At 37.0% G+C, this 72,089-nt stretch overlaps 1 protein-coding gene across 1 annotated transcript; it reads left to right on the forward strand.

Annotated features, from left to right (window-relative positions):
- Positions 1-17,063: 17,063 nt before the first annotated feature.
- LOC126071351 (calcium-activated chloride channel regulator 1-like) lies at positions 17,064-45,335 on the forward strand. The gene is made up of 14 exons (XM_049875557.1): positions 17,064-17,222; positions 18,841-18,981; positions 19,876-20,023; positions 20,388-20,496; positions 22,677-22,857; positions 26,172-26,399; positions 27,446-27,670; positions 33,944-34,121; positions 35,364-35,464; positions 35,973-36,197; positions 36,589-36,859; positions 37,617-37,787; positions 39,193-39,442; positions 44,981-45,335. The coding sequence occupies exons 1-14, from the start codon at positions 17,064-17,066 to the stop codon at positions 45,333-45,335; spliced, it is 2,742 nt and encodes a 913-aa protein (XP_049731514.1).
- The last annotated feature ends 26,754 nt before the right edge of the window (positions 45,336-72,089 follow it).

The following is a 72,089-nucleotide window of genomic DNA, read 5'->3' on the forward strand; positions in this document are numbered from 1 at the left end:
ATAACTGGATAATCATCTGCAAAAAAAAAAAAAAAAGAAACAAGACCCACACCTCACACATGTACAAAAACTAACTCAAAATGGGTCAAAGACCTAAATATAAAATCTAAAATGATACAGATCATGGAAGAGAAAATAGGGTCAATGCTAGGAGCCCTAACACATGGCATAAACAGAATAGAAACCGTAACTAACAATGCACAAACACCAGAAAAGAAATTAGATAACTGGGAACTTCTAAAAATCAAACACTTAAGCTCATCAAAAGACTTCAACAACCTACAGACTGGGAAAAAAATTTTGGCTACAACGTATTTGATCAAGGTCTAATCTCTAAAATCTACAAGATACCGCAACACCTCAACAACAAAAAGACAAATAGCCCGATTAAAAAATGGGCAAAAATAGGAACAGACACTTCACCAAGGAAGACAGACATTCAGGCGGCTACCAGAAAAATGAAGAAATGCTCACGATCATTAGTCATTAGAGAAATACAAATCAAAACTACAATGGGATACCATCTCACCCCAACAAGGCTGCCACTAATCCGAAAAACACAAAATAAAGAATGTTGGAGAGGTTGTGGAGAGACAAGAACACTTAGGCACTGCTGGTGGAAATGTAAAATGGTACAACCACTTTGGAAATCAATTTGGCACTTCCTTAAAAAGCTAGAAATACAAGTTTCATATGATCCAGCAATCCCACTGTTTGGAATATATCCTAGAGAAATAAGAGCTATCACACAAATAGATATATACACACCCGTGTTCATTGCAGCATTGTTCACAATAGCAAAAAGATGGAAACAACCCAGGTGCCCATCAACAGAAGAATGGATAAACATATTATGGTACATACACACAATGGAATACTACACAACAATAAAGAACAATAATGAATCTGTGAAACATCTCACAAAATGGATGAATCTGGAGGGCATTATGCTGAGTGAAATTAGTTACAAAAGGACTAGTATGAGACCACCATTATAAGAACTCAAGAAAAGATTTAAATACAAAAGAAAACATTATTTGATGGCTACAAGGTTGGGGAGGGAGCGAGAGGGGAATTCAGTAACTAGAGAGTAGACAAGTATCATCTTAGGCGAAGGGAAGGACAACACACAATACAGGGGAAGTCAGCACAACTGGACTAAAGCAAAAGCTAAGAGTTTCCTGAACACAACCAAACACTTTGAGGGACAGAGTAGCTGGGGCTGGGGCCTGGGGGCCATGTTTTCAGGGAACATCTAAGTCAATTCCATAGCAACGTTTATTAAGAAAATGTTTTGCATCTCACTTTGGTGAGTGGTGTCTGAGGTTTTAAAAGCTTGTGAGTGGCCATCTAAGATGCATCAATTGGTCTCAGGCACCTGGAGCAAAGGAGAATGAAGAACACCAAAGACACAAGGAAAACATTAGTCCAAGAGACAAAAGAGCCATATAAACTAGGGACTCCATCAGCCTGAGACCAGAAGAACTGGATGGTGCCCAGCCACCACCAATGACCACCCTCACAGGGAATGCAACAGAGTCCCTGACGGAGTGGGAGAAATATGCAGAGCAGAACTCAAATTCACGTAAAAAGACCAGACTTAATGGTCCAACTGAAACTGGAAGAACCCCCAAAGCCATGGCTTCTGGACGCTCTGTTAATCCAGAACTAACGCCATTTTCAAAGCCCACTCTGCAGACAAAGATTAGACTGGACTATAAAACATAAAATAATACTCATAAAGAGTGTGCTTCTTAGTTCAAGCAAATACACAAAACCAAAGCAGCTCCTATCTGGAGGCAGGATGAGAAGGACTGGCTGAATGATCACAAGAAACCTGGGATGGAAAGGGGGAGTGTGCTGCCACATAATAGGAATTGCAATTAATGTCACATAACAATATGTGTATAAATTTTTGTATGAGAAATTAACTTGAACTGTAAAATTTCAACTAAAGCACAATAAAAAGAGAGATGATAGTTTTCAATGAGGACATACTTACTAAAAATGAAGCTTCTTAAATACTGGAATGCAATATTCAGCAAACTTAAGAATTTTCTTGGATTGTGGTTGATAAATTCTGAGATAACTTAAATATGATACAAGTTATGAGTAGAGGCTGAAGTAAGTTTTACAGGAGGTTTTTAAGAATAAATTTTTTTTCCTCTCAGGTGAAAACAATATTGAATTTATTTTTGTTTAGCATAAGTACTACTGAAAAGGTGCTTTTCATAAGAGTTTTATGGATAAATATCTATGAATCAATAAATGAATTAATAAGAATCATTATTCCATTAATTCATTGAATGAACTTTTCCTTATTTGCACTCAATTTGGAACCAGAAAATATGGTATTATATCATAGCATCAATGTTTATTAGCTATATGCTAGTTTCTTTGTCTGTAAATTAGTAAAGTAAGGAGAAAAACACTTCATGGTATTTTGAAGATCTGCATGTAGATAGCATTGTCATACAATACTGTCAGTGATGGAATAATATCCATATGCCAACGAGGAAGACCAGTTAATACAACTATTATTCAAATTTACACACTAACTACTAAGGCCAAAGACAAAAAAAAATTGAAGATTTTTATCAACTTCTACAATCTGAAATTGATGGAACGTGCAATCAGGATGAATTGATAATTACTGGTGACTGGAATTTGAAAGTTGAAAGCAAAGGATTGGTATTTGGAAAAACAGGGCCTCGCTGATAGAAACGATGCCAGAGATCACATGACAGAATTTTGCAAGAGCAGTAACTCATTGCAAATACCTTTTTTCAGCAACATAAACTGAGACTATACACTTGGACCTTGCCAGATGGAATACACAGGAATCAAATCAACTATATCTGTGGACAGAGACAATGGAAAAACTTAGTATCATCCATTAGAACAAGGCCAGGGGCCGAATGTGGAACAGACCATTAATTGCTCATATGAAAGTTCAGGTTGAAACCAAAGAAAATTAAAACAAGAGCCAAAGTACAACTTCGAGCACATCCCATCTGAATTTAGAGATCATCTAAAAAATAGATTTGACACGTTGAACACTAGTGACCAAAGGCCAGACAAGTTGTGTAATAACATCAAGGACATTGAAGAAAGCAAGAGGTCATTAAAAAGACAGGAAAGAAAAGACCAAAACAGGTGTCAGAAGAGACTCAGAAACTTGCTTTTGAATGTCGAGTAGCTGAAGCTAAAGGAAGAAATGATGAAGTAAAAGAGCTGAACAGAAGATTTCAAAGGGCAGCTTGAGAAGACAAAGTAAACTATTACAATGACACGTGCAAAGATCTGGAGTTAGAAAACCAGAAGGGAAGGATGTGCTTGGCATTTATCAAGCTGAAAGAACTGAAGAAAAAGCCCAAGCCTCGAGTTGCAATGGTGAAGGATTCTACTGGGAAAATATTAAACAACACAGGAAGCATCAAAACAAGATGGAAGGAACACACAGAGTCACTATAGCAAAAAGAATTGGTCGACATCCAACCTTTTTAGGAGGTAGTATATGATCAAGAACCAATGGTACTGAAGGAAGAAGTCCAAGCTGCACTGAAGGCATTGGTGAAGAACAAGGTTCTAGGAGTTGATGGAATACCAATTGAGATGTTTCAACAAACAGATGCAGTGCTGGAAGTGTTCACTCATCTATACCAAGAAATCTGGAAGACAGCTACTTGGCCAACCAGCTAGAAGAGATCCATATTTGTACCCATTCCAAAGAAAGGAGGTCCAACAGAATGTAGATATTTATATGCTTTACTGGTTTTGCTTCTCTAGAGAACCCAGCCTAAGACAGTGAGCATCTACTATGTGCACTAGATCCTCAGTAATGATGGTAAATCTGACAAATGTGATCCCTGCCCTCAAAGAATGTATAATCTTGGGTTGAGGGGAGGATTAATCAATGAAGTACAATTGAACTGTAAGAGGAAATGAAGAAGGCCTTCACTATCAATTCAGCTAACTTTTAACTCTGCCAATGCAGTGCTAGGCACTGAGAGAAAAAAGGCTATGCATACTTACTTTAATTTACTCTGGGAAGTTAAATAGAGAAGTCCCATTTACAGCACATTCAAGGGTATCTCAGTAAGGTCCTGACCACCTCCCAATCCCACCTGTCATTTGGGTTCTATTGTTCCTTTGTTATTTTTATCTTCCTTGGCTCAGAAAGAGGTGAATACGTGCCAGTGACTATTTTGCTGTGGTAACATTCACATTTCCAAAGTCTGAAAGGTAAATGGTGTTTACTATATTTCAAGCAGATGGGTAGCATTACCATTCATGGCAAACAGCATGTGACCCTGTGAAGGGGAAATGTTAATAAACCCTTCATCTGGTCATTGTCATAGAAAACCCATTGCAGGTGCATGCATGAGTAAAGCAGCTGTTTATGTGCAGTGATTTTTGGAACACTATTTTCAGGTTTACCTGTCTATGGAAGAATCCCTATGGTTTGCCATGGATACTGTTTTCTCCTTCAATCTTATCAAATTTCTGTCAGTAATTTCTTCAGGTTCAAAATTCAAAATGACAAGTATTTATTGAGTGTCTATTGTGTGCAAGTCCTCAAAAATCTGTTTCAAATGTTCCTTGCATGAGACCAAAGTTCTTAGCTTTTTCTTATTAGTTTGTGAACAAAGTCTGACTGTAATTTATCACAGTACCCCACTGGAGAAGTTGCCTCGTATCGACAACCTTTAATGATGGAGGAAGGAGAATGAATACTCCATAATGGTGTGTGATGAGGTGGGGTGGGAAGGGCAGCGAGGCAGCAACTGAGGTAGGGAATTCTCTGGGGTAGAGGCAACATGTGAAAGGTGAGGTATAGAGCCTCAGCAGAGGGTTGATAGGGGTTAGTGCACTAAGCCAAAGAGGGTAGGTTCAGCAGACAAGAAAGACTCACCAGGGGTGGGCATGGCTGAGCCCCAAGTAAAATGGCAGTGCCCACCAGGATAATGCTTCCTTTCATCTTTACTCCACTCCATAGCTTTAAAATAAAAAGTAGTAAAATATCATGAAAGAATCTCTTGGGTGTTGTAGATGGCACAAACCAGGGAGTTGCCTAAGCTCCCAGTGATTTACCCCCTGGTCATGTCGATACAACCTAGCTTCCTTATGAACTACCATTGCTCCCCCTTGCCTCATTTCCTACAGCTAAATTGGTGCTTTAAGACCCTGACTCTCTATCCACGGTGGAAACATAACCTTGGATGGATCAGTCACAGAAGCCTAACACCCTGGCCACAGAAACTGGTACAGAGGGTGTGCATATGGCCTAAGCCAATGCAACCAGAGTCCCTCACCAGACTTGCTTCAGTGAAGTAGGAGACAGAGGCTCTTTTTTTCCGGTGGTAAAACTAAGAAGATCCACCAGTCTTTTGGCTAGTAGTCAAGCGCTTAACCATTTGTGCCACCTGGGGACTCCTAAAACTAATACGTGAGCTTAGCAAGGTTGTAGTATACAAAAACAATCTACAAAAATACATACTATACAATTTCATTTACATGAAATTCTAGTAAATATAAACTAATCTATGGTGACAAAAATTAGATTAGTTGTTGGTTGCCTGGGGCTTGAGCTGGGGGAACAAGATTGACTAGGAAGCGGTTCAAGGGAACTATTCAGGGTGATGAAAATATTTAATATTTTTATTATGGTCATAGTTACATGTGTGTACAAATTTCAAAATTTATAGAAATGTATGCTAAAAATGGATACATTTTATTGTAAGTAAATCATACTTCAATAATTGGATTTTGGCCAAAAAATGTGGAAGCAGGTACAATAATTAAGAGGTTATTGCTGAGATGATAGTAGCTTCAATTAGAGTGTAATCGCTATGATAATGGTTCACATGTATGTGCCATTTATTTACATGCCACGCACTATTATATGTACTCTATGTGTATTAATTCATTTAATCTCCCACCAATCTCATGAAATATGTGCTATTGTTGAGCAGAGGCACAAAAAGCTTAAGTGACTTGTCTAGTAAGTGGAAAAGCTGGTAGTATGGTTTCAAAATCCACACTTGACCATTTTGCTATACTGAATATATTAGAACATATTTGGAAGGTAGAGTTACCAGAACTTACTGATATATAACATGTATAATGTAAAATAAAGAGAAGAATCAAAGTTGAACTGTGTTCCCCAAAAATGTGTGTCAACTTGGCTAGGCCATGATTCCCAGTATTGTGTGATTTTCCCCCATTTTGTCAACTGAAGTGATTTTCCTATGTGTTGTACATCCTACTTCTGTGATGTTAATGAGGCAGGATTAGAGGCAGTTATGTTAATGAGGCAGGACTCACTCTACAAGATTAGATTGTATCTTGAGTCAATCTCTTTTGAGATATAAAAGAGAGAAACTAGCGGAGAGACAGGGGAACCTCCTGCCACCAAGAATGCAGGACCTAGGATCCCTGCGATGAGAAGCTCCTGAACCAGAGGAAGACTGATGACAAGGACTTTCCCCCAGAGCCAACAGAGAGAGAAAGCCTTCTCCTGGAGCTGGTACCCTGAATTTAGGCTTCTAGCCTCCTGAACTGTGAGAGAATAAACCTCTGTTTGTTAAAGCCATCCACATGTGGCATTTCTGTTACAGCAGCCCTAGATAACTAAGACACTGTTCTAGGATACGAAAATTGGAGAAGGATCACATTTGAGAATGCCAAACAAAGCCATCACCACTAAATATCTGAAAGCAAAAGCTGACTTTTTTGTGTGCTAAGCAAAGGAGAGCCATGCTTCTAGGTAAAGCCTCTAAAGATAGCAAACTCCTGATATCATATTGGGTTTTGGGAAATATGGAGTTCAGAAAATGGTGGTATTTTAGAAGTGGGAATGTTTAAGGGTTGATCCACTTGTAGCCATGGAAACGTGGTCACTGGAGTAAGGCTGGTGTTGTTTGACTAGCTTTTAGGGGTGTGTGACATGGTAGGATGATGTCATCGATCCACTGGGATGAGTAAAAGCTAGTCTATTAATTACATTTTACTGTGACCAAAGATCATATCATCTTTTCCAAAAAAGATAACAATTTGTTACTGTCAAGAAGGAAAGGAAATTTCAGAATTTTGTTTAGGACATGTTAGGTTTGAAATAGTTATTAACCATCCAAGCCAAGGTGGCAAGTACAAGTTGCCGTCAAGTAGATTCCAACTCATGGCCCCTCTATGTGTGTCAGAGTAGAAATGCACTCCATAAGGTTTTCAATGGCTGATTTTTCAGAAGTAGGCTGCTAGGCCTTTCTTCTGAGACACCTCTGGGTAAACTTTAACCTCCAACCTTTTGGCTAGCAGCCAAGTGCATTAACCATTTGCATCACACAGAAACTCCAAAGATGTCAAGTGGTTATATCAATCTGGAATTTCAGGTGGGCTTCAAGTCTGAAGGTCATCAGCCTATAAATACTATTTATACCTACAAGACTGGATGAGATAGAACCCTGGGGGTCTCCAAACTTTGAAGATCAACAGAGGAGAAAAGACAACAAAGGAGTTTGCAAAGAAGCAGCAAGGGGAAAAAATCCTAAGTATTCCTCAAGGTATTAACAGAAAATATTAAAGTACTTAAAAGGCTAAAATTGAGCCAACTTTACTTTAAAATTGAGTATTCAATTGCAAATAAGTCAGAAAGTTTAAAAAGCACGTGTATTCATTGACATTTAATGATACCATTGAGGATCTACTCTATATCTTGCATTATACAAGCACTGAGAAAGAAAGGTGAGTGAGAAAGTTTCTCTGAAAATTAAGTTATGAATTCACCCTTCCATTCATTTTATCAACAAATACCTTTGAGGTACATGCTTGAGTAATGGGAATATAACTGTGAACAAGATAGACATACTCATGAAATCTGGTGGAAAAGATAGCATTGACTACACCATTTTAGTGCCAAGTGTAAAGTGACTTGGGCATTTATATCAGGAAGAACTAACATAATCCAGGGGTCATAAAAATTCTCTCAGAGGAGGTAAAACTTTATCTAAAACTTAAGGGATGAGTAGGGGTCAGTTTCGCAACTGATCATGGAGATGGTAGCTTGTCATTCCATCGTGCACGGGACCATCATAAGTAAGGAGCGACTCAATGGCAGCTAACAACGAGAGTCATCAAGAGAGTAGAACATAGTGCCCAAGGCAAAAGCAATAGAATGTCCAAGAAGTTTGAGAGGACATCCTCAAGCAGTTGAGAAACAGAAAGACTAGTCTGAGCAGGGTGGGAGATGAGGCTGAAGAATTAATTATGTGGGCTGGGAAGGGTTTTGTACTTCATGCTAAGATAACTATGAACAGCACAATCAGAACTTGGTTTTCAAAAGCTCATTATTGTAGGTGATATCATGTATGTAAGTACAAATATCTGTGGAATCACAGAAGAGGGAAAGATCAACTGGTCAGGTAGGCTCCCCAGAAAAGTAACATTTGATTTTGAACTTTGAAGCACGTGAGAGATTCCACCAGGCAGCAAAAGACAAAGGGCATTCTAGGAAAGGGAATGACAAGGGCAAAGGTACAGCAACATAAAAAAGCTGGGCATACTGGGGAACAGGAAGGAACCATGAGAGACTGCATCACACAGTGGAGAGAACATATTGGAAAATAAGGCTAGCTGATGCTTAACATTTGTGTACACGTGGTACAATATTGTACAAATACTACATGTTTAAATATTTATAAGTTATAAATCATGATAATGAACTATTATATAAAATCTGTCCTTTTCTATCTATATATCTTCATATTCAAAATATGGTAGATGAGAAGCTGTGTAGTGTTGGTAACAAACTAGTTGCTGTCAAGTCAGTTCTGACTCATGGCAACCCCATGTGTGTCATAGTAGAACTGTGCTCCATAGGGTTTTCAAAGGATGATTTTTTTGGAAGCAGATTCTAGGCTTTTCTTAGGAGGCACCTTCTGCTTAGCGGCTAAGTGCATTAACCATTTGCACAACTGAGGCACTCTAGTATAGGTAAATATGGTAAATTTATTTTCATAAAGGCCTTTATTCACACAGAACAGTCCATGTATTACTGTATTTTTATGAGGAGTTTACCAAGTCATCCATTTCTAAATTGAAGTTCATTAACCTTATGACTAAAAAAGTTACATAAATCTTACCAGAAAACAATAATAATTAACAGTCAACAGCTGGGACCTTGGGCTAGTTTGTTTTATGTTGTTGCTTTTTTTTTTTTTTTTAATGATTCCAGTAATCACTTCATACATGCTAAGAGTAGTCAGATATTTGTGTAAGACTGGAGAAGGAGCCCTGGTGGCACAGTGGTTAAGCACTGGGCTAACTGAAAAATTACCAGCTACTCCGCAGGAGAAAGATGTAGCAGTCTGCTTCCATAAAGATTTGCAGCTTTGGAAACCCTATTAAGTAGTTCTACTCTGTCCTAGAAGGTCACTATGAGTTGTAATCAACTTGATGGCAGTGAGTTATAAGACTGGAAAATTTTCAGATTCTTTATTAAATGGAAAAATGGAAAACTGTACTTTGAGTAAAGTTAGCCCCACTAGAAACTTAAAGGGTCTTCTATGATATCTAAGTAAAATCTTTACTATGGAAACCCAATTATTTAATGTATTTGATATCAAAGTATAGAAATATTATGTTTTCTTTGTTGATTGTTCCTCAAACATCTCCCATATCTCTCTTCCTTTCCTTCTTATCACTCCAGTTGATTCACAACTAATGGCTATTGTTCCTGTCTCTTGATACTCCACATCAATGTGGAGTTCATATATCTTTGCTAAAACACAGGTTTTTTTTATCTTGTTAGACTTTTGCTTGAATGCAGCCAATAGTTCCTCCTTCTATAGGATAAAATTCAAACTCCTCACCTTAGCCCTTAAGCCCTACCACTACCCAAAAGCCAATACCAAATTCATTGCCATTGAGTAGATTCCAACTCACAGAGACCCCGCAGGACAGAGTAGAACTGCCCCACAGGGTTTCCAAGAAGCTCCAGGTAGATTCAAACTGCCAACTTTTTGGTTAGCAGCCATAGCTCTTAACCACTAAGCCACCGGGGTTTTCTCTTTTCCTCCTCATATCTCATACCATATCCAGTCCTATCAGCGCTACCTCCAAAATACATTAAGAATCTTATTATTTCTCACTGTTTCCACCGTGTAACTCCAGTCTTAAAAAAAAAAAAAGGTTTCCACTGAGTCTATTCCAACTCATTATGTGTGGCAGAGTAGAACCTGTGCTCCACAGGGTTTTCATGGCTGTAACCTTTCAGATACAGATCGCCAGGCCTTCCCACCACCAACTTTTACAGTTAGTAGTCAAGCACTTAACCATTTGCACAACCCAGGGACTACAACTGCTGTCTAAGCCACTATTATCTCTCTGATAGACTATTAAAAGAGCTTCCTAACTGATCTACCTTCCTCAACTCTTGGCCCCTACTGTCCTTTCTACATAAAGTTATCATCCTGAAGCATAATCAGGTTATACCATTTTCCTGTACAAAAACCTTCCAATTGCTTTCCATCACACTTAGAATAAAATCCAGCTACTTTCCATGACTTTCAAAGCTCTACATGATCTAGCCTCTGCCTGTCCTTGTGTCTTCACCCTCTCTATCCCCTCCCTCCTGTATTATGCTCCAGGCACATAGCCATAACTTCTTATCAAATATGAATGCTTATTTTCTCTCTAAAAGCCCTTCTATTTGCTGATCTTCTGTTTAGAAAATTCTTTCCCTAACTATTCACACAGGTGAATTCCTTCTCATCATTCAGGCATCAGCTCAAATGTCACCTCCTGATAGAGGCCATCCATGTTTATTATTTCCCCCCTCCCCAGAATATAAGTACCTCGAGGGCAGGGACTCTATCCAACTTGAGCATTACTATATTCCCAGTGCCTAGAATATTGACTCATACAGGCTCTTAATAAATACTTGTTCACAAACTTCAATTCCTTTTTGATTGTAATTTATTATTTATAATTATGAAATTTCTCAATACATGTTTATTAAATGTTTATATACCGAATGCTATGCTTTGTGCTAAGAGTAAAAAGATTAATAAGATATTATCTAATGGAGGCACACTAGACTTATTATATGTATACAAATAATCACCATTTAACATATTGATAATCTGTTAAATAAAAAAATCCACTGGTTTATCTTTTATTTTGATCTTTACCCACATATAATTTTGTAATATGGTACATTGGTCATTTGGAAAACACTGGTTTACTGAGTTATGTAGATCTTCCAAATGTTGACATATTTCATTATACAAAAATCGAAAACCCACATTAATTAATATCACAATCAGTCTCATCAAAAAAGTCTTTAAGTGTTGGAAAGCTGTCAGGCTTACAACAGAGGACACGAGTTTTTTAAAATTCTATGTTTTACTTGAAATCTCATACTTTATACAGGCAGTCCCCAAGGTTAAGAAAGTTCAGTTTACAGACTTGCCCTTTAATATTATGTAAATTTGCCCACACTTTGAAACAATATAACCTTACTGACAACAAATTCTTTATCACAATCACCTTCATTTGTGGCATACACAGTTTTTAAAACATTGAAAAGGTGTGAAGGTTTTCTTGCACTAAACTTAGGCTAAATAAGAACCATATGCACCTGTTCTGACTTTCCTATAAATTCAACAACACAAATTCTTTAAACATGGTTAGGAACAGATCTCATTCATAACTGAGGGTCTTCCGGCATTTTATCATATACTGTCAGTTGTTTTCGTTCAAGTGACAGCCTCACTTCATTTTTGAGAAAATAGTTGCCAAACACCCAAGTCCAAATAACCATAGTTTGTTTATCAGTAGTTCATTCAAGTAAATATGATACTCATGAAAAATGGGACTAGTTCACCTCACACCAATCACCCAAATGGTTTTCCTTGAGTTAACCATCATACCTTTGTATGCAGCAGAAGTGCTGTTTCATCACACAAAATATCAAAAAAGATGAGTACTCAAGGTTGCTGTTGTTAGTTGTCATTGAGTTCAGCTCCAACTCATTGTAAACTTATGTATAACAGAACTAAACATTGCTTGGTCCTGTGCCATTTCCGTGACCATTAGCATGGTTGAGCCCACTGTTATGGCTATTGTATCAATACATCTCACTGAAGCATTTCCTCCTTTTCAATGACACTTTACTAAGCATTATGTCCTTTTCTAGAGACTGGTCTTTCCTGATGCTGTGTACAAAGTAAGCAAGCCAAAGGTTCGCCAACCTCACCTTTAAGGAGCATTGTGTTTACACTTCTTTACACTTCTTCTAAGACTGATTTGTTCGTTCTTATGGCTGTTGCTGTTGTTGTGTGCCACTGAGTCTATTCTGACTCATAGAGACCCTATAGCAGTACATGGTATGTTCAATATTCTTTGCCAACACCACAATACTCAAGGTTAGAGATTTAATAAAGTTAATAATTTTTACTGCTTCCTCAAGACCGTTCTTAAGTGAAACACCTTATTTTATACTCCAAATACTTGGCAGTGAAGAATTCAAAGACTGTAAGTAAAATTTAGTGTCACCACTTAGATTTGTGCTAAGGTGCCAGCAGTTTTATCCACCATAGCTTTTGCACCATCATGAATGTCAACACATTTTTAAAAGGCAAATAAGTATCTTAGTATTTTCATCAAAATAGTTTTGACCTTGCAGACCCTCAGAAAGCATCTCAGAAAGACCTTCAGGGATCTTCAAACCACACTTTGAGGACCATGGACTTAGACTAAACCAAACCAATTCTGACTCATAGCCACCCCACAGGACAGAGCAGAACTGCCCTATAGGGTTTCCAAGGCAGTAAATCTTTACAGCAGACTGCCACATCTTTCTCCCACAGAGTGGCTGGTGGGTTCGAACCACCAACCTTTCAGTTAGTAGCTGTCTTAGTCATCTAGTGCTGCTATAACAGAAATACCACAAGTGGATGGTTTTATCAAAGAGGAGTTTATTTCCTCACAGTAAAGGAGGCTAAAAGTCCAAATTCAGGGTGTCAGCTCAAGGGGAAGGCTTTCTTTCTCTGTCCCCTTCTCATCAATCTACTCCCAGACTAGGATCTTCTCTGCACAGGGACCCTGGGTCCAAAGGATGCACTCTGCTCCTGGCACTGCTTTCTTAGGGGTATGAGGTCCCCCTGTCTCTCTGTTCATTTCTCTCTTTTATGTCTCAAAAGAGATTGCCTCAAAACAAAATCCCATCTTGTAGATCGAGTCCTGCCTCACTAGCACAACTGCAGCACATCTTCCCTCATTAACATCATACAGGCAGGTTTAGTCTAAGCCCATGGTCCTCAAAGTGTGGTTCGCAGGTCCCTGAAGGTCTCTCTGAGATGATTTCTGAGGGTCTGCAAGGAAAATCACACAATACCAGAAATCATGGCCCAGCAAAACTGATACACACATTTTGGGGGAGACATAATTCAATCCACAACAGTAGCCAAGTGCTTTAACTGCTGCACCACCAGGGCTACTCGAGATTGGACTAACCAGGTTGGATCTTTGAGTCTAGAATGGAAGTAACCTTTGTTTCAGTCACATGAGAGCTGAGGATACCGGAAACAAAACTGAAGTTCTATTAGCAAAGAAAAAAGGGGACATAGATATTAAGCCAACTTACAGGGTGTGCTATAGGAATGTAGGAGTTAACAAAGTTGGCTTGAGATAATATTAAATTCAAAAAGTTTTAGCTTGCACGATAATCAAAGCATTCTCTAAATTGAAATAATGCTCAATGTTGTTTGAAGAGCAACAGAAAATCAATCAAAATAATTACCCAATATTCACACTAGACCATAAACACCTTGAAGGTACAGACCATGACTTAATCAATATTATGTACTCCTGCCTAGCAGAGTGCCTGGCATTCGCTAAGTTGGTTGAATGAATGAATAAATAGATAAATAAATGGAAAGTATTCACAAATGCAGGACACGAATATTGGTAGCAAATAGAATGAAGTTCCAAAGGTGATGGAATAAAGAAGGAGCAAAGAAAGAACTAAGAAAGAGAATTCTGAGGGAGTATCTACATGGAAATTAAGCTGCCAATTTACCATATTCTTCAATGTTTCAAGTTTGTGTAACAGCCAGTATATTGACTAATTCCACATAATCTCTGTAGTTATTAACTATGACACCAAAGAATGATTGTACTTGAGCATGAGTGGGTGTGCAGGGTTGTGAAGTCTCAGAAACCTCTGAATCAGTGTACCATATCCATAGGTGAGCTCACTTAACATTTCCTTCTTTAGGTCTCACATTACAAAAATAGCATTTGGTTTTAGTTCATTTTTATTTCACTCTTTGAAAGGTAGTGAAGCTATATGAAAATTGATTTTCCCTTTATATCAACATTGTCATTGTACCCTTCTAATCTCACACTCTATCTATGAAGCATCTGGAAAATATTTCTCAGTAGGAAGCGGCAGTACAAAAAGAATCCACAAAAAGAATCCAGAAATCAGTTTTGACAAAAATCACTTAAGGAAACTTGGTTAGAGATTAAGTTTATGGAATTTTGTGAGTTAATTGGTTTTTACTACTATTATCCATTTTAGATACAATTTAAGAATGACCAGTTGAAAGGTTTTCTGTTCTCAGAATGATCGAAATTGAATAATTAATTCAGAAAGACTTGTATTCTACTTAACCCTAAGTTTTCAACACAAAATGGATTAATTTTTTTCATTCTTCAGCCTAAAGTTGAAACAATATAGAAATTCTGACTGATAAAAAATTAACCATAGCAATCCACCAACATTCTCTTGAATCTTCTACTAATTACTAATCTATAATAGAAAAAAAGAAGCTATTTGCAAAATAATTTTCAAGGTTGGTACTAGCTGATCATCCTTTTAAGATGTAGCATAACTTTTTAAATACAAACTCTAAATGACTTGAGCTCAAATCCTTGATTTGCATTTTCCTGAAAATGTAATCTTGGGTAAATTAAATAACTTCTCCATGCTTCAGTTTCCTTAGGGATAAACTGACCCAAAAGCCTTTTCTGAATTTGTAACTCTCACAGAATTTTTCTCACTGTACCCTGCATTTTAAACCGTTTTCTTGTAATCTAATCCATGCAATGAGTCTGCAAATTCTTTGGGAGGCAATGCCTGTGCTTTATTTCTGTACTCTCTAAAGAGCACAGCATTAATCTTGGAACCTAGAACCTTTCACAGATTTTCTCATATGAATTAAAAGGCATAAGAAAAAGCAACAACAAACATTTATTGAGGGCTTACTATGTACCAGAAGTCTCTGGGTATCATAACCAGTTAACATACTCGGCTGCTAACTGAAAGATTAGAAAGGTTCAAGATTTGTTCAAGTTCACTCAGGTGCACCTGGTAGCAAAGCCTGGCAATCTACTTCCAAAAAAAACCAGCCATCAAAAAACCTATAAAGCACAACTGTACTCTAACACACACGAGGTCGCCATGAGTCAGAATCAACTTGAAGGCAATTGGTTGGTTGGTTGGTTGGTTGGTTGGTTGGTTGGTTGGTTGGTTGGTTGGTTGGTTGGTTGGTTGGTTGGTTGGTTGGTTGGTTGGTTGGTTGGTTGGTTGGTTGGTTGGTTGGTTGGTTGGTTGGTTGGTTGGTTGGTTGGTTGGTTGGTTGGTTGGTTGGTTGGTTGGTTGGTTGGTTGGTTGGTTGGTTGGTTGGTTGGTTGGTTGGTTGGTTGGTTGGTTGGTTGGTTGGTTGGTTGGTTGGTTGGTTGGTTGGTTGGTTGGTTGGTTGGTTGGTTGGTTGGTTTTACTATGCACCAAGCACTTGCAACAGGTGCTTTCACAAGTGTTATTTCATTTAATCTTTACAACATTCCTCCTAGATAGATATATTACTATCCTCATTTTACAGTTAAGGAAATTGAGGTTTAGAGAGGTTAATTAATCTCAGACAAAACAATCTGTGCCCACAAGGATTTTACAATACAAACTCAAGAAAAAAAAACATTGCCGTTGAGTTGGTTCCAACTCATAGTAACCTTATAGAACAGAGTAGAAGTGGCCCATAGAGTTTCCAAGGACCACCTGGTGGATTTGAGCCACTAATCTTTCAGTTAGCAGCTACAGCACTTAACCACTACACCACCAGGGTTTCCAATTCCAGTAGGGGAGATACACTATATATATTAACAATAATGAATGCAATACAGGGAGTATGTAATAAGTGACCCAAATGAGTTCAAAGGAAAGAAAAATTACTTGAGAAGATATCATGGGTGAGACCACACCTACGCTGGATCGGTAAGGACAGAATACTTTCCAATAGATGGAGATAATCAAAGGGCATTGTAAAGAGTTTATAGGCACTTCTCCTTCTCAGGCACGCTCAGGGATTTCCTCATTGCCCAGTTGAGCACTAGAAGACTATATTTAAGATTTTACAGAAGAATCCAATGAAAGCATAGATTTAATAGGCAAAAATTTACAGTAAGCTTTGTACTCATAATAATATATATACCAACAATATTCAATAAATACTTAAATATCATAAAGCCCATTTTCCCATTGACCCACATCTGTCCCTGGCCACTGTGCTTATATCATTCCCATCTAAAGGGAGAACATAAACCCTTAACTTACTGGCACTCCCACTCCAGTTCCTCTTTCTTTTTTTTTTTTTTTAAATGAGCCTTTTTCATCTACCTTTTCCTGGTTCTTTTAACTTCAGTTCCTTACCCACCCACAGAGTACTTTTCTGTAAACAGATCCCAGGGCTGAAATATCTCTAAACACTATTTGAAGATGATGATGGCAACGCCAATTACAACAAAACCTGAGGGTAACTACAAAACAATCCAAAAGAATTGTTTGGTTCAATGAAGAATTAATACCTTAGCTATCATAGAAGGTACGACAATTATATTCAGCAAAATTCCCGTTGCTACTTACTAACTAAATCTTTAGAATGAGTAAGATAAGGAAGTAATTATTCAAATGCTTTTGTCTAGATTCAAATTCCTGAGCTAAGCAGATACATAAATACTCTCCATATAACATTTCCAAAAGGCTTACTGTACCCTGTGCAAAAATGGTGTCCAGTCTGAACATTATTCTGGGCATAGCCTTTCAACTCTTGCTTGGCGTGAAAAGCTCAATGGTAAATTTAAATAACAATGGATATGATGGCGTTGTCATTGCAATTAATCCCAGTGTACCAGAAGATGAAAAGCTCATTCAAAACATAAAGGTAAGAGAGAAAATTTTATTATACACATACTTTTACGTGATGCTGCCTAGGCACATACACGGAGCCCTGGTGGTATAGTGGTTAAGAGCTCAGTTGCTAACCAAAAAGTCAGCAGTTCAAATCTACCAGCCACTCCTTGGAAACCCTATGGGGCAGTTCTATTATGTCCTGTATAGGGTCACTGTGTGTTGGAACCGACTTGATGGCACCCAGAAACAACATACACATACCCACACAGAATTATTTTAACTTTCCAAAATTTCTTTGATGGTATTCATCATTTTTCCAGTATTTTGCAGTATCTAAACAGTCATGATCAATATTTATTTACTTTGTGTGTCTTTCTTATATGTATTAACAGTATTAGTCATTCTCCTAACAAATTATTTCATTTTCCAACTAGTTAAGCTACAGAAGACCTTAGAGCTAGTGAAGAATTGTTCTCAAATTTTATCTTCAAAAAATTGCTTTTGTAAAGTTTAAATAGCCAATCTAGATTTAAGTCCTAGATATTCATTATCTTCTACAATTACTTTTTCAGTTTTTTGTATTTGTTCAACCCCAGAAAATTAAAAAATCTTACACATCTGGTTTTAAAGAAAACACAACATATTTTTGAAGCTGATATATCTTCCAAATTTCATTTGTATAAGTCAGTATAATAAAAACATTTTATGTAGTACTTTAATATATATTATCTTCTTTAATTTCCCCAATGTCCTGGGAGATGGCCAAGAACAGGGATTAATATGCTTGTTGTATAAGTGAGACAAGTGATTTGTACAGTCATACATTGTTATGGTCATTACTGCTTGATAAAATTTTGCCCTTTATGAACACACTCCATGTGAGAAAATAACTCAAAATAAATCTAGCAAAATGATTTTTTCAATTAACACCAAATATAATAATCTACCAAACTTTAAACTCCCAACCTCATTATAAATTTTTAGATTAACTAAGCAACTTGCCAACACAGGCTCCCAATATTAATCATTTTTATATCTCACCTGACATCCTCACTCCCATCCCCAACCCATTATCCTGAATGCAGGTCGGACCAGGTAAAATTTTGGTTTTGAACATATGAGAACGAGAAGGTGGAACTAAGCCCAATAGTCACTTCTAATAGCTAAGATTATATTCTTTCTCTCTTAACCTTACTATTTCAGGGAAACTTTTAGAGTGCTCCATTTAATAGTCTCCCGCTTGGAGACTCTGAAAGCATAAAAAATCCTGATGTGTCTAATAAAACCAGTGTTGTATTAATCCAGGATGTTATAATTCATGTAAGGTCCATATCTTTGAATTTTATTTCCCCTTACATTCACCCATTCATTGCCTCATTTCAGTGTTTATTGAGTAACTATACAAAGTATCAGGCTCAGATGATATAAAGATGAAATGATATGGTGCAGATTTTTAAGTATCTTAGCATTTAGTGGGAGTGGTTTACAGACTGAAGAGATGCAGTAAAATTCAACCCATTTTTCAGTTAGTTTTTGCCAAAATGTTTGGGAAAAGGGAACTTAGATTTGCTGCTTTTAGTTTGTATATTCACTTCTATACTCATTTTATTGCAAAAAATTGTTACCACAAACTATTTTGATTTTGTCAGGAAATGGTACTTGAAGCTTCTACTTACCTGTTTCATGCCACCAAACAAAGAGTATATTTCAGGAATGTAAGCATTTTAGTTCCAATGACCTGGAAGACAAAACCTGAGTACTTAATACCAAAGCAAGAATCATATGACCAGGTAGGCTATTTTGTCTAGCTCCTAAACTGCCCTTTCCTCCTAGTACTTCTTAAAAATTACTGCTTGTAATTTAATTTTTTAGTAATTATTAATTACTAATTTAAAGAAAACAAAAATTCACACAGCTGGACCAATAAGCAACATCATAATAAACAGAGAAAAGATTGAAATTGTCAAGGATTTCATTTTATTTGGATCCACAGCCAACACCCATGGAAGCAGCAGCTGAGAAATCAAACGACACATTGCATTGAGTAAATCTGCTGCAAAGGATCTCTTTAAAGTGTTGAAAAGCAAAGATGTCACCTTGAAGACTAAGGTGGACCTGACCCAAGCCATGGTATTTTCAATCGCATTATACCATGCGAAAGCTGGACAATGAATAAGAGAGACTAAAGAAAAATTGATGTCTCTGATTCGTGGGGTTGGCAAAGAATATTGAATATACCATAGACTGCCAAAAGAACAAACAAACCTGTCTTGGAAGAAGTACAGCCAGAATGTTCCTTAGAAGCAAGGATGGTGAGACTGCGTCTTACATATTTTGGACATGTTGTCAGGAGGGATCCGTTCCTGGAGAAGGACATCATGCTTGGCAGAGTACAGGGTCAGCGGAAAAGAGGAAGACCCTCATTGAGGTGGATTGGCACAGTGGCTGCAACAATGAGCTCAAGCATAACAACAATTGTGAGCATGGTGCAAGATCAGGCAGTGTTTCCTTCTGTGGTATATAGGATTGCTATGAGTCAGAACCGACTCGATGGCACCTAACAACAACAGTTACTAATTTAATAGTTTGATTAGTAATATAAACTTTTTTATTTAAATGAAAAATTCCTTGTTTTTATTGCTCTTGGGATCTGTTTCTGTTTGCTTGTTGTTCTGCTTTTTTAGGCAGATGTCATAGTTGCTGATCCTTATCTGAAATATGGAGATGATCCCTATACACTTCAGTATGGACAATGTGGACAAAAAGGACAATATATACATTTTACTCCAAACTTCCTGTTGACTGATAATTTGCCTATTTATGGGCCCCGAGGTAGGAATGTCTATTTTATACTTCTGTTTTTATTTCACTGAGAAAAAAAAAAAAAAAACACTAAGATTAATGGTATTTATGAAGATTTTAAGAAAAGTAGTTATTAAGTAATACTTTTGTTTGTAATAGGCTTATGTTCAACTTATTTATATTTCTTTCAGGGGGCATATAATGACAAAATTAATCATTTATTGTCTCCTGCTCATTGCAACTTTTTGGACCTAATAAAAAGGTGTAATTTTCTAGAGTTCCTTGACTCAATTAATTAGGTTGGGAGGGAAAGAGACAGGCAAACTTAAAATATAAGGAAACTGTATTAAAATATTATAACTATAAATTTATAAGTGGCAACATTCTCTCACAGGCAGAGTATTTGTCCATGAATGGGCCCATCTCCGATGGGGAGTATTTGACGAGTACAATGTAGACCAGCCATTCTATATTTCCAGAAGGAACACTATTGAAGCAACAAGGTATCATTGAACTGAACAAAAATGTTTTTAAAACTTTCAGTTATGACCTTTTAATTTTCTATACCAGGTAGACAAAAGTCATCTCAGAGGAAAAATGTTCATACAGTTTCTTGCAACATTCAGCCTTCCCCACTATATATGTGTTCACTATTTCTGGGGATTCAACCTTGGAATGAAGATGAAGCAGGAGTTGGAAATCATTTCAGGATTCATGGGGATTGTTCTAAAATATGTCATTGGCAGAGGAGAAAGGAAAAAGCTATAGCTAAAAACTCAAGATACCTGACAGCTATAGTCTAAACCCCAAGATATCTATGAATTGGGGTTAAAGTTTCTATCTACTCTTTTATTTCACTTGAGTCATAAATTTTCAAGGTAAATCTGTTTCACTGAAATCAATTAAGCTAATAGAGCTTCATGGTAAATATATTTTATTTTTCATTTAATCTGAATCTTAAAGAAAAGAAAGTATTCATAAAATAATGAACAAATTTTTTTTTTTTAATAAATATAATTCTAGTGCTGTCTCATTAAGAGGAAAGCAGCTAGGAGCACACAGCAAGGTGTGTATAACTTTTTGTATGAGAGACTGAATTGATTTGTAAACTTTCACCTAAACCACAATAAATAAATTTTTTAAAAAAGAAATATAATTCTAGATGGATTTAGACAGGCCCTTTCATGAAAAGATGAATTAAAAAATATCAAGTTCATGGAGCATTTACAGTATTGAAGAACAATGGAAATCAACGGCATAGGAAATAAATCTTTGGGATAAAAAGCCTATTAGGGAAGAGTGATAGAAAGATGCCTCTGTTTCCTTTTGTTGTTTGTTTTACCTCCACTGAGTTGCCTGGAGTTGGTCACTCAGACTGGGCTCTCCACCTAGGGCACTCATTTCTCCCACCCTCATTCCATGCACTTCCTCCTAGCAACCATCTCTCTTACCCACACAATGCCAATTCATCCTTCAAGTTTAAATGCATCTTTACTAATAGTATTTCTTTCCTCTCCCTTCCTTTGGGAATAAACACCCATGTGAGGGCTTCCAAAGCAACATGCATAGCTTCTCTCACATCTCATTGAGCAGTAATTGTCTACAGATTTTATTTTCCCCACTAGACTTTAAGATGCTTGAGGGCTGTGAGTTGTTGTTGTTTGTTTGGATGATTTTTTTTTTTTTTTTTTTAATCTTCTAGGCTTTTAATTAGTCCAGATTTAGGGTGTGTCTTTTAGAAATTACTCTTTCTTGGGCCTGGCATACAGTAGGCAAATGACAAGAAAAGAAAGCATTGAATAACAAGTTTTTGATAAATTAATGATAATGATAAGATGTATCATTAAGAGAAACATTAGTAAAAGCAACTATCTAAAACAATATTGAACTCCTACTATGTGCCAGGCAGTTTGTATGAGATAGTCAAGTCTCATCATGATTGAGTTTCACTTCAGGCTTACTCTAGAACTAACTTGCTTGGAAGATGTGACTCATTATCTCCCTCAAACCTTGTAATACAAACAAATTTATTAATACAGATTAATGCGATGAAGTTTAATATTAACAAAGGATGGGAGTAAATCTTTCAAATAAACAGGGCCTCTTTAGAATCCTTCACCCATACTCTGCCTCCCATTCCCTAGAAAAGATTTGACAAATATCTTAATTACCATAAAGACCAAATAGTTTGAATGCACAACGATGTAGGATTTACTTTTTATTTCTTCCTTCAGTAGTTCAGTGTTTCTCAAAATGTAAACTGAAAAGTGCTGTAAACACTGAACCAGGTACATTGTACATGGAAATTTAATATTTAAAGCATGATGTTGACTCTCCCCTCCCCAATAAGAAGCAACTCTTCTCTATCTCTTAATTTATTTAATCTTCACAACATCCCTGTGAATTAGGAATTGTTATCATCCTGAGCTCAAGGTTAGAAGAATAATAGATTTATTGATCATATTAGTGAGCAATGAATATTTAATAGTATAAACTGGCAACATTGTTCCTGTTAAATCCATTGTAAATAGGTGTAGGAAATTTTGCCTCATTCTGTCAAAATGGAATAAACTGGTACATGATCTAAAACAATTGTTCCTGAAGGAAAGAGTTCAGGAAATTGGTCTTTATAAATGTTTTGCCTAATTTTCATATACTAATGTAATCTAATTCTTCATCATAGATGTTCAACTCATATCACAGGTCTTAATGTGGTTTTAAAGGAATGCAAGGGGGGCAGCTGTATAACAAGGCCGTGTAGACGTGATTCACTGACGGGGCTGTATGAAGCAAAATGTACATTCATCCCAGAAAAATCCCAAACTGCAAAGGAATCCATAATGTTCATGCAAAATTTCAACTCTGTAAGTACTTTCTTCTTCCAGTCTCACAAAAAACCACTTCAGAAAAATCAGTTAGGGAAGCTGGATTTTCTGCTTTGAAAGTATCTGTACCAATAGAAAGGAGGGAAGTTATTCAGGCAATTAATTAGTGGTCATTTTCTCCAGCTCAGGTTCAGAGTGTGTCTGGAAATTACTCTACCCTTTCTTATTACCCTGACCCTTTTCTCCAGATGTAGATTCCAACTCATGGCAACACCATGTGTTACAAAATATAACTTCTCCGTAGGGTTTTCTTGGCTGTAATCTTTATGGAAACAGATCACCAGGCCCTTCTTCTGCGGTGCTGCTGGGTGGGTTCAAACCTCCAACCTTCAGGATGGTAGTCAAGGATAAACCATTTGCACTATCCAGGGGCCTGATAACCCCATTGAGCGAGTATAAATCAGAACCATATCAGAAGGAAAACAAACTTTTAAAACTTAGATAAAAGATGTTTAATTATTTAGTTCTTCTAAATCTAAGCTTTGGGTCTGGGGTTAAATCTAAGCTTACTTCTAGAGGCTTTGTGTTGGGTTGTTGTCATAGTTGTTGTTGTTAGGTTCCGTAGAGTCAATTACAACTCATAGTGACCCTATACACAACAGAATGAAACATTGCCCAGTCCTGTACCATCCTTAAAATTGTTATGCTTGAGCTCATTCTTACAGCCACTGTGTCAATCCACCTCGTTGAGGGTCTTCCTCTTTTCCACTGACCCTGTACTTTGCTAAGCATGATGTCCTTCTACAGGGACTGACCCCTCCTGACAACATGTCCAAACTATGTCAGATGTAGTCTCGCCATCCTTGCTTCTAAGGAGCATTCTGGTTGTACTTCTTCCAAGACAGATTTGTTCATTCTTTTGGCAGTCCATAGTATATCCAATATTCTTCACCAACACCACAATTCAAAAGCATTAATTCTTGGGTCTTCGCTATTCATTGTCCAGCTTTCACATGCATATGATGCAATTGAAAAAAACATGGCTTTGGTCAGACGCACCTTAGTCTTCAAGGTGACATCCCTGCTTTTCAACACTTTAAAGAGGTCCTTTGCAGCAGACTTACCCAAAGCAGTGCATCGTTTGATTTCTTGGCTGCTGCTTCCATGGCTGTTGATTGTGGATCTAGGTAAAATGAAATCCTTGACAACTTCAATCTTTTCTCTGTTTATCAAGTTGTTGCTCATTGGTCCAGTTGTGAGGATTTTTGTTTTATTTATGTTGAGGTGCAAGCCATACTGAAGGCTGTGGTCTTTGATCTTTATTAGTAAGTGCTTCAAGTCCTCTTCACTTCTAGCAAGCAAGGTTGTATTGTCTGCATAACACAGGTTGTTAATGAGCCTTCCTCCAATCCTGATGCCCCATTCTTCTTCATATAGTCCAGCTTCTCAGATTATTTGCTCAGCATACAGATGGAATAGGCATGGAGAAAGGATATAACCCTGACGCACACCTTTCCTGACTTTAAAACAATCAGTATCCCCTTGTTCTGTCCGAACAACTGCCTCTTGATCTATATACAGGTTCCTCATGAGCACAATTAAGTGTTCTGGAATTCCCATTCTTCACAAGGTTATTATCCATAATTTGTTATGATCCACACAGTTGAATGCCTTAGCACAGTCAATGAAACACAGATAAACACCCTTCTGGTATTCTCTGCTTTCAGCCAAGATCCATCTGACATCAGCAATGATATCCCTGGTTCCATGTCCTCTACTGAAACCAGCCTGAACTTCTGGCAGTTCCCTGTTGATATACTGCTGCAGCCATTTTTGATTGTTCTTCAGTAAAATTTTGCTTGTGTGTCATATTAATGATATTGTTCTATAATTTCTGCATTCGGTTGGATCACCTTTCTTGGGAATAGGCATAAATATGGATCTTTTCCAGTCAGTTGGCCAGGAAGCTGCCTTCCATATTTCTTGGCATAAAAGAGTGAGCACTTCCAACGCTGCATCCGTTTGTTGAAACATCTCAATTGATATTCTGTCAATTCCTGGAGGCTTATTTTTTGCCAATGCCTTTAGAGCATCTTGGACTTCTTCCTTCAATACCATTTGTTCCTAATCATAGGCTACCTCTTGAAATGGTTGAATATCGACTAATTTTTTTGGTATAATGTCTCTATGTATTCCTTCCATCTTCTTTCGATGCTTCCTGTGTTGTTTAATATTTTCCCCATAGAATTCTTCACTATTGCAACTTGAGATCTGAATTTTTTCGTCAGTTCTTTCAGTTTGAGAAACGCCAAGCAAGTGTGTTCTTCCCTCTCGGTTTTCTATCTTCAGCTCTTTACACGTCATTATACTTTAACTCTTAGAAGATTTTTATCAGCTGCTGCAGTCTGAAATTGATCAAACATGCAATCAGGATGCATTGATAATTACTTGTGATTGGAACGCAAAAGCTGGAAACAAAGAAGACATTACTAAGTTTTCAAAACTTGAAGGATTTTCATAGATTCTATAATAATTAAAGAGCATTTGACAAAATTATTGAATACAACTCATCGTTTGCCACTAAAGAAGAAGCAATCACATTTCCTCATTTTCTCCCCACACTTTCTTTACTTTTTCAGGAGTATTATTTTATTTATACCAAAGAGTTTACCAAGGCCAATAACAATCCAATAGTCGTTAAAATAGAAACCCTGGTGGCGAAGTGGTTAAGTGCTACAGCTGCTAACGAAGAGGTTGGCAGTTCAAATCCTCCAGATGCTCCTTGGAAACTCTATGGGGCAATTCTACTCTGCCCTATAGGGTCGCTATGAGTTGTAATCAACTTTATGGCAGTGGGTCTTTTTTGGCTTTATTGTTAAAATATCTGTCCTCAAGTTTGTAGGTCAACTATGAAGAGATGGAAAATAATTAGGCAATTAAAGGCTGCTTTCTCTACCCCACTCTTAGGGAGCATGCTAGAAATTACCACAAGTCCTGTCCCTTTTTCCGTCAAACTTAACTCAAGGCTTGAGCCCTCCCCCTCCCTCAAGAGTCTAGCAGAGACAGAAGTTATTTTAAGCAGCTGTATCAGCTGCCTCACCCCCCAGTGCCATTATCTACCTATACCTAAGAGAACCACCCAAAAAATTTCCAGTATGTATTGAGTTTTACCTTGTTTTCACCCAATTTGAGTATGCAAAATGGATGTCAGAATGTTAGATTATGATGTAAATTTTAATTGTCAGGAAATAAAATCTGTGGATAGTGTGTATGGCAGCCAACTATGTATTTGGAAAGGAAGGTAATACCTCGCCAATTATCGTATTATCATGTTTTAATGTTTTTTTTCCTAGGTAGTTGAATTTTGTACAAGGAAAACACACAATACAGAAGCTCCAAACCTACAAAACAAAATGTGCAACCACAGAAGCACATGGGATATAATCATGGGCTCTGATGATTTTCAAAATGTATCTCCCATGAAAGGAATGGATCCTCCAGCTCCTCCTACATTTTCATTGCTCAGGTCCAAACAGCGAGTAGTCTGTTTGGTTCTTGATAAATCCGGAAGCATGGCTGCAGTAAGGCAGTTAATTTGTTCTCCTAAATCAAGTCATTTAAGCTAACAGAAATATAATCTTAGGTTTCATTCCAGTAAGCTAACTAAAATATATATTTATTATCCTAAGAAATATTAGTACAATGCTTTTATATGAACAAGTATTAGAACATGCTAAAATAAAAATGATTGTTATATTAAGGCTCTTAGATGATGGTGCACAGTGGATAAGCACCTGGCTGCTAGCTGAAAGGTTGGAGGCTCAAACTCACTAGCCACTAGTGTGAGAAAGACGTGGCACTCTGCTTCAGTAAAGATGACAACCTTGGAAACCTTATGGGTGCAATTCTACTCTGTCCTATAGGGTAACTAATTCATAGTCACTCATGGGATCAACTTGAAGGCAATAAGTTGTGTTTCGTTTTGTTTTGTTTTGTTTTTAATCTTTGGTTCTAATTAATTAGAAAAAATGTAAATGAACAAAAAGAAAAATAATCCATAATTCTACCATCAAAAACATTATTATTACCATTATCATCAAGCGTATGCAATTCTAGCCCTTTTTTCTGTTCACATATTTTCCCCCTCAAAATGTGATAATATCTTATTTAATGTATTATAATCTTATTTTTTTACTTAATACACCTTAAACATGGCCGTTTAAAAAATGTTCCTACCACATAATTTTTAATGGTTGTGTCAGATTCACTTACCATAATTTTTAGTCCAGCTATCCCCTATTGTTGAGTACTTGGAAGGTTTTCAACTTGCTAGTATTAAAAACTATGTTGCAATCATCTTTGCATTTTTTTAATTATTTCTTTATGAGAAATTCCTGAACATAAAACTGTTCAATAAAAAGGTAGAGATTTTTCAGTTTTTTTTTTTTCAAGTATGATTGATCTTTTTTCTTAAACACACTTTTTAATAAAATGAAAGTGTTAAATTCTAAAATACAGCAACCAAGTTTTACTGTGATCCATGGTCCATGAATGACCTTGTCTTTCATCATACTCTGTTCAAGATTTGAGGAGACTGTGAAGTTGTTCACATATCTTTTCCTTACAGGAAGATCGTCTCATCCGAATGAAACAAGCAGCAGAACTCTACTTGATTCAAATTATTGAAAAGGGATCTTTGGTTGGGATGGTCACATTTGAAAATGTTGCTCAAATAAAAAATTATCTAACAGAAATAACTGATGATAATGCTTACCAAAAGATCACTGCAAACTTGCCTCAAGAAGCTAGTGGTGGAACTTCAATTTGCAATGGACTCAAAGCAGGATTCCAGGTAAAATAAAAATGTTCTTCTAAATATCATTTGCCATTTTATGCTTTTAATTTTGTCCAATAACCTTTGAACAAGGGTCATGAGCTCTTAGGTCCCTCATTTAGTAACACTGTGAACTGGTCAAGATAAATCACTTATGGGAAGAAAAAAAAAAAAACTCTCCTACTGCCTGATGTTCACAGCTGGAACCTCTCTGAGTGTGGTTGTTTTACAGGCACATTTCTGAGGTACTGAGTTGCATTAGGAGAGGTTAAGTAAGAAAAGAAAAACCAAGTGTGCATAAAATCATGATTTTTTTTTTTTTGAGGCGTTCCCATCTCTATCATTCCACAGTCTTAATTTTTATGAGCAGAAAATAATGCTGTTGAGTGGACCATGGAGGAGGGAAATTAGAAACTTTTCCGCACTATGGATAAAGAAAACTCCAATTCACCAAATTAAATTACAAAGATTGAGGTAACACCCAAGGCAGTATAGTGCCAAACTCAGTACACACAGGTGAAATCAAACTTGTGAAATCAAAAAATTGTGAGCAGCTTTTGAGCACTATATTAAAGTGCCTCCAGAAAAACAAAAACCAAACCCAAGGCATTTGGGTTGATTCCAACTCACAGCGACACCATGTGCCTCCAGTACCCATTTAAATTTCTTCCGACCTAAATTAGCCTTGATTTAAGCCTATTTCTTGTCACTCTTTAAGTCACAGAAAGCTAGTTTCCTTCACTGATCCTCCCTTTGCCTGAGTTAAAGTAGAAATTGTTAACTTATCCAGGCGATTAATTAATGCCACCTCTTAACCTTCCTCGTGGTGTTTATTTATAGTATAGCATATTGGTTTAACAAGGCAGGCTCTGGATTCAGACAAGCCCGGGGTACTGGCTCTATTACTTATTAGCTAAATTACTGGCATTTCAAATACCAGCAGGGTCACCCATGGAGGACAGGTTTCAGCTGAGCTTCCAGACTCAGACGGGCTAGGAAGAAGGACACGGCAGTCTACTTCTGAAAAGAATTAGGCAGTGAAAACCTTATGAATAGCAGCAGAACATTGTCTGATATAGTGCCTGAAGATGAGCCCCCCAGGTTGGAAGGCACTCAAAAGATGACTACAGAAGAGCTGCCTCCTCAAAGTAGAGTCATCCTTAATGACATGGATGGAGTCAAGTTTTCAGGACCTTCATTTGCTGATGTGGCACAACTCAAAATGAGAAGAAACAGCTGCAAACATCCATTAATAATTGGAATGTGGAATGTACGAAGTATGAATCTAGGAAAATTGAAATCATCAAAAATGAAATGGAACACATAAACATTAATATCTTAGGCATTTGACAGCTGAAATGGACTGGTATTGTCCATTTTGAATCAGATAATCATATGGTCTACTATGCCAGCAATGACAAAATGAAAAAGAATGCCATTGCATTCATCATCAAAAAGAACATTTCAAGCTCTATCCTATCAGTGATAGGATAATATCCATACACCTACAAGGAAGACCAGTTAATACAATTATTATTCAAATTTGCGCACCAACCACTAATGCCAAAGATGAGGAAATGGAAGATTTTTACCAACACCTGCAGTCTGAAATTGATCAAACATGCAATCAAGATGCATTGATAATTACTAGTAATTAGAATGTGAAAGTTGGAAACAAAGAAGAAAGATTGGCAGCTGGAAAATACGGCCTTGGTGATAGAAATGGTGCCAGAGATCACATGACAAAACTTGCATAACTAACTACTTCTTCATTGCGAACACCTTTTCTTAACAATGTAAAGAGCAACTATACATATGGACCTCACAGGATAGAATACACAGGAATCAAATTGCCTACATCTGTGGAAAGAGACAATGGAAAAGCTCAGTACCGTCATCAGTCAGAACAAGGCCAGGGGCCAACTGTGGAACAGACCATCAATTGCTCATATGCAAGTTGAAGCTGAAGAAAATTAGAATAAGTCCACGAGAGCCAAAGTATGACCTTGAGTATATTCACCTGAATTTAGAGACCATCTCAAGAATAGATTTGACTCATTAAACACTAGTAGCCAAAGACCAGATGAGTTGCAGAATGACATCAAGGACCATACACATGCAGAAAGTAAGAGGTCATTAAAAAGAGGAGAGAAAGAAAAGACCAAAATGGATGTCAGAGGAGACTCTGAAACTAAATGATGAAGTGAAAGAGCTGAACAGAAGATTTCAAAGGGCGGCTCGAGAAGGATGAACACACTTGGCATTTCTCAAGCAGAAAGAAGTGAAGAGAAAATTCAAGCCTCCTGTTGAAGGATTCTACAGGGAAAATATTAAATGATGCAGGAAGCATCGGAAGAAGGTGGTAGGAATACAAAGTCACTGTATCAAAAAGAATTGGTCAACATTCAGCCATTTCAGAAGGTAGCATATGATCTAGAACCAGTGGTACTGCAGGAAGAAGTCCAAGCTCCACTGAAGGCACTAGTGAAAAACAAGGCTCCAGGAATTGATGGAATACCAATTTTGATGTTTCAACAAGAGATGCAGTGCTAGAAGTACTCATTCATCTATGCCAAGAAACTTGGAAGACAGCTACCAAGAGATTCATATTTGTGCCCATTCCAAAGAAAGGTGAACCAAGAGAATGCGGAAATTATCACACAATATAATCAATGCCACACACAAGTAAAATTTTGCTGAAGACCATTCAAAACTGGTTGCAGCAGTATATCAACAGGCAAGTACCAGAGATTCAAGCCAGATTTAGAAGAGGACGTGATGTCATATGGATCTTGGCTGAAAGCAGAGAATACCAGAAAGATGTTTACCTGTGTTTTATTGACTATGCAAAGGCATTCGAATTTTGTGAATCACCACAAATTATGGATAACATTATGAAGAATGAGAATTCCAGAGCACTTAATTGGACCTGTACCTAGGCCAAGAAGCAGTTTTTCAAACAGAACTGGGGGATACAGTGTGGTTTAAAATCAGGAAAGGTGTGTGTCAGGGCTGTATCGTTTCACCATATTTATTCAATCTGTATGTTGGGCAAATCATCAGAGAAGCTGGACTATATAAAGAAGAACACAGCATCAGGATTGGAAGAAGACTCATTAATAACCTGCAATACACAGGTGATAACAACCTTCCTTGCTGAAAATGAAGAGGACTTGAAGCACTTACGATGAAGATCAAAAACGACAGCCTTCAGTATGGATTACATCTCAACATAAAGAAAACAAATATCCTCATAAGTGGACCAATAAGCAACAACATGATAAACTGAGAAAAGATTGAAGTTGTCAAGGATTTCATTTTACTTGAATCTACAATTAACACCCATGGAAGCAGCAGTTAAGAAGTCAAAGACAAATTACACTGGGCAAATCTGTTGCGAAAGATCTCTTTAAAGTGTTAAAAAGTAAAGATGTCACTTTGAGGACTAAGGTGTACCTGACCCAAAGCATTGTGTTTTCAGTCACCTTATATGCATGCAAATGCTGGGCAAGGAATAAAGAAGACTGAAGAAGAATTGATACCTTTGAATTATGGTGTAGGCAAAGAATATTGAATACACCATGGACCGCCAAAAGATTGACCCAATATGTCTTAGAAGTACAGCCAGAGTGCTCCTTAGAAGCAAGGCTACCAAGACTTTGGACATGCAATCAGGAGGGACCAGTCCCTGGAGAAGGATATCATGCTTGATAAAGTACAGGGTCAGCAAAAAAGAGAAAGACCCTCAGTGAGATGGATTGACACAGAGGCTGCAAGAGGGGCCTCAAGCATAACGATTGTGAGGATGGTGCAGGACCAGGCAGTGTTTCCTTCTGTTGTACATAGATAGGGTCACTACGAGTCAGAACAGACTTGACAGCACCTAACGACAACAAGTTATTCAACTTAGAAGTCTCAGTTTCCTAGCCAAGAAAATGTAGGTAATAATAGTACCTATCTCATTTAGTTGTGAGAATTGTGTAAGATAGGTAATTGTTCAATGTTTGCTATTGCTATGACAATTATCATAATTCCTATTATATCTGTTTACTTCAAAAATATGACAATATTCTACATTGGGACTATGTCAAAATATTTGCACATATTAGTTAGCATATGTTCTCAATATATTTTTATATGTATCTTATATTTTGATGACAGCATTTCTTTCTAAATATAGACTATTCCAAATTACATTCAAAGGTATAAACAACTCTTAACTATTTACGTAATGAAAAAATATCAGTATATAGGTATTTTACTTAAAATTATAAAAATAATAGCTAATATTTATTAAATGTATACTATATTCTTGGCTATGCTAAATGCTTTACATTTGTGATCTTATTTTATCCTCACCATTGCTTTATGAGTTGAGTACTGGTATGAAATCATTTTACATATAAGGACCTGAGATTCAGAGTAACTAAATCTCTTTCTCAAGGTCATATAGCCAGCAATTGGCAGATTTAGGATTCAAAACCTGGTCTCTCCAAAGTCCATAATCTTAATCACTATGCTAAGCTCTGTATAAGGTTATATCATACATGAAAAAAAATTTTTTTTTATATATTTTATATTGTTGCAGTCGTTAGGTGCCATTCAGCCAGTTCCAACTCATAGCAATCCTACGTACAACAGAACGAAACACTGCCCAGTCCTATGCCATTCTCACAATCATTGCTATGTTTGAGGCCATTGTTGCAGCCACTGTGTCAGCCCATCTCCTTGAGGGTCTTCCTCTTTTTCGCTCACCCTCTACTTTACCAAGCATGATGCCCTTCTCCAGGGACTGATCCCTCCTGATAACATGTCCAAAGTATGTGAGAAGTAGTCTCGCTATCCTCCCTTCTAAGGAGCATTCTGACTGTACCTTTTCCATTTGTTCATTCTTCTGGCAGTTCATGGTATAGTCAATATTCTTCACCAACATAGTTCAAAAGCAGCAATTCTTTTTGAGTCTTCTTATTCATTGTCCAGCTTTTGCATGTATATGAGGTAACTGAACATACCATGGCTTGGATCAGGCGCACCTTAGTCCTCAAAGTAGTATCTTTGCTGTTTAACACTTTGCTGTTTAACACTTTAAAGAGGTTTTTGCAGCAGATTTGCTCAATGTAATATGTCCTTTGATTTCCATGGGCGTTGATTGTAGATTCAAGTAAAATGAAATCCTTGACAGCTTCAATCTTTTCTCTGTTTATCATGATGTTGTTTATTGGTCCAGTTGTGAGGATTTTTGTTTTCTTTATGTTGAGATGTAATCCATACCAAAGGCTGCAGTCCTTGATCTTCATCAGTAAGTACTTCTAGTCCTCTTCATTTTCAACAAGCAAGGTTGTGTCATCCGCATATCACAGGTTGTTAATAAGTCTTCCTCCAATCCTGATGCTGCTTTCTTTTTCATATAATCCAGCTTCTCAGATTATTTACTCCGCATACAGACAGGATAAATATGGTGAAAGGATACAACCCTAATGCACATTTTTCCTGATTTTAACCACACAGTATTCCCTTGCTCTGTTCAAATGACTGCCTATAAGATATATTTTATATATTATATATAATATATTATTTTATGTATTATAGAAAGAGAGACTACATGCTAGCTATTCTATTAAGCAAATGGTAGGGCTGGAATTTACTCTCAAGTTGTCTGGCTCCAAAGCTCTTGGCCAATATTTTTTTTAAAAAAAAATTCTTATTAGGAGTGAGTAAAAGACAAGAGGGAAAAAAATTGTAACAATTGATAAACTTATGAACCTCCTTCATAGCAGGCCAAATTTTTTTCTGCAAAATCTTGAGATTCTATAGCAGTGATCAAATAATACCCACGAAAAGGAGGCATGCCACATCATTTAACCTTGCACACCCACATTTGGTCATAACTTTGCAAATGCAGTTTGGTTTGCAGCCTCCAGGCCTGCCTGGTAATTTACTTCCACCTCAAGCATCTCTTGGGATAATAATAATAGCTAACATTTGGTCAGTACTTACTATGTGCTGGACATTGTTCTAAGTGTTTTGTTCTTCCTGTCTTGAGTAGCTGGAACATACGTGAGAGAATTAGAAGTATTTACACTCTATCTTTGAATATCTGTAAGACCACTGTACAGTGACACTCACTTCCACATACCAACTCAGCCTGGAATGAATGCAAAAAGTTTCCTTCGACTTACTCTGACACATTGGACTAACGACTTCTCTAAGACAAAACAACAGGTTTATTCTTAGTTTAAATTTATTCAGATATGACATTCTGTAATTAATGATCTGGCTTTTCATTACCAGGCAATTACCCACGATAACCAAAATACTTCTGGTTCTGAAATCATATTACTAACAGATGGGGAAGATTCTGAAATACGTTTATGCTTTGAGGAGGTAAAACAAAGTGGTGCCATCATCCACACCATTGCTCTGGGACCTTCTGCTGCCAGAGAACTGGAGACTCTGTCAAATATGACTGGTAAACCTTTGGAACATATTATTGTTTGGGATATATAGGTAGCATAAAAAATACATTTCCAGTCTCACTCATTCCAGAGACTTTTTCCCTATTCTAAAAATTAACCTACTTTGTTCTTCCCTTGTCCTTCAAATTAATATCTACACTCTCAATTTCTTCATATATCTCATATATATGTATATACATACATATGCATCTATTTCTCCTAATATTAGTCAACATATGCTGTCTTCTTTATTCCTTGCCCATTTTCTGCCAATGCCACTAAACTGAAACTTCTTTCTCCATGTTACTGATGACTTGTTGTTGTTGTTAGTTGCCACTGAGTCAATTCCAACAAACTTACCCAATTGCAATTTCAAAATTATTACTCAGTATTTGTCCTGTTCAGTCCCACAGCGGAGATTCATGCCGATTTCACAGATGAAAAAGTAGAAGCCTAGAAAGTATAAAGGATTTGCTCAAGGCCACAGTTAGAGTACTGATTAGCAATTCAGAACTCTTTCTACCACCATACTCTACTTCCACCTCACCAATTCTTTCTAAACCTTAGTTTGAAATATTTATTTTATTTCTCCTTTCTATCCAGTCCTACTACTACAACCTAACCCTGCCTTTACAATCTCTGCCTGGGCTACTTCAATAACATTCCAGCTGGTCTTTCTGCCATTTATTAGTTCAATAAATATGTATTGATAGTTGTGTATGTGGCAGGCACTTGTGTTAATTCTTCCTCCCACAATACATTCTGTCCCAGCTCCTCACAACCAAGTAATATCTCTCTTCATCATCTCCTGTATTCTTTATTTTCTGAACTTACAAATATTTACTTCATTCTAAACTGTCATTCTCTCTCTAATTGTTTTAGTATATCTTAGACACATTTAGAAAACAAGTAGCTGATTTGGAAGAACTGTTGTAAATTTCATTTTTATAACATTATTTAGTGATTAGATAAATTTTGTTAATGTGGCAGGCATTTGCACCTGGTGGTTGCTTGATATAAAAACAAAATGTGGGCTGTTCTCTGAAGTTCCTTTCATTCTTACTTATTTTAAGCAAGGTTTTAGTTAGTGTAGGACTACATCTGGGACACTAATATTCTGAAAATTCCTGAGATTGTGGGAAATTAATCTTTGCAAGCTTAAAAATAAATTTAAGCTATATTGATGAGAACACAATAAAAATATGAGCTTCTCATTTAAAACCAGTGTTCCAAAAGCAAATAAAATTTCATTTCAGGAGGATATCGGTTTTATGCCAATAAAGGCACAAGCGGCCTTATCGATGCTTTCAGTAGAATTTCATCTAGAAGTGGCAACATCTCTCAACAGGCTATTCAGGTCACTATACCAGGAAAATTCTTTGATTGTCCACATTTGCAATAAATTTATATTATCGTAAATATTAACTCTAGTAGTGATTAATAAATATGGCTGCTAACCAAAAGGTTGGCAGTCCGAATCTACCAGGTGCTCCTTGGAAACCGTATGGGGCAGTTCTACTCTGTCCTGTAGAGTCACTATGAGGCGGAATCGACTCGAGAGCAACAGGTTTGTTTTTTTTTTTCTCTAATACATAACTCTTATGCCTGAAAACATTCCAGGTGTTCAAGAAAAACATCCTTACTGAGTTTGTTTTTCCATGACAGTCACAGCCACCTTTTCTTTTGCATTCTTCTACTCTTTATAATTATAAATTAATTCTTAGTCATTTTAATTGAAACCTTAAAGATAAAATTACCCTGAGCTGACTAAACATTGAAATTCTATTAACTATAACAACATTTTTTTTTTTTTTTATAACAACAAATGGATTTTGTTTATGGTCTTGTTTTTACTTATGTTACAGCTGGAAAGTAAAGCCTTAAATATTTCAGGAAGAAAATGGATAAATGGTACAGTGCCTGTGGATAGTACAATTGGAAATGACACTTTCTTTGTTGTCACATGGACAATGCAAAAACCAGAAATTCTTCTTCAAGATCCAAAAGGAAGGAAATACAAAACCCCAGATTTCAAAGAAGATAAACTAAATATTCGATCTACCCGTCTTCAGATACCAGGTATTGCAGAGGTAAGTTTATTATTTTCTCCAAGCTTTATCAATCTCTTTTCTAAGGAGAATAAGAAGATAACATCCTATATATTGGCAAGATTAAAACAGGCCCCCCATCATAAAAAAGCAGCCAATTAGAATAACTAAAGATTCATACTATAGAGCTACTAGTTTGTAAAACTGGGTGTTAAAAATCATTAATGTGGTGATGGTTGCACAACATTATGAACGTATTTAATGCCACTGAAATGTACTCTTAAAAATGGTTAAAATGGCAATGTTATGTTAGATATTTTACCACAATAAAAAAAAAATCATTATTTCTCTGCTTAAATTTCTAAATAATTTTATATTCCAAAGAGTAGAAAAATATTACCAAAGCTCTTAAATAGATATTTTCGATTTTCAGACAGGCACTTGGACTTACAGCCTTCTAAATAATGATATTAACTCTCAAATGCTAACAGTGACAGTGACTTCTCGAGCAAGAAGTCCTACAACACTCCCAGTGATTGCAGATGCTCACATGAGTCAAAATACAGCACATTTCCCTAGCCCACTGATTGTTTATGCACGAGTCAGTCAAGGGTTTCTGCCTGTTCTGGGAATCAATGTGACAGCCATTATAGAAAACGAAGATGGACATCAAGTAACATTGGAGCTCTGGGACAATGGTGCAGGTAATATGAATCTAAATCAATTTTCACTGAACTTAAAATTCTACTACAGTCACATGACTTAGAAGTCAATATTTCCTATGTATGCTCATTAATCATATTTTAAAGAAAGGTTATTTTCAAAGTTTTTAAACTTCTTATCCAATTATCTTGACAAGTCACAGACATAAGCATACTTACCTTCTAGAAATTTTATGAACAATTTTATTTTTCCCACAGAACTTGAGTATAGTTTTTATCTATTTTCTTTAATGTCAGTGTTTCACATATGCTTTCTCTAGTTTTAGTTATTTTTCCTTATTTTTGATCAGCTTCTTTTATGACATAATAAAAATAATGTTGTGTGCCATTGAGTCGATTCTGACTCATGGTGACCTGATAGGACAGAGTAGAACTGCTCCATAGGGTTACCTAGGCTGTAATCCTTACAGGAGCAGATCATCAGGTTTTTTCTCCCATACAGCAGCTGGTGGGTTCAAACCACCAACCTTTCAGTTAGCAGCTGAGCTCTTAACCATTGTGCTACCAGGGTTCCAATAATAACAGTAAAAACAGTAGCTAACATTAATTGAATGCTTACCATGAATTAGCCTTTCCAAAATCACAGGGTTAGTAAGTGGCCAAGCCAGGTTTTGAACACAAAAGGTACTTAAAACATTGTTCTATACTATCTACCAAATTGTTGCCATCACTAACGTTTACAGTTGTGATTGTCATCTTTACTTCCTTCAGTGGCTAATCACTACATTTCAATATCAAGGTGCTGATACTGTCAAGAATGACGGCATCTACTCGAGGTACTTTACAGATTACCATGGAAATGGTAGATACAGTTTAAAAGTGCGTGCCCAGGCAAGAAAAAACACAGCTAGACTAAATTTAAGGCACCACCAGAATAAAGCTATATACATACCAGGCTACGCTGAAAATGGTAAGTGGCATCAAAACAGATATGTGACATTTGTTTAGATAAATTATATATGACAAGCATTAGAAATCTAATGTATTATGGAAAACCTATGTTTATAATTATGCAATCATCTGCAGGTTCAGAACCTTATCCATGGACAAAGCATAAGACTATGCTTTTAGGTGTTTTGCATGCATCTACTTCAGTTAATTTCATTCACATTTTTTAAAAAATTTACATGCTGTAATTTTATTAGCATTTTGTGTGTGTGTGTTTAGTAGTATTTTGGTTTTTTTAGGAGCCCTGGTGGCACAGTGGTTAAAAGTGCTCGGTTGCTAACCTAAAGGTCAGCAATTCAAATCCACCAGCCGCTCCACGGGAGAAAGACGTGGCAGTCTGCTTCCATAAAGATTTAGAGCCTTAGAAACCCTATGGGGCAGTTCTACCCTGTCCTATAGGGTCACTATGAGTCAGAATCGACTCAGCAGTAGTGAGTTTGGTTTTGCGTTAGTTTTTTACAACTGCTGTAACAAAAGTACCAAAAAATGGATGGTTTAAAACTACAGAAATTTATTCTCTCACAGTTCTGGAGGCTTGTTGTTGCTGTGTGCCATTGAGTCAATTTTGACTCATAGTGACCCTATAGGACAGACTAGAGCTGCCTCATAGGGTTTCTTAGGCTGTAATCTTTATGGGAACAGATCACCAGGTCTTCTCTCCCACAGAGCTGCTAATGGGTTTGAACTGCTGATCTGTAGCTGAGCGCTTTAACCATTGTAGAAGTCTGAAATCACTGTGTTAGCAGGACCATGCTCCCTCTGAAAGTTCAAGGAAAGAACCATTCCTTGACTCTTCTTAGCTTCTGGTGGTTGCTGACAATCCTTGGCATTCCTTAGCTTGCAACAGTCCAATCTCTGTCCCCAATGTCATGTGGCCTTCTTCCCTCTGTGTATGTCTGTGTATCCGAATTTCCCTATTTTTATAAGGACAGCAGTCTTTGGATTTAGGGCCCACTTTAATCCAGCATGATCTCATCTCAACATGATTACATCTGCAAAGACCCTGTTTTCAAATAAGGCCACATTCGCAAGTTCCAGATGGACATGAATTTGGGGGGCGGGGGATGATAGTCAACTCAGTACGTGTAGCAAGCACTGTGCTAGATGCTGGAGTTAAAAGATAAATAAAACACAGTCCTTGACCTCAAAGAATTTACAGTCTAGTAGTAGAGGCACATAGGTAAGAAAAGTAGCTTTAATATTTTTTTAATGTCATTTTTAAAAAGACACAAAACAAGCTTTTTCATTAAAGCTGTTACTTTTTCTATATGCTACCAATCAATATTAAACCTCTACAGCTGCAAGATGAGCTTACAAGGAACAGACATGGCAATATAAAAAGTTATAAAATTGCTTTTTTTCGGTAGGTACAATTATAGCAAACCCACCCAAACCTGAAGTCAAAGATAATGTGACAAAACCTGGAGGAGGAGGAGACATCATTAGAGTAGTGTCTGGAGGGACGTTTACTGTATCAGGAGTTCCTGCAGATAATCATAATCCCACTCCCATGTTCCCACCTGGTAAAATTAAAGACCTTGAAGCTAAATTTAAAGGAGATCATATTCAACTTTCATGGACTGCTCCTGGAAATAGCCTTGATAAAGGAAAAGGTAAGTTTGATATGTTTTAAACTATGCTAAAAGAAATCACATTGGCTTTCATTTGCTAAGACTTTTCTAACATCCCACTGATAAATAACATTTATGGAGTGTCTACTATGGGCCATTATCCACTTATTCTCAGGTGTGAAAACTGAACCTCCAAGAGATAAATAACTGTCCCAAGTTATATCTATATTAGTAACTTAGCTAAAATTCTAAACCAGCCTTGTCAGTGTCTATTGTGCCAAACTACCTCTCAAAATTTGAACTATTACTTTGAGAAGACCAAGTTAACAGCTTCCATTGCATTCTTTTCTTCCTAATAGGGAAAACTTTTTCTAAGTATTTCCGTACTTGAGCAAGTCATTCATTAATTCACCTTTTTTGAGTTTTCAAACACTACTAGGTACCTAAGAAATGATTCCTACTCTCAATAGTCAACTGAGTGCAGAAGATACACAAAAAAACAGACAGCTCCATACAGTGTGATGAGAGATATGCTGTTGTGAGCACACAATGGTATGACAGCCTATAGGAAGGCACCTAACCTGGTTGGAGGTTAAGATCACAAGAAATACATCTTAAAAGGCTTCCCAAAGGAGACTAACCCCTATCTGAGTATTGAAGAATGAGAGAAGTTAGCCAGGTGGGGTGAAGGGTCCTAAGGAGAGGATCACATGCTGAGAAACCTACTAGTTTGAGAGATTTGGCCATGGAGTTTAAATAAAGTTCAAGGCCAAAATATTTCATTTATTCAAAGTTCCTAATAATAAATTACTCTTATTCCAGAAAGTTTAAATGACTTCTGTCTTTGCTTTAAATTTAACTGAATTCAATTAGTATTCATTGAATGCCTAACATATGCCAGTATTGTGAGTAAATTCATATGTGACAAAGCCAATCTTGTTGTTTTCCCTTTAAAAAAGGGAATATGAAAACAATATACAATGTTGATATATGTATTATCTCAGAGGCTGTGATGGCTGAAATGCCACATGTTCAGTTCTCTTTTTCCTGGGTTACAAAAAACCAGTCACTGTACACTCTGAAAGGAAAAGGTGCTTTTTTAAATCTTTCATTCATTATATAGCATTTTCAAAGTTATATTTATTTTTTATTGTCATTATTATACAAGGAAAAAAAATCATTCAAAATCCCAAGGAAACACAGAAATACAAATGCCCATGAAGACCTTTTTTTATAATTCAGTGTTAAAAATTCATATCATAACAGCTACTGAAATACATAATTTTCCCATGTACGACCCTTAAACATATGGCAGAATAAAAAAAAATAACAAAAAGTACCAGTATTACCACTTTTCAAGTCACAAATTAAACTGCCTGACCAAGAGCTGAGTTCTATATTCAATTCAGTCAAGAAAAAACTTTAGTTCAGTTCAATTATATACTAAGGACATGATGCATGAAGAAAGCAAAAGCTCATTAAAAAGGGAAAAAAAAAAAAAGACCAAAATGGATGTCAGAAGAGACTTTGAAACTTGGTCTTGAATGTAGAATAAATAAAGCGAATGGAAGAAATGATGAGGTTAAAGAGCTGAACAGAAGATTTCAAAGGTCAGCTCAAGAAGATAAAATAAAGTATTATAATGAATTGTGAAAAGACCTGGAGTTAGAACACCAAAAGGGAAGAATATGCTAGGTATTTCCTAAACTGAAAGAGCTGAATTAAAAGTCCCAAGCCTTGAGTTGCCATACTAAAGGATTCTACAGGCAAAATACTGAACAATGCAGGAAGCATCAAAAGAAGATGGAAGGAATACACAGAGTCACTGCACCAAAAAGAATTGGTGGACGTTCAATCATTTCAGGAGGCAGCATACGATGAAGAACAGATGGTACTGAAGGACGAAGTCCAAGCTGCACTGAAAGCACTGGTGAAAAACAAGTCTTCAGGAATTAACAGAATACCAATTGAGGTGTTTCAACAAATGGATGCAGTGCTGGAGGTGCTCGCCTGTCTGTGCCAAGAAATTTGGAAGACAGCTACCTGGCCGACTGACTGGAAGAGATCCATATTTGTGTCCATTGAAAAGAAACGTGATCCAGCAGAATGTTGAAATTATCAAGCAATATAATTAATATCAAGCACGTAAAACTTTGCTAAAAATAATTCAAAAACAGTTGCAGCAGTACATTAACAGGGAACTGCCAGAAATTCAAGCCAGATTCAGAAGAGGATGTGCAACAGGGATATTATCACTGATGTCACAAGGATCTTGGCTGAAAGCAGAGAAGACAAGAAAGATGTTTACCAGTATTTTATTGACTATGCGAAGTGTAGATCATAACATAGTACGGGTAACATTGCAAAGACTGGCAATTCCAGTACACTTAATTGTACTCATGCGGGAGTACATAGACCAAGAAGCAGTCATTCGAACAGAACAAAGGGATACTATGTGGTTTAAAATCTGGAAAGGTGTGTGTCAGGGTTGTATCCTTTCACCACACTTACTCAATCTGTATGCTGAACAAATAATCTGAGAAGCTGGACTGTGTGAAGAAGAACACAGCATCAGGATCGGAGGGAGGAAGTCTCATTAATGATCTGTGACGTGCAGATGACACAACCTTGCTTGCTGAAAGTGGAGAGGACTTGAAGCACTTACTGATAAACATCAAAGATTACACCCTTCAGTATAGATTACACCTCAACATAAAGAAAAAAATCCTCACAACTGGACCAATAAGCAACATCATGATAAACAAAGAAGAGGTTGAAGTTGTCAAGGATTTCATTTTACTTGGATTCGTAATCAAGGCCCATGGAAGCAGTAGTCAAGAAATCAAAAGACGTATTGCACTAGGCAAATCTGCTGCAAAAGACCTCTTTAAAGTGTTGAAAAGCAAAGATATCACTTTGAGGACTAAGGTGCAAATGACCCAACTCATGATATTTTAAATCGCCTCATATGTATGCATAAGCTGTACAATGAATAATGAAGACCGAAGAAGAATTAGTGTCTTTGAATTACAGTGTTGATGAAGAATATTGAATATACCATGGACTGCCAGAAGAATGAACAAATCTGTCTTGGAAAAATACAACCAGAATGCTCCTTAGAAGCAAGGATGGCACGACTTTATCTCACATACTTTGGATATGTTATCAGGAGGGACCAATCCCGGGAGAAGAACATCATGCTTGGTAAAGTGGAGGTCAGTGAAAAAGAGGAAGACCCTCAACGAGATGGACTGACATAGTGGCTGCAACAATGGGCTGAAACAGGATGCCTCAGGACTGGGCAGTGTTCTGTTTTGTTGTACACAGGGTCACTACGAGTCTGAACCAGCTGGACAGCACCTAACAACAGACAGGCATTGAGAAAGAGAGAATATCATTTTACATAATCACAAATGCCTAATATAGGTGGGACCAAATATCTCTTTCCTTGTGACAAAAAAAAAAGGAGGTAATAAAAAAAACAAAAAACAAAACCCTTTGCCATCGAGTTGATTAGACTTATAGCAACCCTATAGGACAGAGTAGAACTGCCCCATAGGGTTTCCAAGGAGCACCTGGTGGATTCAAAGGCCAACCTTTTGGTTAGCAGCTGTAGTTCTTAACCACTACACTACCAGGATCTCTGGAAGAGGTAACAAACCAAAACCAAACCAAACCCAGTGCCGTCGAGTTGATTCCGACTCATAGTGACCCTACAGGACAGAGTAGAACTGCCCCATAGAGTTTCCAAGGAGGGCCTGGAGGATTCAAACTGCCGACCCTTTGGTTAGCAGCCATAGCACTTAACCACTAAACCACCAGGGTTTCCAATAGTTGCTATCAAATGTTACCTTCAGGAATTTCAAAAGTAAGGCTGTAGCAGTATCTTAAAGAGTAAATTAACCATCCATATAATCTTAATGAACCACTTAGATTCTCTGGGGCTCAATTTCCACATCTGTCAAATATGCAAATTAAACTAGATGACTTAGAATTACTAAAACTAGTACATATAACTGTAATGTTTTATGATTCTGTAATTCCATCATTTTAGGTATCAACTTAATAACTGTGTGGTTGGCCAACAAGTAATTAAAGAGATCAAGTACATGCCCAACACAGTACCAGGTACCCTAGATGATGCAAAAGGAGTATAAAACAATTTTTGCCCTCAATACCATCTACTTGGAAAGAGAAATCCTACACAAAACAATCAGGAAAATATAAATATACCATTTTATGCAACAGGAGTTCATGGAAGAGAGTCATCAGGGTGGATAAAATACTTGGACAAGACTTGAGGAAGAAGCTGGGCCTCAGGTTGGGCCTTGAAGAATGAGTAGAATTTGCATAGATAGGGACAGGGAGCCACATTCCAGGGAGTGCTGGCAGGGAGGGAAGGAACCAAATAATAAGATCAAGATCAAGAAAGCAAAAATTTGTATTAAAATAAGGGGGAAAGAGACAGAAGGAGAGAGAGAAAAAGACCCACCTAAACATAACAGGGGGTGTTGTTTAAAGAGTAGTAGAATTGATTGATAAGGTCTGTTTATGGAGAAATTAGAATGTTAGGCAGAGGGCCTGAATTTTAAAAAACAAAACACTAAATCCACCTTATTCACCACACACTTGAAATACCTTCAACATTTCATGAAAAAATAAATAAAGGCTTCACTTCAAAAAGGACATTTGATATTTTATTGCTTATAATATTTCAGAATGTGAGACTTTATTTTTACATCCACGGCTCTGATAGACTTCAAAAACCAGTTTGAAATGTAACATTTATGTCAGGACCCTCCTTTCCTTTCTTGATAAAATAATGATAATTATAATAGATAGGATTACAAACCTTTATCAAATCCCAGATACTAGGGTAAATACTCTTCATGTATTATCATATATAATCCTCACCACTAGAATAACAGACATGCAGTAAATATTTGTGGAATGAATTGAATAACTAAATCTCTATTTTACAAATAAGAAAACTGAAGGTAAGAGAAGTTAAATTTTCCTTGGTTACATGGCTAGGTTGTAGCAGAATTAGGGTTCTAATTAAGGTCTGCCTAGATCCTGAGCACATGCTTTTAATTAGTATGCAATCTAGCCCCTCTGTCTCTTTTTATTCTTTATTCTTATCCCTGTCTCCCGCTCTATTTATCTTCTCTATTCTGTCCTATTTCTCCCTCTCAACTTAATGAGTCATAATACAGATCTGGGTTACTGAAAATCTTTACTATGCTCCTTGAACATTATTGTGTTCTTTGTTCCAAATTAAAAGGTGGATTCAGCTCTTTATATCTTTATTTCTAAAAAGAAGTCTAGATTCAGCTTTTTTTAATATGATTTGAATTAATTGCTTCTATTTTTTATAATCAGATAATCTTAAATAGAAAACTTTTCACATACTTGCCCTTAAAATAAACAACATAGAATAACCAGAGAGGAACTACATCTAGAATTTTCATAACTAAACCTAGCGTGCATTTCTGATAGGCCCCTAAATGTAAGGCAGTGTGGTAGCAATAAGGTATCCTGGTGACTTTATTACACATGAAGTATCTATTTGTATTCCAGCCAGCTGCTATGTTATGAGAATAAGCAAGTGTTTCCTGGATCTCCAAGAAGATTTTGACAAAGCTGCTTTAGTGAATACTTCTAGTCTGACACCTAAGAAGGCTGGCTCAGTAGAAATTTTTGAATTTAAACCAGAATCTTTTAAAATAGAAAATGGCACCAAATTCCACATTGCAATTAAAGCCATCAATGAAGCCAATCTCACCTCAGAGGTTTCTAACATTGCTCAGGCAACCAAGTTTATTCCTTCGCAGAAGCCCAGTGCCCCTAATCTATGTACCAATATTTCTGCCGTCAGTTTGGCAGTTTGGGGATTAGCTGTGATTGCTATCTATATTTTAAACTGGAAATTGTATTAGAACTAAAATTCAATGTTATATATACTTGGTAAACATTTATTTAGAAGTTAATTTACTATACTCATTGTCTATTATAAAACTCTGTAATACAATAATGAACATACAAAAGTTGTAAATTTCCTAATTATTTCAGTAAATTAGTATTAATTGAGTTGCTAAAGATAAATCAAAATGACTATACTATTCCCTATCTTTCAAAAATCCATTTATTAATTTTTAATGTAAAGAGAAGATGCATAATTATACTTATAGACTTCTTGTTTAAAGTTTCAGGGTATGCTACAAATTTATTTAGTATATTAAAAATCAGAAAGTACCTAAGCTATTTGAAAAATATGTATCAACAACAGCAAATAATTTTATGGTAGAATTATTTAGGTTCCATTCATGATTATGAGTGAATACTTTGTGTTTGCATAAACTATATTCAAAAAGAACTATAGAGATAATTATCCAAAGAGAAATGGTCTAAGCACCAAGGAGGTCAAATTTGATTTTTTATCATTAGCTAAAAATGGAATATCAAAGTTACAGTCCTAGGCATGAAATGACTATTAGCTAAGCAAGAATACTTTTCTGTATGAATTGTGGAACATCACAATAAAATCCTTGTTGTAGTCTGAGGTCATCGTTAGGTACGAAGAGTCAAGATACTCCATTAGGGCAAGGTTTTTTGTTTGTTTGTTTTAACTGTTGTATCCTCAGCATTTAGGACAGTATTTGACACAGAATAGATACTCAATATACGTTTGTTAAATAAATTAACAAATACTTTTATACTCCCAAAAGAAATCCAAATTTGACCCCATTATGTCAAAAATATTCATAAAATGTGCATGCGGTGTTATGAGAACAGCATATAATGAAGACTACTTAGTGACATTTACCAGCACATAAAGTGTCAAGAACTGTATCATATCAATAAAATATATAAACTAATAAAGTGTAAAGTGAGCTAATTTCACAGAAATGGTGTGATTTTTATGAGTGAGAGAGAGAAACGAAAAATGGCAATTATTTTAGAAGAAAATCCTTTCTTTATGGGCATGAAGATTTCAAAAACTCTTTGAATGTCTGAAAGGAGGAAACTAGAGGATGTTTCTTGAGAAGTCAGGAAAAAAATCTTAAAACATTAGCAAACCAAATCCATAAACATATAAAAAAAATATATCATGACCAAGTTCAATCTATCCCAGGTATGTAAATCTGTTTTAATATGAAAAAAATCAATGTAATTCACCACATTAACAAATTTAAAAAGAAAAATCATATAATTATATCAATACTGTTGTTTTGTGTTGTTGAGCCAATTCTGACTCATAGCAGCCCTATAGGACAGAGTAGGACTGCTCCATAGGGCTTCCTAGGCTGTAATCTTCAAGGCAGCAGACTGCCACATCTTTCTCACGAAGAGCAGCTGGTAGATTTGAACTGTGGAACTCTCAATTAGCAGCCGAGTGCTTAACCACTGCACCACTAGGGCTCCTAATCATCTCAGTAGATGGAGAAAAGTATATATAATTCAAACTCTATTTTTCTTTCACTATCTTTAAAAAATGCAAACTTTGAAAACTTTATTAACATGATAAAGGGTATACACACATGCACACACAACATATGTACAGCAAATATCACACTTAATGGCGATATGTTGATGGCTTTCTCTCTGAAATTGAACAACACAAAGATTCTCATGATCCCTACTTCTCAACATTGTACTGGATATCGTTGCCCTTACAGTAAGGCAATAAAAGAAAAAAGGGATGAAGATTGGAAAGAAAAGAACAAAGTTGCTATTATTAGAAGGTGATATTATAGTGTACTTAGAAAATCCAAACACATCTACAAATAAATCATTATAATCAATAAAGGAATTGAGTAAGATTTCTGAGATTCATAATAAATATATACAAAGATTCAGCTGTATTTCTATATAACAGTATAAACAGAAAATAAAATATTTCAGACTTCATAATTTTAAAATACCATTACAAATATTGAGTATCTAGGAAGAAACATAACAAAAGATGTGCAAGACATCTAAAGGATAAATTATTAAACTTTTTTGAGACATTAAACAAGATCTAACAAAATGGAATGGAACAATAGTCCATGCTCATATAGATTGGATGACTGAATATTATATAGAAATCAGTTCTCTAAAAATCAGTTTATTGGTTCAGTATAATCCCAATGAAAATTCAATAATTTTTTTAACTTGACATACCAATCTTAAATACATATGGAACTGCAATGAGCCAAGAATAGCCAGGACACAGTTGAAGAAGAAAAATAAGGTAGAAGAAACTAATCTACCAGATATCAAAATTAATTGTAAAGTTATATTAATATTGTGAGGTATCACAGCAGGAATAGACAAGTGGGCAAATAGAACAGAGACTAGAAATCACACACACACACACACATAAGCACTCAGTAACTATGTTAGAGGAGACACTGCATGTTGCGATGTTGTTAGGTGTCTTCAAGTGAGCTCCAACTCATAATGTCCCTATGCATAACAGAACAAAACATTGCCCAGTACCGCACCATCCTCACCATTATTGCCACGCTTGAGCCCATGGTTGCAGCCACTTTGTCAATTCATCTCGTTAAGGGTCTTCCTGTTTTGTGCTGACCCTCTACTCTACCAAGCCTGATGTCCTTCTCCAAGAACTGGTCCCCCCTGATAACATGCTAATAGGTTTGTGGTGCACTGTAAATGTGTAGTGGTTAGTACTCTGCGTTTTGGCCATAGCAACCTCGGTTTGAATCTGAGTCACAAAAAAGATGGCCTTTCAATAAATGAAGGCTGGGACATGTGATAAAAATAAAATTGACTTCTACTTCATCCCATACATAAACGTCAATTTCGGGTACATTAAAGACCTAATTTAAACACAAAACTATAAATCTTTTAGAAGATTACATCAAAGATAATATCAAAATCCTCATGACTTCCAAGCAGAAAAGAATTACTTAAAGATACAAAATGTACAACTTAATGAAAAAAAAACTAATGAATTTCTTTTTAATTTATTGTGCTTTAAGTTTACAAATCAAGTCAGTCTCTCATACAAAAAGTTATACACACCTTGCTGTGTACTCCTAGCTGCTCTCCCCCTAATGAAACAGCACACTCCCCTCCACCCTGTATTTCCCATGTCCATTCAACCAGCTCCTGTCCCCCTTGGCCTTCTCATCTTGCCTCCAGACAGAAGTTGCCCACATAGTCTCATGTGTCTACTTGAGCCAAGGAGCTCACTCCTCACCAGTATCATTTTCTGTCATATAAAGTCTAGGCTAATCCCTGTCTGAAGAGTTGGCTTTGGGAATAGTTCCAGCCTTGGACTAACAAAGGGTCTGGGGACAATGACCTCCAGGGTCCCTCTAGTCTCCGTCAGACCATTAAGTCTGGTCTTTTTACAAGAATTTGAAATCTGCATTGCACTGTTCTCCTGCTCCTTCAGGGATTCTCTGTTGCATTCCCTGTCAGGGCAGTCATCAGTGGTATTCGGGCACCATCGAGTTCTTCTGATATCAGGCTGATGTAGTCTCTGGTTTATATAGCCCTTTCTGTCTCTTAGGCTCATCTTTACCTTATGTCTTCCACGTTCTGCATTCTCTTTTGCTCCAGGTGGGTTGAGACCAATTGATGCACCTTAGATGGCCACTTGTTAGCATTTAAGACCCCAGATGCCATTCACGAAAGTGGGATGCAGAACATTTTCTTAATACATTTGGTTATGCCAATTAACCTAGATGTCACCTGAAACCATGGTCCCAAATCCCTGTCCTGCTACTCTGGACTTTGAACCATTTGATGTATTCAGGAAATTTCCAGTTGTCATGACCTCTCCTGTATTGCATGTTGTCTTTCCCTTCATTAAAAATAGTTCTTAATTAATATCTAATTGCTGAATGCCCCCTCCCTCCCTCTCCACCTTCGTAACCATCAAAGAATAACTTCTGTGTTTAAACTTTTTCTTGAGTTCCTATAATAGCGGTCTCATACAATATTTGTCCTTTTACAACTGACTAATTTCACTCACCATAATGCCTTCCAGATCCCGACATGTTATGAGGTGTTTCAAGGATTCATCGTTGTTCTTAATCTTTGCGTAGTATTCCATTATGTGAATATACCATACTTTATCCATTCATCCGTTGATGGGCACCTTGGTTGCTTCCATCTTTTAGTTATTGTAAACAATGCTGCAGTGAACATGGGTGCATATACCTGTTCGTATAAAGGCTATTATTTCTCTAGGATATATTCCAAGAAGTGGGATTGCTGGATCGTATGGTAGTTCTATTTCTAGTTTTTGAGGAGTGCCAAATCGATTTCCAAAGTGCTTGTACCATTTTACATTCCCACCAGCAGTGTATTAATGTTCCAGTTTCTCCACAACCTCTCCAACATTTGTTATTTTGTGTTTTTTGGGTTAGTGCCAGCCTTGTTGGGGTGTGGCGGTATCCACTGTACTTTTGATTTGCATTTCTCTAATGGCTAATGATCATGAGCATTTCCTCATGTATCTGTTAGCCACCTGAATGTCTTCTTTGGTGAAGTGTCTGTTCATATGCTTTGCCCATTTTTTAATCGGGTTATTTGTCTTTTTGTTGTTGAGATTTTCCAGTATCATATAGATTTTAGAGATAAGGCACTGATCAGAACTGTCATACCCAATTTTTCCCAGTCTGTAGAAAATCTTTTCACTCTTTCAATGAAATCTTTCAATAAGCATGGGTGTCTGATTTTAAGGAGCTCCCAGTTATATATAGTTTCTCTTCTGCTGTTTGTGCACTGTAAGTAATGTTTTGTATACTGTTTATGCCATGTATTAGGGCTCCGAGCATTGTCCCTATTTTTTCTTCCATGATCTTTATCATTTTAGATTTTATGTTTAGATCTCTAATCCACTTTGAGTTAGTTTTTGTGCATGGTGTGAGATATGGGTCTTGCTTCATTTTTTTGCAGATGAATATCCAGTTATGCCAGCACCATTTGTTAAAGAGACTGTCTTTTCCCCATTTAACTGACTTTGGGCCTTTTTCAAATATCAGCTGCACATATGTGGATGGATTTATGTCTGGATTCTCAGTTCTATTCCATTGGTCTATGTATCTGTTGTTGTACCAGTACCAAGTTGTTTTAACTACTGTGGCAAAATAATAGGTTCGAAAATCAGGTAGTGTGAGGCCTCCCACTTTGTTCTTCTTTTTCAGTAATGCTTTACTTATCCAGGGCCTCTTTCTCTTCCATATGAAGTTGGTGATTTGTTTCTCCATCTCATTAAAAAATGTCATTGGGGGGCAGGGTAGGTAGAAGCTACCTCGGATCCCTCTTGCAACAAAGACTCAGAAAAACAAGTGAATCGATCACACATATGACAATCTACAAAACCTGACCATCGAACACAGATCTAAAGATTTGACCTGAGTGACAGGTGAGCGAAAAGCTGCGTCCTGAAGCAGCAACTGCCTCTGAAGCCGGTGTCCAGCCCCACAGCCTTGAGCCCTCGCGGTTCCCTGGTGCCGAGTGGCGGGGCTGATTGCAACTTGCTGAGGCAGGGCAGGCACGGGACACAGCCCTAACCCCAGCCCCCTGGGGGAACCCATGTAGAGACTCAGCCAGCACAAGCAGGCGGCACACTGACACGGCTAGGGAGAGAATGAGCAACCATGGGGAAGCAGCGACTGTTTTCGGAGCCTGGAGCCAGCGTCCCAGTCAGAAAACCTTGGCACTGGGCTTTGGACTGGGCGCAGGGGAGCTGAGCATGGCTTCCTGAGATGGCGCAAACATGGGATGCAACACTAGCTCCCTGCAGTGACCTCGGGGGAAGCCCAGCCAGTGCATGCAGGCAGCACAGCAACGCAGCTGACGGGAGAAGTCACCGGGACGCAGCGAGTGGTTTTGGAGCCTGGAGTGCAGCATCCCAGCCAGAAAACCTTGGCGCTGGGCTTTGGACTGGGAGCAGAGGAACTGACCACGGCTTCTGAAACAGCACAAGTACAGGACGCAGGCCTGGCCCAAGGGGGCAATCTCGACCCAGCCAGCATACACAGGCTACACGTCCCTCGGGAATCTCAGATAAAACAGTCATCACCAAGCAAGATAAGTAACTTTGTCTATATCCCGGGGTGCTACTCTCTCCTATCTATCTGATCCTTCCCCTCCCTTCCCAGGTGGCTTCATTAACATTGGAATTTCCTGGGCCAGGGAGTGAAGTGCTCTGCAGTTTCTGTTTTTGTTTTTTTATCTTTTCCTAGCCCATTCTCCTGGACTGAGAGAAGCAGCTACAAAAAAAAACAGGGGCCAAAAATCCTTCCCTGACTTCCTGGTATTGGAATAAAAATACAGAACCAGCTCCAGCCAAGCATATGAGATCCACAGTCTTGGGCTTTCATCCATACAGTGAACAAGGTGGCTATTATAATGCAAAGGCAATTCTGATAGGGATCTGACTGTAATTGTTTTAGTGGATTACTGGAAAGACAAGTTTTCCAGGTCTGATATCTCTACCTATTAAACAGAGCCCTCATTGAACCACAACGGGGAACTGAGGGCTGAAGCTCCACCCAAACCACCTAGCCTCCTGCCAAAGGGGTCTGAGGATAGTGACACCTACCAATCTGTACAGGTACATGCATTGGGTGCCTAAGGTACAGCTGCAGAGCCCACCCACCAAAGTGCTTTAGGAATAGAGACATACCTAACTCACTGGCACTTGGGGGAAGCCTGTCAGCATCCTGCCCCCTGGAGTGTGACCCCCTGCGGCTACTAGAATCTGGTGCACACAACTATCACCACTACTCCTCTAAGTTAATAGGTGACAGTCTACGCCACACACTTGGTGACCCCAAATCAGATTCTACTCAAGAATAGTAAATGGACTCCTAGGCTTATACATCTAGTAACAGCCCAAACCAGCTGGTAATAGGACATAAGTGATTCAAAGGCTATAACAATCAAGTAGCCCATCTATGTATATTGAAAGAAAACAAAATAAGATAAGACTCAGTGAGCAAATATAAAATAAATCATTACATTATCTTACAGATGGCTCAGAGATGGCAGTCGATATCAAACCACATAAAGAAGCAGACCATGATTGCTTCTACAACCCTCCAAACTAAAGAATCAAAATCTTTCCCAAATGAAGATACAATCCTGGAATTGCCAGATGCAGACTATAAAAAACTAATCTACAGAATGCTTCAAGACATCAGGGATGACCTCAGAAATGAAATAAGGAAATCTACAGAAAAAGCCAAGGAACATGCTCATAAAGCAGTTGAAGAAATCAAAAAGATTATTCAAGAACATAGTGGAAAAATTAATAAGCTGCAAGAATCCATAGAGAGACAGCATTCAGAAATCCAAAAGATTAACAGTAAAATTACAGACTTAGGCAACTCAATAGGAAGTCAGAGGAGCAGAATCGAGCAATTGGAATGCAGAGTGGGGGAGTTGGACGATAAGGCAATTGACACCGATATAGTTGAAGAAAAATCAGGTAAAAGAATTTAAAAAATGAAGAAACCCTAAGAATCATGTGGGACTCTATCAAGAAGAATAACTTGCATGTGATTGGAGTTCCAGAACAGGGAGGGATAACAGAAAACACAGAGAGAATAGTTGAAGATCTCTTGGCAGAAAACTTCCCTGACATCATGAAAGACGAAAGGATATCTATTCAAGATGCTCATCGAATCCCATTTAAGATTGATCCAAAAAGAAAATCACCAAGACTTATTATCATGAAACTTGCCAAAACCAAAGATAAAGAGAAAATTTTAAAAGCAGCCAGGGATAAAAGAAAGGTCTCCTACAAAGGAAAATCAATAAGAATAAGTTCAGACTACTCAGCAGAAACGATGCAGTAGAGAAGGCAATGGGATGACATACATAGACCACTGAAGGAGAAATGCTACCAGCCAAGGATCATATATCCAGCAAAACTCTCTCTCAAATATGAAGGTGAAATTAAAACATTTAGAGATAAGCACAAGCTTAGAGAATTTGCAAAAACCAAACCAAAGCTATAAGAATTACTAAAGGAAATTGGTCAGAAAATCAATAATGTCAGATACCAGCACAACACAAGGTCACAGAACAGAACATCCTGATATCAACTCAAATAGGGAAATCACAAAAACAAATTAAGATTAATTTTAAAAAGAAAAAAATGCTCAAAACAGGGAATCATTGAAGTCATTAAGTAAAAGATGACAATAATCAAAAAGAGGGACTAAATACAGGTGGCATAGAACTGCCATATGGAGAGGAAAACAAGGCTATATAGGATGATACAAGCTAGGTTTTTACTTAGAAAAATAGGGGTAAATATTAAGGTAACCACAAAGAGGTATAACAATTCCATAACTCAAAATAAAAACCAAGAAAAACATAACAACTCAGCAAACATAAATTCAACTACTATGAAAATGAGGAACACACAATTTACAAAGAAAAACATCTCGGCACAAAAAACTAAGTGCAAAAATGAAACTGTCAACACACACACAAAGGCATCAAAATGACAGCACTAAACACATACTTATCTATAATTACGCTGAATGTAAATGGACTAAATGCACCAATAAAGAGACAGTCTCAGACTGGATAAAGAAACACGATCCGTCTATATGCTGCCTACAAGAGACAAACCTTAGGCTTAGAGACACAAACAAACTAAAACTCAAAGGATGGAAAAAAATATATCAAGCAAACAACAATCAAAAAAGAGCAGGAGTAGCAATATTAATTTCTGACAAAATAGATTTTAAAGTTAAATCCACCACAAAGGACAAAGAAGGACACTACATAATGATTAAAGGGAAATTGACCAGGAAGATATAACCATATTAAATATTTATGCACCCAATGACAGGGCTGCAAGATACATAAAACAAACTTTAACAGAACTGAAAAGTGAGACAGACACCTCCACAACGATAGTAGGAGGCTTCAACACACCACTTTCGGAGAAGGATAGGACTTCCAGTAAGAAGCTCAACAGAGACACGGAAGACCTAACTGCTGCAATCAACCAACTTGATCTCATAGACTTATACAGAACATTCCACCCAACAGCTGCAAAGTACACTTTTTTTCTAGTGTACATGGAACATTCTCTAGAGTAGATCACATATTAGGTCATAAAACAAGCCTTTGCAGGATTCAAAGCATCAAAATATTACAAAGCATCTTCTCAGACCACAAGGCCATAAAAGTAGAAATCAATAACAGAAAAATCAGGGAAAAGAAATCAAATACTTGGAAACTGAACAGTACCCTGCTCAAAAAAGACTGGGTTATAGAAGACATTAAGGAGGGAATAAAAAAATTCATAGGATGCAATGAGAATGAAAACACTTCCTATCAAAACCTCTGGGACACAGCAAAAGCAGTGCTCAGAGGTCAATTTACATCGATAAATGCACACATACATAAAAAAGAAACAGCCAAAATCAGAGAACTGTCCCTACAACTTGAACAAATAGAAATCGAGCAACAAAAGAATCCATCAGACACCAGAAGAAAACAAATAATAAAAATTAGAGCTGAACTAAATGAATTAGAGAACAGAAAAACAATTGAAAGAATTAACAAAGCCAAAAGCTGGTTCTTTGAAAAAATTAACAAAATTGATAAACCATTTGGCCAGACTGACTAAATACAGGAAAGGAAACAAATAGCCCAAATAAGAAACGAGATGGGTCATATCACAACAAACCCAACTGAAATTAAAAGAATCATATCATATTATTACGAAAAATTGTACTCTAACAAATTTGCAAACCTAGAAGAAATGGACGAATTCCTAGAAAAACACTACCTACCTAAACTAACACAATCAGAAGTAGAACAACTAAATAGACCCATAACAAAAAAAGGGATTGAAAAGGTAATCAAAAAACTCCCAACAAAAAAAAAAGCCCTGGCCCGGACGGCTTCACTGCAGAGCTCTACCAAACTTTCAGAGAAGAGTTAACACCATTACTACTAACGGTATTTCAAAGCATAGAAAATGATGGAATACTACCTAACTCATTCTATGAAGCCACCATCTCCCTGATACCAAAACCAGGTAAAGACACCACAAAAAAAAGAAAATTACAGACCTATATCCCTCATTAACATAGATGCAAAAATCCTCAACAAAATTCTAGCCAATAGAATTCAACAATATATCAAAAAAATAATCCACCACGACCAAGTGGGATTTATACCAGGTATGCAAGGTTGGTTTAATATTAGAAAAACCATTAATGTAATCCACCATATAAATAAAACAAAAGACAAAAACCACATGATCTTATCAATTGATGCAGAAAAGGCATTTGACAAAGTCCAACACCCATTCATGATAAAAACTCTCAGCAAAATAGGAAAATTTCTCAACATAATAAAGGGCATCTATACAACGCCAACATCATTCTAAATGGAGAAAGCCTGAAAGCATTTCCCTTGAGAATGGGAACCAGACAAGGATGCCCTTTATCACCACTCTTATTCAACATTGTGCTAGAGGTCCTAGCCAGAGCAATTAGGCTAGACAAAGAAATAAAGGGCATCTGGATTGGCAAGGAAGAAGTAAAATTATCTCTATTTGCAGATGACATGATCTTATACACAGAAAACCCTAAGGAATCCTCCAGAAAACTACTGAAACTAATAGAAGAGTTCGGCAGAGTCTCAGGTTACAAGATAAACGTACAAAAATCACTTGGATTCCTCTACATCAACAAAAAGAACATCAAAGAGGAAATCACCAAATCAATACCATTCACAGTAGCCCCCAAGAAGATAAAATACTTAGGAATAAATCTTACCAAAGTTGTAAAAGACCTATACAAAGAAAACTACAAAGTACTGTGCAAGAAACTAAAAGGGACCTACATAAGTGGAAAAACATACCTTGCTCATTGATAGGAAGACTTAACATAGTAAAAATGTCTATTCTGCCAAAGGCCATCTATACATACAATGCACTTCCAATCCAAATTCCAATGACATTTTTTAATGTGATAGAGAAACAAATCACCAACTTCATATGGAAGGGAAAGAAGCCCCAGATAAGTAAAGCATTACTGAAAAAGAAGAAGAAAGTGGGAGGCCTCACTCTACCTGATTTTAGAACCTATTATACAGCCACAGTAGTCAAAACAGCCTGGTACTGGTACAACAACAGGCACATAGACCAATGGAACAGAATTGAGAACCCAGATATAAATCTATCCACATATGAGCAGCTGATATTTGACAAAGGCCCAGTGTCAGTTAATTGGGGAAAAGATAGTCTTTTTAACACATGGTGCTGGCATAACTGGATATACATTTGCAAAAAAAAAAAAAAAACAGGACCCATACCTCACACCATGCACAAAAACTAACTCCAAGTGGATCAAAGACTTAAACATAAAGACTAAAACGATAAAGACCACGGAAGGAAAAATAGGGACAACGTTACGAGCCCTAATACAAGGCATAAACAGAATACTAAGCGTTACCAAAAATGACGAAGAGAAATCAGATAACTGGGAGCTCCTAAAAAACAAACACCTATGCTCATCTAAAGACTTCACCAAAAGAGTAAAAAGACCACCTACGGATTGGGAAAAAATTTTCAGCTATGACATCTCCGACCAGTGCCTGATCTCTAAAATCTATATGATTCTGTTAACACTCAACCACAAAAAGACAAACAACCCAATCAAAAATTGGGCAAAGGAAATGGACACGCACTTCACTAAAGAAGATATTCAGGCAGCTAACAGATACATGAGAAAATGCTCCCGATCATTAGCCATTAGAGAAATGTAAATTAAAACTACGATGAGATTCCATCTCACTCCAACAAGACTGGCATTAACCCAAAAAACACAAAACAATAAATATTGGAGAGGCTACGGAGAGATTGGAACCCTTATACACTGCTGGTGGGAATGTAAAATGGTACAACCACTTTGGAAATCTATCTGGCATTTTCTTAAAAAGTTAGAAATAGAACTACCATACAACCCAGAAATCCCACTCCTCGGAATATACCCTAGAGAAATAAGAGCCTTCACACGAACAGATATATGCACACCCATGTTTATTACAGCACTGTTTACAATAGCAAAAAGCTGGAAACAACCAAGGTGTCCATCAACGGATGAATGGTTAAATAAATTATGGTATATTCACACAATGGAATACTACGGATCAATAAAGAACAGTGACGAATCTGTGAAACATTTCATAACATGGAGGAACCTGGAAGGCATTATGCTGAGTGAAATTAGTCAGAGGCAAAAGGACAAATATTGTATAAGACCACAATTATAAGATCTTGAGAAATAGTATAAACTGAGAAGAACACATCCTTTTGTGGTTACAAGAGGGGGGAGGCAGGAAGGGAGGGTGGGAGAGGGTTATTTACTGATTAGATGGTAGATAAAAACTACTTTAGGTGAAGGGAAGGACAACACTCAATACAGGGAAGGTCAGCTCTTGAGAAATAGTATAAACTGAGAAGAACACAACCTTTTGTGGTTACAAGAGGGGGGAGGCAGGAACGGAGGGTGGGAGAGGGTTATTTACTGATTAGATAGTAGATAAAAACTACTTTAGGTGAAGGGAAGGACAATACTCAATACAGGGAAGGTCAGCTCAACTGGATTGGACCAAAAGTAAAGAAGTTTCCGGGATAAACTGAATGCTTAGGTTAGCGGAGCAAGGGCAGAGGTTTGGGGACTATGGCTTAAGGGGACTTCTAAGACAATTGGCAAAATAAATTCTGTTATGAAAACATTCTGCATCCCACTTTGAAGTGTGGCGTCTGGGGTCTTAAATGCTAACAAGCGGCCATCTAAGATGCATCAATTGGTCTCAACCCACCTGGATCAAGGGAGAATGAAGAACACCAAGGTAACACGATAACTAGGAGCCCAAGAGACAGAAAGGGCCACATGAACTAGATACTTACATCATCCTGAGACCAAAAGAACTAGATGGTGCCCAGCCACAACCGATGACTGCCCTGACAGGGAGCACAACAGAGAATCCCTGAGGGAGCAGGAGAACAGTGGGATGCAGACTCCAAATTCTCATAAAAAGACCAGACTTAATGGTCTGACCGAGACTAGAAGAATCCCGGCGGTCATGGCCCCCAAACCTTTTATTGGTCCAGGACAGGAACCATTCCTGAAGACAACTCATCAGACATGGAAGGGACTGGACAATGGGTTGGAGAGAGATGCTGATGAAGAGTGAGCTACTTGTATCAGGAAGACACTTGAGACTGTGTTGGCATCTCCTGTCCGGAGGGGAGATGGAAGGGTAGAGAGGGTTAGACACTGGCAAAACGGTCAAGAAAGGAGAGGCTGGAAGGAGGGAGCATTTAGAGTAAATGGGAATATGTAGTAGGGTGTATATAAGTTTATATGTGACAGACTGACTTGATTTGTAAACTTTCACTTAAAGCACAATAAAAATTATTCTTAAAAAAATGTCATCGGTATTTGGATCAGGATTGCATGGTATGTATAGATCACTTTAGGTAGAGTAGACATTTTTATAACGTTGAGTCTTCCTATCCATGAGCAAGGTATGTTTTTCCACTTATGTAACTCTCTTTTGGTTTCTTCCAGTAGTGTCTTATAGTTTTCTTTGTATAGGTCCTTTATGTCTCTGGTTAGATTTAGTCCTAAGTATTTTATCTTCATGGGGGTTACTGTAAATGGTATTGATTTGGTGATTTCCTCTTCGATGTTCTCTTTATTGGTGTAGAGGAATCCAACTGATTTTTTATAGGGTCGCTATGAATCGGAATCAACTCGACGGCACTGGGTTTGTTTGTTTATCTTGTATCCTGATACTCTGCTGAACTCTTCTACTACTTTCAGTAGTTTTCTTGAGGATTCTTTAGTGTTTCCTGTGTATAAGATCATGTCACCTACAAATAGAGACACTTTTGCTTCTTCCTTACCAATCTGGATGCCCTTTATTTCTTTATCTGGCCTAATTGCTCTGGCTAGGACCTCCAGCACAATGTTGAGTAAGAGTGGTGGTAAAGGGCATCCTTATCTCATTCCTGTTCTCAAGGGGAATGCTTTCATACTCTCTCCATTCAGGATGATGTTGGCTTTGTATAAATGCCCTTTATTATGTTGAAGACTATTCCTTCTATTCCTATTTTACTGAGAGTTTTTATCATGAATGGGTGTTGGACTTTGTCAAATGCCTTTTTCACATCAATTCATAAGATTACTTGGTTCTTGTGTTTTATTTACATGGTGGATCATATTGTTTTTCTAAATGTTGAACCATCCCTGCATACCTGGTATGAATCCGACTTGGTCGTGGTGAATTTTTTTTTTTTTTTTTTGGTATGTTGTTGAATTCTATTGGCTAGAATTTTGTTGAGGAGTTTTGCATCTAAATTCATGAGGGATATACGTCTATAATTTTCTTTTCTTGTGGTGTCTTTACCTGGTTTTGTTATCAGGGAAATGCTGGCTTCATAAAACAATTTTGGGAGTATTCCATCCTTTCCTATGCTCTGAAATACCTTTAGTAGTAGTGGTGTTAACTCTTCTCTGAACGTTTGGAAGAATTCTCTAGTGAAGCCATCAGGGCCAGGGCTTTTTTTGTTGGGAGTTTTTTAACTACCTTTTCAAACTCTTCTTTTGTTATGGGTTTATTTAGTTGTTCTACCTCTGTTTGTGTTAGCTTAGGTAGATAGTGTGTTCCTAGAAATTTGTCCATTTCTTTTAGGTTTTCAAATTTGTTACAGTACAATTTTTCATAGTAATCTGATATGATTCTTTTAATTTCAGTTGGTTCTGTTGTGATATCGCCCATCTCATTTCTTATTTGGGTTATTTGCTTCCTCTCCTGTTTTTCTTTTGTCAGTCTGGCCAATGGTTTATCAGTTTTGTTAATCTTTTCAGAGAACCAGCTTTTGGTCTTGTTAACTCTTTCAATTGTTTTTCTGTTCTCTACTTCATTTAATTCTACTTTAGTTTTTATTATTTGCTTTCTTCTGGTGCCCGAAGGTTTCTTTTGTTGCTCTCTTTCTATTTGTTCAAGTTGTAGGGATAGTTCTTTGATTTTGGTTCTTTCTTCTTTTTGGGTGTGTGTATTTATTACTATAAATTGACCTCTGAGTACTGCTTTAGTTGTTTCCCAAAGATTCCGATAGGAAGTGTTTTCATTCTCATTGGATTCTATGAATTTCTTTATTCCATCCTTAATTTCTTCTATAACCTAGTTGTTTTCAAGCAAGGTGTCGTTCAGTTTCCATATGTTTGATTTCTTTTCCCTGCTTTTTCTGTTATTGATTTCTACTTTTATGGTCTCATGGTCAGAGAAGATGCTTTGTAATATTTCAATGTTTTGGATTCCAATGTTGCTTGCTTTATGATGTAACATGTGGTCTACTCCAGAGAACGTTCCATGTGCACTGGAAAAGAAAGTACACTTGTCTGCTATTGGGTGGAGTGTTCTGTATATGCTTATAAGGTTGAGTTGGTTGATTGTGGCATTTAAATCTTCCATGTCTTTATCTGGATGTCCTGTCCTTCACTGAAAGTGGTGTGTTGAAGTCTCCTACTACTACTGTGGAGCTGTCCACCTCACTTTTAAAGGCTGTTAGAGTTTGTTTTATGTATCTTGCAGCCCTGTCATTGGGTGCATAAATATTTAATATGGTTATATCCTCCTGGTATACTGTGCCTTTAATCGTTATATAATGTCTTTCCTTATCCTTTGTGGTGGATTTAACTTTAAAGTCTATTTTGTCAAAAATTAGTATAGCCACTCCTGCTCTTTTTTGATTGTTGTTTGCTTGATATATTTATTTCTGTCCTTCGAGTTTTAGTTTGTTTGTGTCTTTAAGTCTAAGGTGTGTCTCTTGTAGGCAGCATATAGGCAGATCATGTTTTTTTAATGCATTTTGGAACTCTCTGTCTCTTTATTTGTGCATTTAATCCATTTATATCCAGCATAATTATGGATAGGTATGAGTTTCGTGCTGCCATTTTGATGTCTTTTTTTGAGTGTTGCTGACAGTTTCTTTTTTACATTTAACTTTTTGTGTGGAATAGTTTTTCTTTATAAATTATCTTTTCCTCTTTATCATTGTTGTGGGTTTTGTTTTTGCTGAGTCTTTAGGTTTTTCTTGTATTTTATTTTGATATGTAGGATTGTTAGTCTTCTTTGTGGTTACCTTATTATTTACCCCTTATTATTTTCCTAAGTTGAAACCATACTTTTATCTCTCTGTATAGCTTTGACTTCCTCTCCATATGAAAGATCTATGACTGCATGTTTTATTCCCTCGTGGGTTTATTGATTTAGTGTTGTCATCTCTTACATAATGATGTCTGTTTCCCTGTTTTGAGCATTTTTCATCTTGATTTGTTTTTGTGTTTTCCTTATCAGGGTTGATATCTCGTTTCTCTGTCTTGTGTTGTAGTCTTGGGTTGTTATCTGATTTTATTGATTTTGTACTCAGAGGACTCCCTTTAGTATTTCTTGTAGTTTTGGTTCAGTTTTTGCCAATTCCCTAAACTTCTGTTTATCTGGAAATGTCCTAATTTTGCCTTCATATTTGAGAGATGTTTTTGCTGGATATATGATTCTTGGCAATTTTTTTTCTTCAATGCTTTATATAAATCATCCCATTGCCTTCTTGCCTGCATGGTTTCTGCTGTATAATCCAAGCTTATTCTTATTGACTTGACTTTTTAGGTAACTTTTCATTTATCCCTAGCCACTCTTAAAATTCTCTATCTTTGGTTTGGCAAGTTTGATTATAACATGTCTTGGTGGCTTTCTTTTGGGATCTACCTTGTGTGGGGTTCGATGAGCATCTTGGGTAGGTATCTTCTCATCTTTCACAATATCAGGGAAGTTTTCTGCCAACAGATCTTCAACAATTCTCCCTGTATTTTCTGTTTTGCCTCTCTGTTCTGGTACTCCAATCACTCATAGGTTATTTCTCTTGATAAGAGTCCTACATGATTCTTAAGGTTTCTTCATTTTTTTTCTAATTCTTTTATCTGATATTTTTAATATATTGGTGCCAAGTGTTTTATCTTCAGTCTTACTGATTCTGACTTCCATTCCCTCAATTCTGCTCCTCTGACTTTCTATTGAGTTGTCTAATTCTGAAATTTTATTGTTAATCTCTTGAAATTCTGACTGCTGTCTATGGATTCTTGCAGCCTATTAAATTTTTCATTGTATTCTTGAATAACCTTCTTAATTTCCTTGATTGCTTTATCTGTGTATTCTTTGGCTTGTTCTGCATTTTGCCTGGTCTGCTTCCTAAACTCTTGAAGAGTTCTGTATATTAATCTTTTGTATTGTACTTCTGGTAATTCCAGGAATACATCCTCATCTGGAAGATTCCTTGATTCTTTGTTTTGGGAGGTTGTTGAGTCAATAGTGGTCTGCTTCTTTATGTGATTTGATATTGACTGTTATCTCCAAGCCATCTATGAGTTATTTATTAATTTATTTTATATTTGCTTACTGTGTCCTAGCTTCTTGCTTTGTTTTGTTTTGATATACCCATATAGGCTGCTTGACTGAGCTAGCTTATTTTTGCCTTTGAAGCTCTAATGTCCTGTCACCAGATGGCTAGAGCTATTACCAGCTATATGAGCCCAGATGTCCATTCACTTTTCTTGTATGGGTTCAGCTCAGGTGTCCAGGTAGTCAGTCACCGAGTGTGTGGTGCAGGTTCTCTCCTACAGTCTTAGAGAAGTAGTGGTGATCGGTGTACACACAGGTTTCTGGTTACAGCAGGGAGAAACACTCTGAGCAAGGCAAGGGTCTGACAACTGTCCCTTTAGTGTCTCTGAGGAAGGCATGTCCTTGTTCTCTAGAGCACACAGGTGGGTGGGCTTTGCTGCATCCAATGCTTTTAACTGTAAGGGCTGGGAGGCACCACTTATCCTTGGACACCATGAGGATGGCTAGGTGGCTTGGGCAGAGCCACCAGTCCTCAGACCCCTGATGTGGTTAGGTGAGGACCCTGCTTAATAGGCAGAGTGGTGTCAAACATCAAAACCTGCCTCTCCACCACATCGCTGAAACAGGTACAGTCAGACCTCAGGCATATACACCCTTGCACTGTGACAACAAGGACCTATCTGCTGGAGTGGGGCCATACAGGTTCCTGCACGGGTGAAAGGCATTCAAATTCTGTGGACCACTTATGCCTGGACAGGAGCCATTTCTGCCCTAAGTTCCCAACTTAGGGGAGCTGGCAGATTATTTTTCTTCATTTTTCATTTTTTTCCTTCTCCAAGGCTGGGAGAATGGGCCAGAGGAGCCATCTCAGGCCCAGGGAAATCGACTGTCACTGATGCCAGCTTGGGGCCTGGGGCAGAGGGAGGAGGGATCAGATAAATGGGAGAGAGTTACTTTGAAAAGGGAGCTATTAGATCCACACAGTAAATTAAATGCAAGCACTTATGCCAAGAGTGCTGTCCTTTGCTGATTCCAGAGGCATGAGCAGACTCCATGCCTCTGGCCCTCTGTGGCTAAGGAAACCATGTCCCAAATGCTACCTCCAGCCCCACCACAGTTCCACCACGGGATCAGGGCTGAGGAGAACCGGTTCCCACTGAGTCAGGTTGGGGAATCCTTGCTGCTTCTGAACTGTCTCTCCCCCCCTGCTGCTCAGTCTGATTTCTCAACTTTGCCTTTGATGTTCAGGGTTCCTAGCTTGTCATATACATAATCAATTCACTTGTTTTTTTTGGGTCTTTGTTGTATGAGAGGCCACTGGAAGCATCTGACTACTCTGCCATCTTGGCCCCACCCTCAAAACTAATTAATTTGACTTCAGTAAAAATCAATCATTTTTGGTCATCAAAAGACAATAAAAAAGACAAGCCACAAAATGGGAGAAGAAATTTATAGCATATAAAACCAAAAAGTTAGTAAGCAGAATATATAAAGAACTCTTCAAATCAATAAGAAAAGACAGACAACTCAATAGGAAAAAATTAATAAAATATTTAATAGGCCCTTTACATAAGAGGGTATACAAAGACTAACACATAAACTCATTAGTAACAAGGGAGATGCAAATTAAAGTCAGAAGGTAACACTATATTTCCACCAGATTAGCAAAAAGTTTTTAAATGTGATAATACTAAGTGTTGAGGAGAATAGAGCCAGAGAAACACTTAGACACTGCTAGGGACAGTGTAAATTTGTTCAAGCATTTCAGAAAACAGTTTGGCATTATCTAATGAAGTTGAAGACATGCAAACCCCATGACCTAGTCACATCAATCCATGTGAACCAGGATAAATGTAAAAGAATGTTCATTGAAGTATTGTTCATAACAGAAAAAAAAAAAAAAAACTCTGAACCACCTAAATGTCCTTCCATAGTCAAATGGATAAACAAATTATGGAGTATTCATACAATTAAATATTATGTGGCAATGAAAATGAATGAACCATAAATATACCCTACCACATAAAAGAATCTTTCAAATATAACATTGGATTAAAAAAAAAAAAAAAAAGACTCAAAAGAATACATATTTTTCCATTTGCACAAAGTTCATAAACAGGCAAAACTAAACTATACTATTTATGGACACATGTGAGATAGTAATACTATAAAGAAAAACAAGGTGATAATTACTACAAAAGGCAGAAAAGTGATAGCCCTTAGTGAGGAGCAAAAGGGTTGTAATCAGGGTGGGGTATGCAGGGTCCTGAGGTCCAGCAGTATTCGCTTTAGTGGTGGTTACAAGGGTGTGTGCTTTATTAGTTGTTAATATATATTTTATATGCTTTCTAAATATATAATTCACAATTTTAAAAAATTTTAAAGAGGTTCTTGAAATGTATAAACAGGACAATCAAAATGAAGAAGGTTTTTGTACAAGCTTTTTCTAAATTATATGTTATATCAGATTCAACAGAATATCACCAAACAAATATACAATCTTTGTTTCATTTAATTTTAACAAGTTATTTTATAAAATAATAAACTCCACATTCTGATTTGTATGACTTATATGGCTGCTGTTCTAACAATTTTCACCTGTAAGATATCACAGTAGATGTAAGGATTTAAGCAATTCATCTCGCATTTAAAAAAGACAATTTACAGCTTGAGAATCTCAATGACTCATACAAAATGGTGCAAATCGATCTGTAAACAAACTACTGAAAACCTTAATGCTCAAGCCTTGATGATTTAAAAATAAAAATGACATTCAATCTTCATGTAGGGATGAGAAATTAGACATGAGAGAAGGAAAATTCTAAATTTCTAGGAAAATAAATCTCTTAATCATTTAAAAATCATGAAAAAATTATCATTAATTATGAAAGTCTCAAAGAACTTGTTAATCTGTTCTCATCTACATGGCCACTATACTGAGAAATGATTTATAGAGCTTTAGCAGTTAGACACTGAGAAACGATTTTTATGAAACAGAAAAAGAAACAAAAGAATTAACAATTGGAAAAGAAGTAACAAAACTGTGACTATTTGCAGGTAACAGAAAATCTAGTAGAAATGAACAATTAAAACTATTAAGTGTTCTGCAAAGTTACCAGACATAAAACCAATATCAATAGCATTTCTCTATACTATCAGTAACCAACCAGAAAATATAATCTAAAATAATGTACCATTTATAACAGCAACAAAAACTATAAGTTATCTATAAGTTTACCTAAAAAAAAAGGATGAAACATTTTTAGGAAAAAAAAGTTATTAAAGAAAAAAAAAAAACCCAGTGCCATCGAGTCGATTCCGACTCATAGTGACCCTATAGGACAGAGTAGAACTGCCCCATAGAGTTATTAAAGAAGTTATTATAGAGTTATTAAAGAAGGACCAAAGAAATAGTTAAGCCACGTTCATGGATGGGAAGACAGAATATTACGAAAATGTCAACTATCTTCAAAACAATCTACAAATTAATGCAATTTTGTGTAGCCATCCTCCAAAGTGGCCTCCAGTGATTTTTGCCTCCTGTTATACACACCATTGTGTAGTCACCTCTCTTAAGTTGACAGGTCTTCAGTTGAAGAGGGACTCCAGTCAAAGAATTGTACTTAAGAAACCTTACTCAAAAAGCCTCGTCTGCCCTGGGCTAATTTAGATAAGATTCTGGACTTAAAGCTGATGCTGTAATGAGGTGATACTTTTGGGATCTTTTGCAGGGAGTAAAGAGGGAAATGTATTTTGCATGTACAAAGGACAGTAATTATTAGCAATGAAAATGAGTAAACCAAGATGGCCCTCAACGATATTCACTTTTTTGTGTAGTCCCCTCCCACACTGAAGACAGCTGATTTGCGTAACCAATAGATATTGCAGGAATGTTTGAGTATGATTTCCAAGGCTAGATCATAAATAATGTTGTGGCTTCTATGCTTGTATTTCCTGGATGACTTGCCTCCAAGTGGTGAGGATGCTCAAGCAGCCCTATGGAGAGTTCCATGTGGTAAGGAGTTGATGTTGCCAAATACCCACATCAACTTACCAGCCATATTAGCGAACCATCTTGGAGAGAATCCTCCTGCCCCAGTTAAGCCGTCAGATGCCTATAGCCCCAGCTGATACCTTGACTGCAACCTCATGAGAAACCCGAAGCCAGAACCACCCAGGTAAGCTGCTCCCAAATTCCTGACCCACAGAAACTGTGAGATAATAAATGTTTATTGTTGTTTTAAGCCACTAAATTATGAAGTAATTAGTTATGCTACAATAGATAACTAACTCAGATTTCAATACGTATCCCAAAAGATTTCTTTTAGGAACACAAGTACGTTATTCAAATTGTATGAAGTAATAAAAGTTCATGAAAAGCTAATCTAATTTTGAAAAAAAAAAAAGTAAAATTAAAGAACTTCCTTTCTAGACAGTTCCTGGATGCCACAAAGAGTTTGCTCTCAACTACTAGCCTAAAGGTTGGCAGTCTGAATCTACCCAGCAGCACCACAGAAGAAAGGCCTGGCGATCTGCTTCAGTAAATACTACCGCCAAGAAAACCATATGGTGCAGTTGTACTCTGTAGCACATGTGGTTGCCATGAGTTAGATTCAACTCGATGGCAATGAGTTTTGCTTTTTGGTCTTCCTACAAAGATATAGTAATAAATACTGTGTGTAACTCCACAGAACAAATACACAATGCAACGGAACAGAAAGATCATAAAGAGAAATTGATGTCTGATACAGGTGCCATCATAAAGGAATAGATAAAAGACGACTTAACAGATAGTGTTAGGAAAACAAGTTGAATACATACTGAAAAATAAAGTTGGACCCCAATTTTGTGCTATATACAGAGTTGAAACCCACTGGACTAAAGTCTTTAATTTAAAAGGCAAATTTTTAAAAAACTAATAGAAGAAAGGGGGCATTGGTGGTTCAGTGGTAGAATGCTTCCCCTCAATATGGCAGACTCGGTTCAATTCCTGGTCAAAACACCTCATGCACAGCCACGACCCATCTGTCAGTGGGAGATTACCTATTGCTGTCATTCTGAATAGGCTCCAGTGGAGCTCCTAGACTAAGACAGACTAGGAAGGAAGGCCTGGTGATCTACTTCTAAAAGATCAGCCAACGAAAGCCCTATGGATCGCAGAATCAGGTCTGCAACCAATCATGGGGATAGCGCAGGACCAGGCAGTGAGTCATTTCGTTGTGGGTGGGGTTGCCACAAGTTGGGGGCCAACTCAATCACAGCTAAAAACAACAACAACGATGGAAGAAAATGAAGGAAAATATCTGAGTGGCCTTAGGATTAGAAGGACTTCTTATGCCAGAATAAAAGAAGCCCAAATATTAGGCAAAAAAAAAAAGATAGGTTTAATTTTATCAAAATTGAAAACTTCTGTTCATCTTGGACCCCACAGGCAAAATTAACAGTTGACAGACCAGAAAAGATATCTGCAGTGTTTAAAAGCTGCTAAGGGGTAAATATGAGTTAATATATACAATGTGTGAAGAACAGGTGCAAATTAACAAGAAAAAGGCAGAAAATGTCAACGGAAAAATAGATAAAGGATATAAATAGACAAATCATTTAATGAGAAGCCCAATGTCAAATAAGTGTAGAAATCAGAAAATGCACTAGCAATCAGAAATGCCACTTGCAACAACATTGATATACACTTTTATAACCACCAGATTGTCAAAAATTAAATATCATATGATAACATCTGTAGGTGACAAAGTAGAGAAATAAGGATTCTTATCCTCTTCTGGCAAGAAAGTAACTGCAGCAGCATTATAGAGAATAATCTGGTGGCACTTAATGAATTCTATATACCTTCACCCCATGGTCCAACAATCACACACATGGGTATATGCACCACAGAAACAAGCATACAGATCAAAAGGCAGCTTACATGAGGATCTTTATTACAGTGTTATTTTGTGATTGTAGGAAGCTGAAAACAACATTAGGTATTCATCACTAGGGAACAGATAAACAAATGCAGTTGGTGCATAATCGAAATACAATGCTACAGTTAGAAACAACATGCTACAGTTAGAAACAACATACTAGATGCATATACAGCAACAAAATAGATCTTAAAATAGTGTTGAATGAAAAACATAGGAAACAAAATAAGATCTATAGGACATCACCATTTATATAAATTGACACATTTGTGTTGTTGTTGTCAGTGGCCATTAAGTCAATTCCGACTCATGGAGACTCCATGTGTGCAGACTAGAACTTCTCCACAGGGTTTTCAAAGCTGCGACCTTCCAAAAGCAGACCATCAGGACTGTCTTCTGGGTGCCTCTGTGTGTATTTGAAGCATCAACCTTTTGACTAGTAGTTGAGCGCTTAACAATTTGTGCCGCCCAGGGACTCCTAATTGACATACAGACACACCAAAAAATAACACTTTACCAAGATACATAACAAACACATTAAAGTGAAAGTCTCTGGGATGGGAGAAATGGAATAGGGTTGTGGATGCTGAAAATAAAAATAAGATGATGTAATAAGGGGCCAATGATGACAGTAAATCATCAACTGAAGAGAAATATTAATTCGGTTCTTTCTATTCCTGACATCTGAATGAAGCAAAATCTAAAAACAACAAAAAAGAAACGCCATATACATTTTAATTAAAACATTGAACTATAATTATTGAACTATGATTTGTCACATACCAGTCAGCACTTTACATATATTACGGTATCTAATCTTTACTTCACCACTGCAAGGTAGGCTTTATACTATATCCCCACTTAACTAATGAGGATCAGAGATGTGAAATAACTTGCTGTCTTAGTCATCTAGTGCTGCTATAACAGAAATACAACAAGTGGATGGCTTTAACAAAGAAATATATTCTTTGACACTCTAGGAGACTAAAAGTCCAAATTCAGGGTGCCGACTCCAGGGGGGGCCTTTCTCTCTCTGTCAGTTCTGTTGCAAAGTCTTTGTCATCAATCTTCCCCAGTTGAGGAGCTTCTCGGTGCAGGGACCCCAGGTCCAAAAGACTCACTATTCTCCTGGCTCTTATTTCTTGGTGGTTTGAGGTCCCCCTGACTCTCTGCTCACTTCTCTCTTTTATATCTCAGAAAAGATTGACTTAAGACAACACCTAATCTTGTAGATTGTCTCCTGCCTCATTAACATAACTGCCCCTAATCCTGCCTCAGAATTTACAACACATAGGAAAATCACATCAAATGACAAAATGGTAGACAATCGCACAACACTGGGAATCACAGCCTAACCAAATTGACACATACTTTAGGGGGACACATAAGATTTGCCCAAGATAAAAGTAAAGCTAGTAAACGGTGATGCTAAGATTCAACCCAGGTCTGTCTCATTCCAAATCCTATGCCTTTTCCGCCGCCATTGTAATCTCTTCCACTAAACATCATTTATTTAGTTGCTCATAACAGTTCCAAGTGGAAACCAGCATTGACAATCCCCTCATTATTAACATAGCTTCTTTTTTTTCAGTAATTATGATGAGTTCTGCTATCTCTTTTAGAACTTCTAAGAACAGCTACTTAACTTCTTTAAACCCCAGCATTACCAAATACTATTTATCTAACAGGATTGTTTTATTAATTAAGATACTGTTAATTATTATCATTAATTTATTAGTTAATTGAGATTAAATGAGATAAAACATGAAGCAGTTAGCAAAGTGTCTGACATGTAGTTTGTACTCAACAAATATTATCAGCTATTATTACTTAATTATTATACTTCATAAGTATTTTATAATTGATAGAGTTCAATTCTTTGATGAGGAACCCAAAGTCTCAATAACCTTCTACAGCACAAGACAATTATATCCTTGGTACTCAGTATACAGTTATGGGGCATTCACAATCTCACTTTCAAAATTATCCACAAAAACAGTCTCTTCATTAAAGTAAAAATATGGGAATCACGTAACAGAGCAACTGAATACTAGAATCATACACAGCATTTTATAGCAATTAACTTTTTAGGTTAGCCTGACATCTAGTGGAATGACTGTAGTCATTCAAAAGATTTAAAATACATACTTTTTTTTTAAACCTAATAACACTCCATTAAATAAAAGACCAATAACTTAGGTAAATGTTTAAAAGAGAAAAAGAAAATAAATTTTTCTGAATACACGTAGTCCCCAGTGCATAACGTTTAAGTTACAGCAAACCGCACTTACTACCATCTTTATTTGGTTTCCTTTTTTTTTTTTTTACATCATAGCCTTAGTAACATGTACTACCATACAATGTTGCAGCGTGTAATCTGCTGATGTTATTCTCAGATGTTCACTCTCAGATGTTCAGGGTTACGAATTACTGTCCAAAACAGTATAGCAAGCAATGAAAACTAAAAAAGAAAGTATTCAACTTACTTCAGAATGGACTTAACATAGTCATCAGAACGGAAGCCCATGGTAAATTAAGGACTACCTGTCCTGTCTCTGTACAAGGCACTGTATTAAATGCTTCCACATATCTTAACTCACCCATTCGTTTGCTCAAAATAAACATTTAGGGTCCCTGTGAGTCAGAATCGATTCGAAAGCAACTGCTTTTTTTTTTTTTGGAATGTGCTAGGCATTGATTATACAGAATTTTTTTTTAAGTAGATAGGATTCCTGTCCTTTTGGAATTTATAGGCTAGTAGGGATTAACAGTTATTAAATAAATCATTATATAAATGAATATAATTGTAAATTGTGTTTAGAGCTATGAAGGATTTTATAAGAGAATCTTTAATTTAGCAGGGAGTTAAGGAACAGCCTGTCTGAGGAAGTGACATATGAGTTAAGTTCTTTGAAAAGTGTAGCAGTTAGCCAAATTAGCAGATGAGGACATTAAAGGCAGAGGGAATATCCTGTGTGAAGGTCCTGAGGTGGGAAAAGATTTGTTGCCTAAAGGAATTGATAGAAAGGCAGTGTAGCTAGAGTTGTGAATAAGGGAAACAGTACCAAATAAGTTTAGGAAGTTAGATGGGGACCATATTACAAAGGGCGTTGAGAAAGAGTAGGTGATGTTAAGGATTCAGAATTTTCACATTTTACCCTAGGTGTAACAGAAGCCACTTGAAGTATTTAAACAGGGTATATGTGACACATAGTTTCAAAAGAACTCTCTAGCTACAATGGGGAAATAAAACAGAAGGGGATGAGTGTGAATGTACGGTATTTCAATAGTCCAAACAACAGATTGTTTTAGCTCAGGCTATAACGGGAGCCCTGGTAGTGTAGTTCCCCGCAT

This window comes from Elephas maximus, chromosome 3 (genome assembly GCF_024166365.1).
Source record: "Elephas maximus indicus isolate mEleMax1 chromosome 3, mEleMax1 primary haplotype, whole genome shotgun sequence".
Lineage (NCBI taxonomy): Eukaryota > Metazoa > Chordata > Mammalia > Proboscidea > Elephantidae > Elephas > Elephas maximus.

Coding starts and splice junctions, on each gene's coding strand:
- LOC126071351 (XM_049875557.1), top strand. CDS start 17,064: ATGGTGTCCAGTCTGAACATTATTCTGGGCATAGCCTTTCAACTCTTG. Junction 20,024..20,387: donor GCCTATTTATGGGCCCCGAG/GTAGGAATGTCT, acceptor ATTCTCTCACAG/GCAGAGTATTTGTCCATGAA. Junction 22,858..26,171: donor TCATGCAAAATTTCAACTCT/GTAAGTACTTTC, acceptor TTTTTTTCCTAG/GTAGTTGAATTTTGTACAAG.